This window comes from Oryx dammah, unplaced genomic scaffold, assembly GCF_014754425.2.
Source record: "Oryx dammah isolate SB20612 unplaced genomic scaffold, SCBI_Odam_1.1 HiC_scaffold_28, whole genome shotgun sequence".
NCBI classification, from domain to species: Eukaryota; Metazoa; Chordata; class Mammalia; order Artiodactyla; family Bovidae; genus Oryx; species Oryx dammah.
The window spans coordinates 338531-410619 of record NW_024070212.1 but is presented as its reverse complement, the minus strand read 5'-3'; the positions used below and the strand labels follow the sequence as shown (position 1 = coordinate 410619).

General features: G+C 39.4%; 1 protein-coding gene across 2 annotated transcripts; it reads left to right on the top strand.

The window, feature by feature from the left end:
• The first annotated feature begins 16776 nt into the window (after positions 1–16776).
• Positions 16777–38118, top strand: TIPRL (TOR signaling pathway regulator). 2 transcript variants are annotated; one of them, XM_040229928.1, is made up of 4 exons: positions 16777–17086; positions 25613–25792; positions 26597–26696; positions 37909–38118. In XM_040229928.1, the coding sequence occupies exons 1-4, from the start codon at positions 16983–16985 to the stop codon at positions 38101–38103; spliced, it is 579 nt and encodes a 192-aa protein (XP_040085862.1). In that variant the 5' UTR covers positions 16777–16982; the 3' UTR covers positions 38104–38118. The 2 variants fall into 2 exon arrangements, with proteins under 2 accessions (XP_040085862.1, XP_040085863.1); XM_040229929.1 differs by lacking the exon at positions 16777–17086 and adding an exon at positions 24658–24888.
• The last annotated feature ends 33971 nt before the right edge of the window (positions 38119–72089 follow it).

Below are 72089 nucleotides of genomic sequence, written 5' to 3'. Positions count from 1 at the left end.
GTGCAGCACTTTAATAGGATCATCTCTTTGTATTTTAAATTCCACCACCTTCACTAGCTTTATTGACAGCAATGCTTCCTAAAGTCCTCTTGACTTCACATTCCAGAATGGCTGAGTGAGAGACTACACCGTTGTGGTTATCCAGGTCTTTAAGGTCTCTATTGTACAGCTCTTCTGTGTGTTCTTTCCATCTCTTCTTCATCTCTTCTGCTTCTGTCAGGTCTTTACTGTTTCTGCCCTTTATTGTGCCCATCTTTGGATGAAATGTTCCTTTGATATTTCCAATTTTCTTGAAGAGATCTCTACTCTTACTTTCTCTGTTGTTTTCCTCTATTTCTTTGCATTGTTCATTGAAACATTAGCACATTGAAATATTTTTGATTTATAAAAAGGGTAGATTATTTTTTTTACCAAAAAATAGTATTGAAAAATTCTTCTAATTTATCACTTGAATAATGACCACATGTCATACCTAAGGTATAGATTTAACTGAATTTAAAATGTTCCATCACAGATGGCAGTGTTGTACCATATGATCGTGCTGATCACAAAAATTTATTAAAATATAAATATTGCCAGTGAGGATGATTGATAACAAAATATAAATTTAAGGTTGAATTATAAATATTTTCTTTTTTAGTCCTATCAGGGTACCTTTGTTACGTATTGCTCTTTATAACATGTAATGTCTAAAGTAGAGACCCTTTGTGGAAGGGAATCCCCACTGAATGACTTTCTTAATCCCTGCCCCTTACTCCTCCCTTATGGTAGATCCTGCAGGGAGGCAAACCTATTAATGAACCTATTAAAGTACATGGAGAGATTACTAAATGGACATTTCTGGAGTTGTGGTTGTCCTCAGACTAGCATTTGAATCTAGAGCACTGCTGCTAAAAGTGTACATTTGTAAAACAATTTGAAAAGCAATCTGGCAATATCTATGAAATTAAAATAACTATATGACCCAGAAATCCAGTCATCTGGGACTTTGACCCAGAAATCCAGTCATCTAGCCCATAGAAATAAAAGCACTAGTACAGGAGACTATACACACTCAAGAAAGTTTATTACACTGCTGTCGGCTGTGACAAAAGGGATACTGCCCATCCAAAGAGGAAAGCCTGAGTGAACTGTAGAATGACTCTACTATGGCTTATATTAGTCAACAAGAAAGCACTGTTGTTGTTCGGTTGCTCAGTCTTGCTGACTCTTTGCAACACCATGGACTGCAGCCCTGTCCTTCATCAACTCCCAGAGTTTACTCAAACTCATGTCCATTGAGTCAGTGATGCCATCCAACCATCTCATCCTCTGTCATCTCCTTCTCTCTGCCTTCAATCTCTCCCAGCATCAGGGTCTTTTCCAATGAGCTGGCTCTTCACATTCAGTGGCCAAAGTATTAGAGTTTCAGCTTCAGTCAGCTTCAGTCCTTCCAGTGAATATTCAGGGTAGATTTCCTTTACGATTGACTGATTTGATCTCCTTGCAGTACAAAGGACTCTCAAGAGTATTCTCTAACACCACAGTTTGAAAGCATCAATTCTTCATCTCTCAGCCTTCTTTATGGTCCAACTCTCACATTCATACATGACTACTGGAGAAGCCATAGCTTTGACTATACAGACCTTTGTTGGCAGAGTGATGTCTCTGCTTTTTAATACCTGTCTAGGTTTGTCATAGCCTTTCTTCCAAGGAGCAAGCGTCTTGGAAGTCACCATCCACAATGAAGTCACCATCTACAGTGATTTTGGAGCCCAGGAAAATAAAGTCTGTCATGGTTTCCACTTTTTGCCCATCTATTTCGCATGAAGTGATGGGACTGGATGCCATGACTTAGTTTTTTGAATGCTGAGTTTTAAGCCAGCTTTTTCCACTCTCCTCCTTCACCTTCATCAAGAGGCTCTTTAGATCCTCTTCACTTTCTGCCATTAGGATGGTGTCATCTGCAAATCTGAGATTATTGATATTTCTCCTGGCAATCTTGAGTCCAACTTGGGCTTCATTCAGCCCAGCATTTCGCATGATGTACTGTGCATATAAGTTAAATAAACAGAGTGACAATATACAGACTGGATGTATTCCTTTTTCCAATTTGGGACCAGTCCATTGTTCCATGTCTGGTTCTAACTGTTGCTTCTTGACCTGCATACAGTTTTCCCAGGAAGCAGGTAAGGTGGTTTGGTATTCCCATCTCTCTAAGAATTTTCCACAGTTTGTTGTGATCCACACAGTGAAAGGCTTTAGGGTAGTCAATGAAGCAGAAGTTGATGTTTTTCTGAAATTTCCTTGTTTTTTCTATGATCCAATGAATGTCGGCAATTTGATCTCTGGTTCCTCTTCCTTTTCTAAATCCAGCTTGTACATTGAAATTTCTCGGTTCATATACTGTTGAATCCTAGCATGGAAGATTTTGAGCATTACCTTGCTAGCATGTGAAATGAGTGCAACTGTGCAGTGGTTTGAATATTCTTTGGCATTGCCTTCCTTTGGGATTGGAATGAAAACTGACCTTCTCCAGTCCTGTGGCCACTGCTAACTTTTCCAAATTTGCTGACATATTGAATGCAGCATAGAATCATCTTTTAGAATTTGAAATAGCTCAGCTGGAATTCCATCACATCCACTAGCTTTCTTTTCAGTGATGCTCTAAGGCCCACTTGACTTCGCACTCCAAGATGTCTGGCTGTAGGTGTAAGACCTCCTCAGACAACCGTTTTGCCTTTTTGCATTTCTTTTTCTTGGGGATGGTTTTGATCACCACCTCCCATGCAACGTTACGAATCTCGTCCATAGTTCTTCAGGCTGTCTTTTCTATCAGATCTAATCCCTTGAATCTATTTGTCACTTCCACGGTATAATCATAAGGGATTTGATCTAAGATACAATTAGAATAATATCAACTGAGCTGGAAAAACTTTCACAATGTACAGCATTAAAAAAATGAAACAACACGTAAAAATACATATATCACAGAAGTATAAGAGTATAAAGGGGCTTCCTTGGTAGCTCAGCTGGTAAAGAATCTGCCTGCAATGCAGGAGTCCTCGGTTCAATTCCTGGGTTGTAGAGATCCCCTATAGAAGGGATAGGCTACCCACTTCAGTATCCTTGGGCTTCTCTGGTGGTTTAGATGGTAAATAATTCGCCGGCAATGTGGGAGACCTGGGTTTGATCCCTGGGTTGGGAAGATTCCCTGGAGGAGGGCATGGCAATCCACTCCAGTATTCTTGCCTGGAGAATCCCCATGGACAGGGGAGTCTGGTGGGCTACAGTTCATGGAGTTGCAAAGCATCAGACACGACAAAGCGACTAAGCACAGCACAGCACAGAAGAGTATAAAACTATGTATTGTAAGATGTCTATAAAATAATCAATGGCCAGTCCCCCAATCCAGGAGGACACAAAAGAGCCAGACATGACAACTAAACAACAACACAATTCCCCAATACTTGCATTAGTATGTGATGGTATGACTATGGGGAAATGTATGGGCAATACACACTAAACTGCAATAGTTTTGTTTGTGGAGAGAGGTGAGCATAGGAAGAAGCTAAGGGTATTGTAAGAGAAAGAAATAACAAGATTATATTATTTAAAAATAACAAAAAATAACAAGAAATATTTTATGCTTATATATAAAATAAAATAAAGTTGATGTATTTATATATAATATATAAAGTATATAGAATATATTAAAACAATGAGACTGGAGCAGTATAATGGCAATTGAAAATGTAGACTATAAAATTCTATTTATTATATTATGGTAAATATGTAAAAATTAAGTATGCAAATGCAAAGTTCTAGAAGGTGATTAACATGAAATTTGATTTGATTCTTTGGTGAGACTGAGAATAAGTTTCTTCTCAGATTTGTTATTTAATACAGAGTCTATAATTATGCATGTTTTCTTTTTTTAAAGAGGAAGGAAGAAAAAAACCCTCTGCTCTGGACTCGGGAGGGGAATGATTGCTTCCCTTTTATGGTGCAGTGAAGAGAACTTAGGTTTTCCAGCTAGACATTCTTGAAGTTGAGTTTTGATTCTACCACTTAGGAGCCTTGTGATCTTAAGTAAGATATTTGATTTCTCTAAGCTCTGGCTTCTTCAACGATGAGATGGGAATAATGATTGTATCCACCTCCTTCACAGAGGGCTTGGTGTACTCCATGCCATGCAGCAAATGTTAAAAATGTTAGCTATTTGTGATAGATCAATTTATTGAGATATTACTTTGCATTTCCTTTTTCTTTCGACTACTATGGATTTGTCCAAAAGAAAAAGCTATCTGTGCTGTGCTCTCAGCATTTTCCTTGCTCTGTTTGAAAAGGGCAGCCAAGGTTTTGAGCTCCTAGTTTCAAGGGAGATTTGCAGCATTTGGTGGGGGAGGGTAGGTGGAGACAGGCATAGGGATCCAGGGAAAGGATACTGAAAATTGGGGCTTCCCTGATGGTTCAGTGGTAAAGAATATGCTTGCAATGCAGGAGACCCAGATTCAATCCCTGGGTTGGGAATACCCCCCTGGAGAAAGGAATGGCTAACCACTCCAGTATTCTTGCCTGGAGAACACTATGGACTGAAGAGCTTGGTGGGCAAGACTCCACAGGGTCACAAAGGGTGTCAGTATCAGTTAGGGGCAGAAACCCCCCACCCCCATCCTGCCCCCAGCCCCACTTCATCCTGCCTCTTCTGAAGCCCGAGGAGGAAGCCAATTCTTAAAGGGATGGAACACTTGGGAGGCCGAATACAGACAGCAGAGATTCTGGAAACCTGCAGACTGGGGCGGTGGGCATATCAGGGTGAGCATGTGGGACAAGATCTGAGGCCTCCTCAAGCATTTTCCCCTTTCTAAAGTCTAGAACCTTATATCTCTGTATTATCCTATGGCTAGTAGTGAATGGGACCGGGGTGAGGAGTCCTTTTCTTTTTGGTAAGGGTCTGAGTTGAATTTAATTTGATGTAAAGAAAATACATAGGCTATATCAAATACCTGTCATATTTTTATTCTGTACTTGCCTATCCTTGACACTGAAGAAAAAGCCTGGTGTCAGTGACAGAGACATCAGGGGGGTAATAGATGAGGGGTCTTACATGTCTGAAGCAAGGTTCTGGAGTGATACCTTAGCTTGTGTGGCAGATGGAAGGTAGAACATGGTGGCAGTCTTCACTTCCTGGTGGGATTAGGGTGAATTGGTGTCAGGTTGGCTTATTGATTTGGAGAAGGCAATGGCAACCCATTCCAGTATTCTTGCCCGGAGAATCCCATGGATGGAGGAGCCTGGTGGGCTGTAGTCCATGGGATCGCAAAGAGCTGGACACGACTGAGCGACTTCACTTTCACTGGCTTATTGATTACCAGGAAAACTAGCTGAGGGGCATGCCTCTGTTTGACAAGCTATCATGGTAGAGATGTTCTGATCTAAAGATTAGAACAGTCACTAGCTAGGGCCAGGGGCAAGTATGTAGGACCATCATTCAGGTGAGTAGCGTGTAGGTGAAGTAGTTGCTGGTCGAGCAAGGGATGTACAGAAAGCAAAAGAACAGTCATTTTGGGTGACCTGATCATACAGGCACGGATCTGAACAAAGTGGTCATCAAATATTCTGAGAAGATGCTTCCACCAGGGACCTAGTCTTTACCTGATTTGTCATCTGAACTGGCTTTGGATTCTTAGACTTGTAGGAGAAAAAAGAGCTAAAATCATTGGAAATTTCTAGAACTCTAGATTAGGGGTCAAGTAATAGTCCTCTGTAACTTTCCACATTTGCTTCACAGTCAAGAATATGGAGCTGTATGCTTGAGCATTTTAACCATTATAATAACTGATATTTGCATAGGAATGAATGGTCTATGAATGGCCATAATATTCGTGAACAAGCTAAGGGAAGTTATATACTATCATTCTTTTTTTTTTTTTTGAAGTCGCTCAGTCGTGTCCGACTCTTTGCGACCCCATGGACTGTAGCCTATCAGGCTCCTCTGTCCATGGGATTTTCCAGGCAAGTGTGCTGGAGTGGATTGCCATTTCCTTCTCCTATACTATCATTCTTACTGTTATTGCTATTATACTACAGAAAAAAAAGATTCAAAATCATGATTTAAAGCTGTCAAACAGCAAGGACACAGCAGATCAGAAAACTAACAGGTCTATAGATTCTAAATCCTGTGTTCTTTACATTATACCACACAGTTTTTAACATAACTTTCTCAGAACTCCACCTCATTTAGCCCAAATATTTTATTATTGTTAGGAAGCAAAAAGGCTTACTTCTTGACAAATCTAGTTTGTAGTCAAAAGTTAAACTAGTTTATAGCCTAGCTTAAGTAAACACTCTTGGTTTCAAACACCCTGCCATCTTTTTAGGGGGCAACCACTGGAATTTCCAGAAGTTTTCATACCAGATGTGCTTTTCAGGAGAAAAAAAGAAAGACAGTTCTAAGGGGGAAGTTAATAGGAAAGAGACTGGGAGACTTAATGTGATATTGTAATCAAGTTGATTTGTTAATTGAGCTTTTGTTAGAAAATATTTATTAAACTGAGTTACGGTTATGCAGAAATCAATTAGCTCCAGCTCTATTAGTAAAAACTAATCATTTCTTTGTTGATGTAATAAGAGCCCAGTATAATCTGGATGTCTTTATTTGCTCTGCAGTTTAAGTTAGCTAATGTAGTTCTCTGAAACCCTCTGAGCACTTGCAACGGCTGGCTTTTATTTCTCCTTTACTAATGAATTCATTTTATTTCTATGTCATGCCATGATGAAAACAGACAAATTTTCTTTTTCAAAAAAATATTTGGATGCAATTGCTTCTGCTCTTCTCTCAGCTCTTCAGATCCCATAGGTCTTCTACGTCCTCTCTCACTATCCCTAACTCTGATGAAATATTACCCCTAGTATGTCCTTCCCTCCTTTTTGAGCTCCCCAAAGTCTGGATTCTCTCATTCTATTCCTTCTTTTCTGCAGAACAGAACTTGGCATCCCTTATATATACATCTTATGTGGCTATTTTCACATGACTAGTTGTGGCCGGGGGAACTCCAGGGGATGTTGAAAGTAACATTGTTTCAATTGAGCTCTTTGGAACAGAGATTCACCTGAGTTTTTTCAAGCTCCAAGGAACCTGATGTAATGATACACATGAGACCAAGGAAAGAGCACTTGCAGCTCAGGAACTAAGTACTTCCTTTGTTTCTCCATGACTTAGTCTCTGCCTTGAGTAATGGAGACCCCCTTTCTCCCTCTATGCCAGATACTTGGATGTAATTCCCTGCTGGCAAAATACTTTTTGGTGGATGTGGTTCTGCCTTCCTCTCTTACTGCTAAGGAACTCGAGTCCTGCTCTCGGTCCTCAGAATGTGCCTGGATCTTCTGCCTGAACTGCATCTTCCTTCTCTTTGTGGTATGAGGTTCCCCACCCCCCACCCCTACCCCTTCCGCCCCTGAACAAGAGTATCTCTGCTTACCTATGTTGGACTTCTGAGGGGGCCTATTTGTTCTCCTCTGCTTTCTCACACCAACTCTCTGGAATTCATCCCAATCCTTGTGTTGACTCTGTAGGTCCATTTAATCCCGACTGCCCTTCCCACCGCTTACCAAGCCCTGGATCAGCTATTTCCTTGAGTGGTCTGTTGAAATGACTGTCTCAGACAGGCTCCGAGGACATAAATATGAGTAAGACAGAGGGCCCTGCCCTTGAAGAGGTCACTCTTGAGGACTTCTGACAATATCTTCAACTTAGTGGATAGATCAATGGGAATTTGGGAGTTTGGAACTGGGAAAAAGAGAACTAGGAAGGCAACAGATGGACTTAAGGAAGTATAAAGGAGAGTTTGTGACATCAAGGTCACAAAAGTTGTGTAAAAACAGCCCTGTATATCTATGGTTTATTTCAGTGTGGTTCATTTGGAAGGTAGAATTATACCACTAAGATACAAAAGCAATTATTTTATTGTTCATCCTTCTGATTGTGACACACAAGATATTGGACAGAATAGAATATTTTTCACTCTATTATCTTATTTATTTAGACCCAGCCCAGTTCTCCCATATGTGTTACAGATTCTCTTTATGTGCACATAGGTGATTTACCATAGAGATTCTAGAAGAAAAATTCAGTTCTAAGCTGGCTTTTCCTGACACTTTGAAGGTTCCTGGGTCCCATTCCTCTTATCAGAGTTTGCTCTGGGAAAGCAAAACCAATTTTAAAAGGCCTTCCAAATTATTTTGTTTTACTAGAAATATGGTTTCAATGTTGAGATCTTAGAATAATTGGGTTGTCAGAAATCTTTTTAAAAATGTTATAAAATTACTTTAAAAATGAGATTAAACTTTCATTAACTGCTTATTGATAGCACAGTCAAAACAAGCAACAAAAAAATCCAATTGGCTTTTGAATAAGAATAAAGTATGTTGGTTACTAATTTTTAGAGAAATGGAAATTGAAATTATGAGGGGAGGACTTCCCTGGTGATCCAGTGGTTAAGAATCCACCCTGCAATGTAGGAGATGTGGCTTTGATCCCTGGTCAGGAAACTAAAATCCCACATGCTATAGAGCAACTAAACCTGTGCTGCAACTACTGAGCATGTGTGCTCCAGAACTCTGCGCCACAACTAGAGTCTGTGTGCTGCAGGGAAGGATGCCCCATGCTGCAACTAAGACCCAATGCAGCCAAATACATTAATTTTAAAAAACTATAATGAGGTACTACCTCAGACTGGTCAGAATGAACATCATAAAAAATCTACAGATAACAGATGCTGAGGAGGCTGTGTAGAAAAGGGAATGCTTCTACCCTGTTGGGGATGTAAATTGGTACAGCCACAATTGAAAAGAAGATGGAGTTTCCTTAAAAAACTAAAAAGAGAGTTGCCATGTGATCCAGCAATTCCACTCCTGGGCATAAGTGTGGAGAAAACTATAATTCGAAAAGATACATGCACCTGTGTGTCCACAGTAACACTAGTCACAATAGCCAAGGCACGTAAGCAACTAAATGTCCATTGACAGAGGAATGGATAAAAAAGACGTGGTAAAAATGTACAATGAATACTGCTGCTGCTACTGCTGCTAAGTCGCTTCAGTCGTGTCCGACTCTGTGCGACCCCATAGACGGCAGCCCACCAGGCTCCCCCATCCCTGGGGTTCTCTAGGCAAGAATACTGGAGTGGTACTCAATCATAAAGAGAATGAAATAATGCCATTTGCAAGAACACAGATGGACCTAGAGATTAGCATACTAAGTGAAGTAAGTCAGAAAGAGAAAGACAAATGCCGTTCGATATCACTTCTATGTGGACTTTGTTGGGGAAGGTGAGGGTGGGATGATTTGAAGGAATCGCACTGAAACCTGTATATTACCACCTGTGAAATAGATCACCAGTCCAGGTTCGATGCATGAAGCTGGGCCCTCAAAGCCAGTGCACTGGGGCAACCTGGAGGGATGGGATGGGGAGGGAGGTGGGAGGAGGTTCAGGATGGGGGACACTTGTACCACCATGGCTGATTCATGTCAATGTATGGCAAAACCACCACAATATTGTAAAGTAATTAGCCTCCTGCTTGTTTGTCCGGTAGGGTGACTAACACCTGAACTCAGCCGTGACTGAGGATGACAGAACTAGTGATAGAGATTTTTTGTGGTTTAATGTAGAAGTAAACCAAAGATACAGAGTGATAAGAATGTCAGAGTGAGTTTCTCACATCACCTGCTCATCCACCTCCTAATTATGTCCCCTGAGAAGACTAGCAGATGTGTTTTTTACCAAGAACTGCAATGGTGAAGAGAACCCCCATCCTTGGAAAGTGCTCTGATGGTTGACCTCTGTACTTTAGAGATGGATGTGGAAGATGTTTCATTGAAATAGATTCCCTGATTTCTAAAGGGGTGTAGGGATGTCCAAGATAGGAAAAGCCAAATAGGTGCACTTAATTGACAGGGGCAATGTGAATATGATAAGTACAATAGGCAATGAACACATCACCTCTTTTGTACCCTTCACTGCCTATTGTACTTATCAACTTATCAGAATGAACTGATCCACAGATCTTGGGCAGGGACAGATGATGATGAGTCCCTAGGTCAGGTGGTCCACTGGAGAAGGGAATAGCAAACCACTTCAGCATTCTTGCCTTGAGAACCGTATGAACAGTATGAAAAGGCAAAAACATATGATACTGAAAGATGAAGCTCTCAGGTCGGTAGGTGTCCAATAAGCTACTCGAGAAGAGCGGAGAAGTAGCTCCAGAAGAAATAAAGAGGCTGAGGTACAGAAGGAGCAAAGAGGCTGAGTCAAAGTGGAAGCAACCGCCAGGTGTTTCTGGTGGTGGAAGTAAAGTCCAATGCTGTAAAAAGTAATACTGCACAGGAAACTGGAATGTTAGGTCCATGAGTCAAGGTATCTTGGAAATGGCAAGAGTGGATGTCGACATTTTAGGAATCAGTGAACTAAAATGGAGAGAAATGGGCAAATTTAATTCAGATGACCATCATATCTACTACTATGGGCAAGATTCCCTTAGAAGAAATGGAGTAACCCTCAGAGTAAACAAAAGAGTCTGAAATGCAGTACTTGGGTGCATTCTCAAAAAAGAGAAAGATCTCTGTTCATTTCTAAGGCAAACCATTCAATATCACAGTAATCCAAGTCAATGCCCCAACCAGTAATGCCAAAGAAACTGAAGTTGAATGTTTCTATGAAGATCTACAAGATCTTCTAGAATTAACACCAAAAAAGATGTTCTTTTCAACATAGGAGATTAGGGTGCAAAAGTAGGAAGTCAAGAGATATCTGGAGTAACAGGCAAGATTTGCATTCAGTACAAAATGAAGCAGGACAAAGGCTAATAGAGGTTTGCCAAGAGAATGCACTGGTCATAGCAAACACCCTCTTCCAACAACACAAGAGGAGACTCTACACACGGACATTACCACATGGTCAATACTGAAATCAGATTGATTATATTCTTTGTAGTTGAAGATGGAAAAGTGTTATACAGTCAGCAAAAACAAGACCTGGAGCTGACTGTGGCTCAGATCATGAACTCCTTATTGCAATTTCAGATTTAAATTGAAGAAAGTAGGGAAAACCACAAGGCCATTCATATATAACCTAAATCAAATCTCTTATACAGTGGAAGTGACAAGTAGATTCAAGGGATTAGATCTGACAGAGTGCTTGAAGAACTATGGACACTGTATAGGAGGCAGTCATCAAAACCATCCCCAAGAAGAAGAAAGGCAATATGGTTATCAGAGGAGGCCTTACAAACAGCTAAAAAAGAAGACAGGTAAAAGGTAAAGGAGAAGAGGAAAGATATACCCATCTAAATGTAGAGTTCCAGAGAATAGCAAGGAGAGATAAGAAAGCCTTTTTAAGTGAACAATGCAAATAAATAGAAGAAAATAACAGAATAGGAAAGACTAGAGATCTTCTCAAGAAAATCAGAGATACCAAGGGAACATTTTAAGCAAAGGGGGGCACAATAAAGGACAGAAACAGAATGGACCTCATAGAAGCAGAAGATAATAAGAAGAGGTGGCAAGAATACACAGAACTGTACAAAAAAGATATTAATGACCTGAATAGCCACGATGGTGTGATCACTCACCTAGAGCCACATGTCCAGGAGTGTGAAGTCAAGTGGGCTTTAGGAACCATCTCTATGAACAAAGCTAGTAGAGGTGATGGAATTCCAGCTGAGCTATTTCAAAACCTAAAAGATGATGCTGTGAAAGTGCTGCACTCAATATGCCAGCAAATTTGGAAAACTCGGCAGTGGCCACAGGACTGGAAAAGGTCAATTTTCATTCCAATCACAAGGAAGGGCAATGCCAAAGAATATTCAAACTACTGCACAAGTGCACTCATCTCACACGCTAGTGAAGTAATGCTCAAAATTCTCCAAGCCAGGCTTCAACAGTTCTTGAACTGTGAACTTCCAGATGTTCAAGCTGGATTTAGAAAAGGCAGAGGAACTGGAGTCAAATTGCCAACATCACCTGGTTCATCGAAAAAGTAGAGAGTTCCAGAAAAACATCTATTTCTGCTTTATTGACTACACCAAAGCCTTTGACTGTGTGGATCACAACAAACTGTGGAAAAATTTTTCAAGAGATGGGAACACCAGACCACCTTACCTGCCTCCTGAGTAATCTGTATGCAGCAACAATTAGAACTGGACATGGAACAACAGACTAGTTCCAAATCAGGAAAGGAGTACATCAAGGCTGCATATTGTCACCCTGCTTATTTAACTTATATGCAGAGTACATCACATGAAATGCTGGGCTGGATTAAGCACAAGGTGGAATTAAGATTGCCGGGAGAAATATCAATAACCTCAGATTCGGAGATGACACCACCCTTATGGCAGAAAGCAAGGAAGAACTAAAGAGCCTCTTGATGAAAGTGAAAGAGGAGAGTAAAAATGTTGGCTTAAAGGTCAACATTCAGAAAACTAAGTTCATGGCACCCAGTCCCATCACTTCATGGCAAATAGATGGGGAAACAATGGAGACAGTGACAGACTTTATTATTTTGGGCTCCGAAATTGCTGCAGATGGTGACTGCAGTCATGAAATTAAGACGCTTGCTCCTTGGAAGAAAAGTATGACCAACCTAGACAGCATGTTAAAAAGCAGAGATGTTACTTTGTCAACAAAGGGCTGTCTAGTCAAAGCTATGGTTTGTCCAGTAGTTATGTATGAATGTGAGAGTTGGACTATAAAGAAAGCTGAGTGCCAAAAAATAGATGCTGTTGACCTGTGGTGCTGGAGAAGAATCTTGAGAGTCCTTTGGAGTGCAAGGAGATCAAATCAGTCAATCCTAAAGGAAATCAGTCCTGAATATTCATTGGAAGGACTGATGCGGAAGCTGAAACTCCAATACTTTGGCCACCTGAAGTGAAGAAGTGACTCAGGGTCTCTGAAAAGGCCCTGATGCTGGGAAAGTTTGAAGGTGGGAGGAGAAGGGGATGACAGAAGATGAGATGGTTGGATGGCATCACCAACTCGAAGGACAGGAGTTTGAGTAAGCTCTGGGAGTTGGTGATAGACAGGGAAGCCTGGCATGCTGCAGACCCTGGGGTTGCCAAGAGTCAGACATGACTGAGTGACTGAACTGACTGATAGACAATGCCTTAGCATGTGTCACAGAGAACAAAGTTCCCTGAGGCTGGGGAATGCCATAGCTTAATCATATTTTTCATTGTAATATCTTTCTCCCAGTACTGCGCTTCAGATCCAAGAAATATAAATATTCACTGAATAAATAAGCAGATAGGTGAATGAATGGAAAGGTAGACAATATAAGTAAATGGATGAATGAAAGACAGGAAAGCTGTTTTGAAATAAGAGCAGTCATGAGGAAGAGAAAATATGCTTGTTCCATGCTGATCCATAGGGCAAGAACAACTTCAAATAATTAAAGTAACAAGGAAGTAGATTTTACTTCAAACAAATGGCTCAGTGGTTAAGAAGCAACCTGCAATGCAGGAGACATGAGCTTGATCGATTTTTGGGTAGGGAAGATCCCTTGGAGAAAGAAATGGCAATCTACCCCAGTATTCTTGCCTGGGAAATCCCATGGACAGAGGAGCCTGGCAGGCTACAGTCCATGCAGTCACAAAAGAGATGGATACCACTCAGCAACTGAACAACAGCAACAAACTCTAAACAATAGAGCTTCATAAATGGTACAGGCTATTCAGAGACAGTGAGCCTCTGCTTAACAAAGCTTTTTGTTTTTTAAAGACATATACATTAATTTTATAAGCTTGCCAAGAGAGAACATGATGTATCTTACAATTTATCTGTGTGGTGGAGAACTTACTTGCCTCCCTGGACTCTTCCAAGTTTCCTTTTACTCCAGTCACACTGGCCTCCTTGCTCTTAAAATGTGACAAGTCCATTGCCTCCTCTAGACCTGAATACCTGATGCTTGGAATGTTCTGTCAGATTTTCTCATGGATCTTCTTTATTACTAGCAGGTCTATGCTTGAATGTTACATCCATTGATAGGGTTCTGATCACTGCATCTACACAGTTTCCCCACCTCCCAAACACACACACACACAAACACACACCTACATGCACATTTTCCACTTAATTCACTCAACATTCTGCACAGAATTTATCCATATCTGAAATTATAAATTTTGTATTTACTTATTACCTGTCTCTTCTTTTTCCATTAGAGCTCCAAGATGAAAGAGATGTTGCCTTTTTTACCCACTGCTGTGTCCTTGTACCTAAAACTTTCTGGCATCATAATAGGTGCCCCAAAACGTTTGTGGAATGAGTTAATTTCTATAATAACCAGTTGATTGTTCTCAGAACTGAACCTTGATAAACTTGTAGACGATTTGATTTGGTGACTCTAACATAGTTGGCCAATTTGGCTGAAAACAAATCCACCCTCCCCATCATCTCCATCAAGTCCCAGGAATTATTCTATCCTAAGAACCAGCTTTATAAAGTAGACAGTTATTGCATGACGGCTCTGGCTCTCTTTGGTTTTTGGCCTAGCCATTTGGCATGTGGGATTTTAGTTCCTCCACCAGGGATCAAATCCATGCACACTGTATTGGGAGAATGGAGTGTTAACCCCTGGACCACCAGGGAAGTCTTCCATGATGGTTCTTGAATAGACACTGAAAAATACCCTGTTAATGCCTAAATATCTCTTTTTCTAATGTGTGAGTGCTTGATATTGTACTTTTAAAGATTCATTTTCTTATATCCTCAAAGAATTTTAAAGTCCCCTAACACATTTCTGAATTGGAGGCCATCGAGATAATTGGTTTAGTTTTTAGATTTTAGATTTAAATTAACATACCCTTCTAATAAGAAGTCTTCATCATGTCTTTTCTAGGAAAATTTTGGAAGGGAACAAATGTTTTAGGACAACAGGTGGAAAAGCACTGACTCAGCCCTGGATAGGGTGGCCTGGCACTTCTCTATCAAGGCTACCTCAAAGCCAGCTCATAGAAAATGATATAAAAATCATTTATACTAAGATGTAGATGACCAATTAAGCCAATCAATGGCCTGTTGCCATATTGAAAAGCAATTAAAATTTTAGAGAGGGGCAGTGAGTCTTTCCTTGAATCACTGAAATCATATCTTAGAATTCCATTGTCAATCTCTGTTGTAAGTAAGGTGGTGAGTGCTCTTTTGTAATAAAATAAACCCTTGGCAAATAGGAGGTGCTCAAATTTTGACATTTGGATTAATGAATTAACCGTGGTAACTGGAGTGAGAGAAGTTGACAAATCAACATGTTGGCTCAAAGGAAGAAGTGATTAAATCCAGCTCCAGGGTTCAGGAAAATCCTTTTGAAGGAGATGTATCATTCCAAGGATGATCATTCCAATCTAGTGAAAAGCACAGATGTTTGGGCTGCTGGGAGGAGAGCAAGACGGATTCCATCTTGAAGACTGTCAGCCATCTTAAGGCAGGATGTGAACTGGGCTTGAACCCTGTTTACCATCATTGAGGAAACCCCTTCCTCACGGACAGCAAAGATTGGAAGGAATGATCAGGTTGTCTCAGTTAGATTAATGATAGTGCCTGCACCTGCATCTTGTAATTGTTAATTCTTCCACACCTGCATGTTGTAAAACTAATTACTAACTTATCCAGTCATGTGGTGGAGGTAGGGGTGGGGTGGGTATAAAACCAAGTCCTCCGAAATCATTTGGGTTCTTGTTGGGAACCGATTCCCCTTGGACATGCTGGTGTAATAAACTGTACTCCATTGTTTTGAGTGTCCTCTGAGGTGTGTTTGTGACTTTGGATTCTACAATACAGGGACTGGGGAATCTATACTTTTAGAAAAGTTCCAGGTTGACTCTGAAGTGGGACCGGTTTGAGTGTGACAGTTTCAAGCATATAGAACAGTAAGAGTAAGATCTCAGTGGTAGGGAGGAGTGCAGGTGAGTAGACCTGAGAGGACTTGCTGGAAATGAAGCTGGAAAGAAAAATTTGGGAGATCCTCTAACATGAAAGCGTATCATTTTGAGGCAGCTGAAACCAAATCATTAGTTAAGTGGTTTGCCAAGGATTGAGCTTCCCTGGCGGCTCAGGGGTAGAGAATCCACCTGCAAAGCAGCAGACGAGGGTTCAGTCCCGGGGTCAGGAAGATCCCCTGAAGGAAATGGCAACCCACTCCAGTATTCTTGCCTGGGAAATCTCATGGACAGAGGAGCCAGGCAGGCTACACACACTCCATAGGGTCCTAAAAGTGTGGGACTTAGCGACTAAACAATTGCCAAGCATGCACAGAACAGCATTGCAACGGTGGATGTGGCACCAGATCTCCAGTGTTATTTCCACTATAACAGAGGCTTAGGTAATAGCTAGACCAGGACAGTCTTGAAATGTCTGAAGGATGAAATTTTTGATAGACGTCTTAGTCACTAGTAGGTAGAGGTCCACTTGTCTTTCCGCACTTGATGCTGAACCTCCTAAACTCTAAGTGATTTTAAAACTTTGTCCTCAACGGAAAAATATTGGGCATTTCCTCTACACCAATTCAGTAACACGCAAGGTAGTTCACTGCTTTGCAAGGTCTACCAGGATCACGTCGGATTCTCCAAACCGGGCTTCCCACGAAGGGGCCAAGATGATGTCATCCAACGATGTGCGCGCCCCCAACCACTTCCCCTGCTGCCGAAGCCTCGCCCCTCAGCATTTTCTCCCCACCTTTTTCGGGTGCGTCGTGACGTAAGACGTGGGTCACATAACCTCGGCAACTGGTCCCGGAAGCAAAAAGTCGAGGGACGGAGAAGGAGGCGGAAAGGAGGGCCTGCGTCCGCGTCGCCGGCAGGGGGCGGGGTGGGGCGGAGCCGGGCATGGTAACCGCTCGGAAGTCTAGGCTGCCGGGCTGGAGGGAGGAGGAGGGACCGGTATCCGCCGTCGCTGCCGCTGCCGCCGGTGCTCCAACCTGTTCCGTGTGGCCCACGCTGGCCTTGCCGCGGCCATGATGATCCACGGCTTCCAGAGCAGCCACCAGGACTTCTCCTTCGGGCCCTGGAAGCTAACGGCGTCCAAGACGCACATCATGAAGTCGGCGGATGTGGAGAAGTGAGGCTCTAGGGCTGGGATCGGGGTGCGGGCCTTGGAGCTCGGCCTGGGCGGGAGGCAGAGCGAGGCCCGCGAAGCCCCAGCCCTCCTCTAGGGCGGAGGCTCGTGTTCCTCCGGACAGGACCTTTGAATTGACACCACCAGGAAATATTCCTGTCACCACTTCCTGTCCTTCGGTTCGGGTTCGCCAGGCTCTGGCTTCGTGAAACAGTCACTCCGCCGGGGTTTGAGTAGAGCATGACTGTTCTGGTGGACTGCCCCCTCCCGTAGGTCTCTACCTGCCAAAGCCGGCTCCACCTTTAGACTATTTCTGGGTGGCTGTGACCTGTTTTCTTGAGGGTTAATAACGGGGGTGGTATATATACTTGGTTTTTAACATGTCAGGTGCCATGCCAGGCGCTTGAGATACAGAAGATGAAAGCCTCTTCCTCGAGGAATTCACAGTCTTGTGAGAGAGACAGACAGTTGTACAGTGTGAATTGGTAGAGGTATATCTGCAGGGTTATTTGGGATTTTTTTTTTCTCTGATGGGGGGAACAAGGCATCCGGGAAATTGAGATGCCTGAAGTGGATCTTAATAAAGTCGGTGGGATGGGGTGGGGCTGGGCTCGTGTGTAGCGCCGCAGGGCCAGTGAAAGTGACAACCGTGATGCGTTTTGTGATGTCCGAGCTGAGTCTTGACAAGGTTTGGGGAGGCCCAGGGGGACGTAGAAAGCCAGGGGAGTCAGAGAGAGTGGGAGGCATGAAGAACAGTTCTGTGTGATTAGAGCATGAGCTATCAGAAGGGAAGAACTGCAGTGAGAAGCCAGTGGCAGATAGGCTCCTGAGCAGCGAAGATACCACTGAGAGAATTTTTATGCCAGGTTAAGGAGTCTTGTTGGATTTTATCTGACTACCACCAGGTGTTATTTTATACTAAGGGACGACATTGTCAGATGGACACTTCGAAGGATCTGAAAATGATGTGGCGGTTGGATTGGAGGGCTGCAGGACCGGGGAAAGAGACGAGTTAGAAGGGTAGAGAGGAGAGGAGAGGATTTAGAGATTAAGTGATTTGATGGTCGCTTGATAGGAGGAGTCAGGGTAAAAGGAAGAATCTATACCCTTGGCAAGATTTCTGGCTTGGGTTATGCATGGAAAGTTTTGCCATTGGATATGGTGAAAAATACAGGAGGAAGAGCAGTTGGGGGCTGTTGTTGTATGGAGGATGTTTAGTTTGTTGAAATATGAATTGAGTGTAGTTTATAAAGTGGAGATGTCTTAGGCACTTATCTTGGAGCTTAAAGAAGATGATTTATTTATGGATTTATGTTTGGGAATCATCAGTTGGTACCTGGAGGCTTGAGAGTGAATTAAGATTGTCTAGAAATCATCCAGAAGAAAAGAAAAAGGTCATGAGGTGAAACTCTAGGGAGCAATGACAGATTTAGGCAGAGGAGAGTTTGAAAGGATGTTTAGTATCATAATTAGTAAAAAGGTAACATTCTTGCAGAGTCACTAAGAAAAATTTTGTTTCATCCCACCCCAGGTTGAGTTATTCTCTGAGTTTTCCTCTGTGTATAACTTTCTGCTACATGTTGCACCATATATATATAATTGTGCTATATATTAGGCTGGTGCAAACCTAATTGTGATTTCGGATTGTGAATTTTAAATCATTGTAACTAGGCTCAAGCACATCTTTATTAATCAAAATAGGAACCATTACAATCATCACATTTTTACCTATGAGAAATGTTTATTTCTGTAGTTTAAAAATCTGTGCTTTGGGATTCAGCGATGAACTTTTGGTAGCATTTTCTGCCTCCTACTGGTTGTGGAAGCATTTTCCCTGCAAAAAGTTGAGATGCTTGGAGAAGTGGTAGTCAGTTGCTGAGAGGTTAGGTGAATATGGTGGATAAGGCAAAACTTGGTAGCCCAATTCATTCAACTTTTGAAGCATTGGTTGTGCAACCTGCAGTCAGGCGTTGTTGTGGAGAATTGGATCTTTTGTGTTGACCAGTGCTGGCTGCACCCTTTGCAGTTTTCAATGCACCTCATCAATTTGCTGAGCATATATCTCAGATGTAATGGTTTCCCCCAGATTCAGAAAGCTGCAGGGGATTGGACTGGCAGCAGACCACCAAACAGTGACTGTCACCTTTTTTTTCTGATGCAAGTTTGGCTTTGGGAAGTGCTCTGGACAACCACTGAGCTGATTGTCGCTGGTTGTTGTGTATTAATATTTAAGTGAATTAGGAAAATTTTGAATTAATAATGGCTCAGATGGTAAAGAATCTGCCTGCAGTAAGAGACCCAGGTTCGATCTCTGGGTTGGGAAGATCCCCTGGAGAAGGAAATGGTAACCCACTCCAGTATTTTTGCCTGGAGAATTCTATGGACAGAGGAACCTGGTGGGTTACAGTCCATGAGGTCATAAAGAGTCGGACACAACTGAGCAACTAACGCTTTCATTTTTCTTTGAATTAGTGAAATTTCCTTTAATGAATTAAGGCATCTTAATCCTATAAAGGCTTCCTGTCTTCTTGGCCTTATAAATTTGTTGTTGTTCAGTTTCTCAGTCGGATCTGACTCTTTGTGACCCCCATGGACTGCAGCACACCAGGCTTCCCTGTCCTTCACTAACTCCCAGAGTTGGCTCAAACTTGTCTCCATTGAGTCGGTGATGCCATCCAACCATCTTGTTCTCTGTCATCCTCTTCTCCTCTTGCCTTCAATCTTTCCCAGCATCAGGGTCTTTTCCAAAGAGTAGGCTCTTTGCATCAGGTGGCCAAAGTATTGGAGCTTCAGCTTCAGCATCAGTCCTTCCAGTGAATATTCAGGATTGATTTCCTTTAGGATTGACTGGTAAATCAATCTCCTTGCAGTCCAAGGGTCTCTCGAGAGTCTTCTCCAGCACCATAGCTCAAAAGCATCAATTTTTTGGTGCTCAGCCTTCTTTATGGTCCAGCTCTCACATCCAGACATGATTACTGGAAAAACCATAGCTTTGACTAGATGGACATTTGTTGGCAAAGTGATGTCTCTGCTTTTTAATATGCTGTCTAGACTTGTTATAGCTTTTCTTCGAAGGAGCAAGTAAGTGTCTTTTAATTTCCTGGCTTCAGTCACCATTTGCAGTGATTTTGGAGTCCAGGAAAATGAAGTCTGTCATTATTTCCATTGTTTCCCCATCTATTTGCCATGAAGTGATGAGACTGGATGCCATGATCCTAGTTTTTTGAATGTTGAGTTTTAAGCAGCTTTTTCACTCTCCTTTTTCATCTTCATCAAGAGGCTCTTTAGTTCCTCTTTGCTTTCTGCCATCAGGGTGGTGTCATCTGCTTATATGAGGTTATTGATATTTCTCCTGGCAATCTTGATTCAGGCATGAGCTTCAAACAACATTTTGCATGATGTACTCTACATATAAATTCAGAAGCAGGGGCTTCCCTGGTGGCTCAGCTGGTAAAGAATCCACCTGCGATGTGGGAGACCCTGGTTCGATCCCTCTGTTGGGAACTCCAGTATTCTGACCTGGAGAATTCCATGGACTCTATAGTCTGTGGGGTTGCAAAAAGTCAGACACAACTGAGCGACTTTCACTAGCACTAACTAGCACTAAGCAGGGTGACAATATACAGCCTTGACATACTCCTTTCCCGATTTTGAACCAGTCTGTTGTTCCATGTTGGGGTCTAACTGCTGCTTCTTGACCTGCATACAGGTTTCTCAGGAGGCAGGTAAGGTGGTCTGGTATTCCCAACTCTTCAAGAGTTTTCCAGTTTGTTGTGATCCACACAGTCAAAGGCTTCAGCGTAGTTAATGAAGCAGATGTTTTTCTGGAATTCCCTTGCTTGCCATCCAGTGGATGTTGGCAATTTGGTCTCTGGTTCCTCTGCCTTTTCTAAATCCAACTTGTACATCTGGAAGTTCTTGGTTCGTGTACTATTGAAGCCTAGCTTGGAGGACTTTGAGCATTTGCTAGCATGTGAAATGAGTGCAGTTGTATGGCAGTGTGAGCAGTTGGCATTGCCCTTCTTTGGGATTGGAATGAAAACTGACCTTTTCCAGTCCTGTGGCCACTGCTGACTTTTCTTTGACCTTATAAATAGGCATGCTGCGGCTGCTGCTGCTGCTAAGTCACTTCAGTCGTGTCCGACTCTGTGCGACCCCATAGACGGCAGCCCACTAGGCTCTGCCGTCCCTGGGATTACCTGTTTGTTACAAAGAGTAAAATTTGCCATTAAAAATGGGGTTAAGATATTCTGTTTGGCCTGTGTTCAAGATACTCTGAATTTAGGACGTTTGAAGAAATGTAAGTTATTGGCAGGTATTCTTTTGACATATATATAACTGGAGTATTTCAGAGGACTACTAGATTTTTTCAGATATGTTGGGAAAATCCACAGAATCACATCTTATTTTAGGTTATATTTCATATGTACTTTGCAGTGGTTGCAGCTAATTTATATCTAATCTTTTAATGAAATGTTTATTCTGATTATAATCCATCCTATTCAGTCTTTTAAGTATTTGATATTCTTTTTTAAAAAATTTTGTTTTATTGTGGTAAAAACACTTAATATGAATTCTACCCTGCTGACAAATTCATAAACGTAGAATGCATTATTATTGGCTATAGGGACAGTGTTGTACAGCAGATCTCTAGAAGTTATTCATCTTGCTTGCCTGAAATTTACACCTATTGATTAGCAACCTGTTTTTCCCTTCCTCCAGTCCTTGGCAACTACCATTTCACTCTTTGATTCTATGAATAAGTGGAATCATGTAGTGTCTGTCTTTCTATGACTGGTTTGTTTTACTTAGCATAATGTTCTTAGGTTCATACATGCTGTCACAGATTGCAGAATTTCCTGCTTTTAAAAGGCTGTATAATATTCCATTGTATATATAAACCATATTTTCTTTTCTCTCTTTTTTACAAATAATATTTTTGCTGTCTGTCTTGTCTATGGCATTTGCATGGGATATTGATCTCTCTAGTATTTGTTATTTTCTATTTCCTAATAACAAAATAATAAATTTTACTTAAATTTGTGATGAAAATTAATGGTATCAGGTATCACCCTAAAGATGTGAAACTTAAAATGTTAGATCACTGATATGTGCTTATATACATAAACACAGAGATCTGATGAATATACAGTGTGCCTGATTTTTTTCCTTGCTGTTGTAGCATAAGCATTTTTCAACATTATTATATTCTCCTTTTAAATATTTTTAATGATTCCATAATGTTTTATCATTTGGATAGACAATTGTTTGTGTGCTCAGTTGCTTGGTCATGTCTGTCTTGTGACTCCCTGGACTGTAGCCTGCCAGGCTCCTCTGTTCAAGGAATTTTCCAGGCAAGAATATTGGAGTGGGTTACCATTTCTACCCCAGGGGAATCTTCCTGACCCAGGGATCGAACCCGTTTCTCTTACATCTCCTGCACTGGCAGGTGGATTCTTTACCACTGCACCATCTGGGAAGCCCAGACAACAGTTTACATAACTGTTTATTTCCTTATCATTAGATTATTTCTTTACTGTTATAAATGAGATGATTATGTGTATTAATGTATGTAGTTTTTTTCTTCCCTGCACTGGGGATTATTTCTTTATTACAGATTTCCCAAAGCTGATATTTTGAGTCAAAGAATATAAATTTGATTAAATTTTTGGTACTTTTTTCTTAATTTTTGCCCCAAGTGGAATGTAAATTGACATAGTTCTTCTGAAAATCTAAGCGAGCAAGTGCTGGTTTCCCTCAGTGGGTGTATTTGCTTTTTTCATTATCACCTTTTAAAGCTTGCAACAAGTTGAGAATTTTCCTGGCAAAGGTGTTTTCCTGTAAGAAACAGCAGCTTTAATTTTTCAGTCTTTTAAAATTTTTTAGTGTTTTTTTCTTTGCTTCATAGCCAAAATTAATATAATTGTTATGTGAGAACAGAAAATTCACCAGAGATAGGAAGCTTATGGAAACATGGGGCTGTGGTACATTAACTTCTCTTCTGGGCAGTCATGGTAAAATTAGAACCCATCTTCATTCTTAAAAGTGGTGAGGCTTTGATGATCCAGGAATGAAGTAGATGTTTCTACTATCAATATTTTTTATATTTAAAGTTTAAATAATTTGTTTATGCATATTTTTTACAATACTTGATTGGTATGTCTAATTGGGAATAGATTTAAAGCAACTGCAAAGAGGATAATTGTGGTCTTGGGATATGCATAGATCTTTTGTTAGCTTTATGTAAAAATACATTCTGCAATATATTGTTTCACCTTACCTAACCTGTATAGCTATATAGCTTTCAAAAATCTGGAAGTCTTGGAAAAAAAAAAAAAAAGAAAACCTAATCTGCTAAAGTAGCTGTCATAGACCACTTGCACTAAAATCGTGTGCTTTGTTCAGGATTCATTAGAACTTCATTCAAAGCATTTTTAAACTTTGAACTCTATTGCATACTTTATAACTGTGTTAGAAATGTAAGGAAGGAGAAAAGATCCCTACAGTCTCTTTGCCCTAATAAATAATACTTATTATTTTTCCTGTTCTCTTTTTATTCATTATGCAGTTTAAAGACGTGTGATTGTTTGCTTTTTCCAGCCTTTGATAGGTTAAAACAAAATAAAAAGGGATGAGGGTGTTTCAGGGGAGATACCTACATTTCTAGAGCAGCTAGAGGTATAAACCCTCAGTTGAACTTGAGGATCTTGTCTTAACAAGTTTGTTAAATATAATGATCTTTGATCAGTAGGAAAAGGTGAAATAACATTTTAAAGGTTTTATTTGTGAACAAAGTATATAATAGTTTTTGAAAATTTTCTGAAAGCAATAAAATTGAAAAATTGATATAAAAGCTAATTAGAAAATTGCCTCTGTGTTAGTTATGCTTTCAGGTTGCAAGGAAAAGAGAATCTCTGCCCCAGCTCTCAGCCTCCTTCCCATCCCTGTCCACCTTGGTTGCCTTGAGTGATGAGAATTTAATAGTACATGAAGAAATAATTAAACACAGGATTTAGCTCAGAAAATGAACAGTTCTTATGACCAAAACAACTATAGATGTCTCTAATCTCCTTATTATCCTTATTTTTTAGTTTCTCCTTTGCTCTTTCTGCTTCTCTGGTTGTTACTTAAAATGTTCATTCTCCCCTCACTACCTCGTGGTTCTGTGTCATGCCATATCTCTTGGTTTGTGCTTTATTTAACTGTCATCCAAACTTATGAAAAGAGGGATCAGAATAAATTTAATTGGCCATTATTCAATTCAGCATGACTGTATTGGGCAGAGTTCTCAGGCTAAAATTCAGGGATTCCTGCCAGCCCATAGATAATTGCCCTTGTTTGAGAAGCTGAACTTTCATCCCTAAACTGAAAGTCCTGTTTGTAACTGAGGTGATAGGGTTGTAAGGCATGGTAACCTATACATAAGGGGCTTCCCTGGTGGCTCAATGGTAAAGGATTCACCTACCAATGCAAGAGACACAGGTTCAATCCCTGGGTCAGAAAGAACCCCTGGAGAAGGAAATGGCAGCCCGCTTCAGTATTCTTGTCTGGGAAATGCCAGAGACAGAGGACTCTGGTAGGCAAAAGAGTCGGACATAACAACTAAACAACAACAACAAAAAACCTATACATAGAGTTACTTTTTCCAGAAGTAACTAGTAGCCACTTAAAAGTCTTCAAAACAGGGGTTACAAACTCAGCTTTCTAAAGAGTCAAGGGGACTGATGAACCAGCAAGCTCATACCCCACGTAAAGAGAGAAGCCTCTACTCTGTTCCAGCCAGTTGGTGTCATGTGGAAATACAGGTGCAGTATTGGCCAAATCTTCCTTTTTATTTTCCAAAGAGAAACCAAAAGTCCAGATTTCTCAAAAATCTCTCAATTTTTATTGGCAACTCAATAATTTTGCCAGTTATTTCAAATATTAAAAAAGTATTCTGTGTAGGCTAGTCGTAACATATCTGTGAGTTAATAATTTGTGATCTTGGCCTCATAGTAGGTCTAATATAACTTTTCTTGTGTAATAAGACTAGCCAGTTGAGGTCCAAATTTTTATAAAGCAGGCCAGTATAATGGAAAGAGGCCTAGTTTCACCACTTACTAGCTCTGTGATTTCAGTTAGCTACTTAAGTTCTCTGAGCCTTTCTTAGCTCGCAGGGTAATTTTGAGGCTCAGATTCAATTATCTCAGACTTGTCTTTGATCATCCTACCTTAAATGGTACCCCTGCATTGCTTTGCTTCGATTTTCGTGTATCACCTATTACTAGCTGACATTATATTATGTATTTTTTTGTATGTTTGTTTATTACTTATCTTATTATTTAGCCCGCTACCTAGTACAGGGCCAAAAAGGTATACACAAAGACAGTGGATGATGAAAGCATTTCTAGACTTCACAACTATATCATCTTATTAAATCATGTATTATTTAACTCATTTAGGAGTAGAAGGTATTCTGTGGAGATCAAAAGGAAACAAAAGTGCCAACAGTGATATAAAATAATCCTTCTGACTTTTGATTATGCACAGGTTAGCTGATGAATTGCATATGCCATCTCTCCCTGAAATGATGTTTGGAGACAATGTTTTAAGAATCCAGCATGGCTCTGGCTTTGGAATTGAGTTCAATGCTACAGATGCTTTAAGATGTGTGAACAACTACCAAGGAATGCTTAAAGTAGCCTGTGCTGCAGAGTGGCAGGAAAGCAGGTGAGAACCTGGGCAGCTATGGTTTGAAATAGAAAAGCGTTGAAGAAGTATTCAGTTGTGATATTTTATTAGAATGAAGGGCTAGTAGTATTATTAAATTTGATAGTTGAATCATTCTGCTGCTGCTGCTGCGAAGTCACGTCAGTCGTGTCCGACTCTGTGCAACCCCAGAGACTAGAGTTCATTTTTCTCATTGATAAAAGAGATTAATTACTACCCCCTTTTTAGTACTTCTTGAGTAAAATTGAATGATAGTTGAGGTGAGCTATGGAAAGTTTAGTTTTTTGAGCTTTCAGTGTTCTTTAGCGAAGACACATTACACTGTGTACTTCCTGTTTTTGAAGAAAAATGTTTGCTTATGATTTTCATTGAAAATCTAAGGAGCATTGAAATCAAGAAAAATGAAAAATGTATTTTATTTCATAATCAAATCGAGAGTTATTTATTTTGTTTCTGTTATGTATTAGGTTCTTTGAAAAGAGTATAAACCTTTAAACCATGTCCCTAGGCAGTGTACAGATTAATTGGGGAGACTACATTATCAATTCATGACAGGTTAAATAACAATGCATGTACAGAAAAGCTAAGAAAGATCTTATGTTAGTGAATTTTGACAAGTATATTTGTTTATTAATAGGATATTTTATATTATGTATAGAATGTAGTTTGGTGTGATGCATGAATACTACAGTCCATGGGGTCACAAAAGAGTTGGACACGACTTAGCAGCTAAACAACAAAATGAATACAGATGTACTATATTCTACCTCACTGAATCTGATCCTTCTCATTTTGGTATTTGAGGACGGAGGGTGAACACTCTAAAGAGGTTATTAAACCATATGATTGGACCTATACAACGGATTATAAGGGAACATTACTTGGAGAATCACTTAAGTTAAAGGTAAATCTTATTTTTTGCTTTTATGAATCATTGATTGCTTTGGATAGTCTCAATGTTAAAGTTTTCTAGTAATGGGTTATTTTATGCTGCTACTTTCATCCTACTTACTTTGTATTGTGGGAGGCTTTAGAACCTAATGTGAGGGAATTTTGCTCATTGATTATCAGCACAAAATAAAAGAAGGCCATAGTGAAACAATTTTTATTAAAAATATGGTTGTAGTAGCTGGCGGGTTGCCTTAATGTTATTATGTAATATCAAGAAGCATTAAAATGTATTGTCCTTGGTGTACTGTATTAGGTGATTTAGACAAACCCTGCTAGCTAGTAGCTTGCAGTTTTACAGATAAACGGATATGTGGGCAGGTAGGAATTTTGGTCAGACAACTGGGATTATTATCCTGTCTGCACTATGTGTGAATCAGGTATGACTTTAGGCAAGTTATTTAATCTGTCTGATTCTATGTTATCAGTAAATTGGATAAAACAGAAATATCTACCTTATAGCAGAATTTTGATACTATCTGTGGGAGTTTTCAGTGAATTCTAAAACTCTGTATTGATGTTAGGCTGCATCTGTATAAGACCTGCTTAACAAGAAATTCACTTCATGGTAAATGACACTAGGAATGTGGAACCGGCAGGCCTTGTACTGGAAGCTTAGCTACATAGAGTCATGGATACAGCAGAGTACAGACAAATAATCTCTCCACTACAGTCTATTGGGGGAGGAAGGTTATTCTAGTCTGTTAATACTTTATAGATTAATATTCCCTCTTTTCATTCCTGATTGAAAAACTTGTCACAGTGTGTAGACCATTTGCTATTTCACTGCAGAAAGTGAGGAAATGAGAATTTGTTTTACCTTATGCAATAATAATGATGACTTTCTTTGTGGGAGACGAGGAGTGTGAGAGCAGTAGGAGGTGAAAGGCATATCCTCAGTACTCTTCATTGGCACTTCAGCCTGTCATCTGATTTGTTCTGAGGTGTTGCTGACAAATATCAGTATGATCAACCACTCATTAGTGGTAAGGAGCTGAGGCTTTGGCAGACCTTAGTTCAAATCTCAGCACCAGTACTTAACAGCTTGGAAAAGCAATTTAATCTTTGCTATGCCTTTGGACTTCCCTGATAGCTCAATTGGTAAAGAATCCACCTGCAATGCAGGAGACCCCAGTTCAATTTTTGAGTCAGGAAGATCCGCTGGAGAAGGGATAGGCTACCCACTCCAGTATTCTTGGGCTTCCCTTGTGGCTCAGCTGGTAAAGAATCTGCCTGCAATGTGGGAGACCTGGGTTCCCTCCCTGGGTTGGGAATATCCAGTATTCTGGCATGGAGAATTCCATGGACTGTATAGTCCTTGAGATCACAAAGAGCTGGACATGACTGAGTGCCTTTCACTTTCACTTTCAAGCCTTGGGTAAACTAAGGATAATATCAGTTGTGATGTAGTAAAGAATATATGTATTGTTTATAGCACGGTGTCTGTTAACACAATAAGATCTTAATAGCAGCTGCTATTATTATAGTATTATATTTCAAATGTCAAGTTAATATTATTGAAATACCAAAAATAAAAGTAGATATATTGTCTAAATAGTATTTACCTCTTGCTTTATGATCTAAATAGAGTTGATGAATGTGTTCCTTTGTTGCCTTAAAAAATAGTGACTGTTTTCCAGGTAAAATTGTTAGGTCTTTGTTGCTTAACTCTCAAAATAAACTTAGATAGGCATTATTATCTTCATTTGGTAGATGAAAAAATGGGTTTAAGATCTTTAAGTATGTATCTCTTAGTAAGGTAACACTGATGCTAGAGCTGATTGTTAAGCACATTTGTTATATGTGGAAGATCACTTTCATAGGAACATATTTTACATTTAACTTTGTTTTAATACCTAAGGATTTTTTGACCTGTAATATTATTTGAGATTTTTAATTTAATCCTTGAACTGTTCCTCAGAACACTTATTCAGAAGCCCTAGTATATATAGGAAGTGTATGCCAGTGTAGGAGGAGGTATTTTATATGTACAGTAAGAGTATCAGAGAATGAGGCATTAGAATGAAGCCTTTCCTTTGCCCTTAAATTTTTGATTTTTAGTTGCTGGTGGCTTCTGGTATGTGTGTATATTTAATGTTTTCTCACTCTTCAGATTGTTTAACCCATTACCCTGAGTTGTATCATGGTGTAAGAGGAGAGCGAGCCAGTCACGGAGTAATACTGACCTCGCTGTATTCATACCCAGCCTTGTCATTTGTTGTCTGGGCTACAATGGGTGCTTCTCTCAGATTATGGTATGAGAATATTATGAGAAAACAGGTCAAATGCATAATATGTACCTGGCCCATAGTAACCTATCAACATTTGGCCGTTTTTTTCCTTTCCTATAAAATAAATGGGCTTCCTTGATAGCTCAGTTGGTAAAGAATCCGCCTGCAATGCAGGAGACCCCAGTTCGATTCCTGGGTCAGGAAGATCCGCTGGAGAAGGGATGGGCTACCCACTCCGGTATTTTTGGGCTTCCCTTGTGGCTCAGCTGGTAAAGAATCTGCCTGCAATGCGGAAGACCTGGGTTTGATCCCTAGGTTGGAAAGATCCCCTGGAGAAGGGAAAGGCTACCCACTCTAGTATTCTGGCCTGGAGAAATCCATGAACTATATAGTCATGGGATTGCAAGGAGTTGGACATGACCGAGCAACTTTCACTTATTAAATAAATAAATTGGATATACAGGAAGATAGAAGTACAAGGCTGCCTCTTCTATTGATACTGTGTTTTAGGAATAAAACATGCTTAGTGTGCATGCATTTTAAAAAGTTTTTTTTTTTTTTTAAAGCACATTGAAACATTTCCCCAGTTATTTTAGTATGATTCAGTATCTTAAATTTTCTTTTTCTTTTTTTCCTTTTGGTAAAAATATATATAACATAAAACTACTATCTTAGTTATTTTCAAACATATTAATTAGTGTTAAAGTATATTTATGCTGTTGTGCCACCAATCTCCAGAACTTCTTCCTCTTTAAAAATGGAAAATCTATACCTATTGAACATCAACTTCTCCATTTCTTCCTTCTTCAGCACCTGGCAACTGCCATTCTCCTTTCTGTTTTTGTGAATTTGACTACTTTAGATACCTCATGTAAGTGGAACCATACATTGCCTTTTTATGACTGGCTTATGTCACTTAGCATAATGTTCTCAAGGTTTATCCATGTTGTGGCATGTGTCAGACTTCCCATCCTTTTTAGGGCTGGGTAATATTCCATTGCATGTATATACATTTTGTTCTTCCATTCACTTGCCAGTGAGCATTTGGGTTGCTTTTACCTCTTGGCTATGGTGAATAGTGCTGCTATGAACATAGGTGTGCAAATATCTCTTCAGAATTCTGCTTTCATTTGTTTGAGTGTATACCCAGAAGTGGAATTGCTGGATCACATGGTAATAATTCTATTTTTAATTTTTTGAGGAACCTCTGTACTGTTTTCCATAGTAGCTGTATCATTTCACATTCCACCAGCAGTGTGCGCCTTTGACTGTGTGGATCACAATAAACTGTGGAAAATTCTGAAAGAGATGGGAATACCAGACCACCTAACCTGCCTCTTGAGAAATCTGTATGCAGGTCAGGAAGCAACAGTTAGAACTGGACATGGAACAACAGACTGGTTCCAAATAGGAAAAGGAGTACGTCAAGGCTGTATACTGTCACCCTGCTTATTTAACTTCTATGCAGAGTACATCATGAGAAACGCTGGACTGGAAGAAACACAAGCTGGAATCAAGATTGCTGGGAGAAATATCAATAACCTCAGATATGCAGATGATACCACCCTTATGGCAGAAAGTGAAGAGGAACTAAAAAGCCTCTTGATGAAAGTGAAAGAGGAGAGCAAAAAAGTTGGCTTAAAGCTCAACATTCAGAAAACGAAGATCATGGCATCTGGCCCCATCACTCCATGGGAAATAGATGAGGAAACAGTGTCAGACTTTATTTTGGGGGGCTCCAAAATCACTGCAGATGGTGACTGCAGCCATGAAATTAAAAGATGCTTACTCCTTGGAAGAAAAGTTATGACCAACCTAGATAGCATATTCAAAAGCAGAGACATTACTTTGCCGACTAAGGTCCGCCTAATCAAGGCTATGGTTTTTCCAGTGGTCAGGTATGGATGTGAGAGTTGGACTGTGAAGAAGGCTGAACTCAGAAGAATTGATGCTTTTGAACTGTGGTGTTGGAGAAGACTCTTGAAGGTCTCTTGGACTGCAAGGGGATCCAACCAATCCATTCTGAAGATCAACCCTGGGATTTCTTTGGAAGGAATGATGCTAAAGCTGAAGCTCCAGTACTTTGGCCACCTCATGCGAAGAGTTGACTCATTGGAAAAGACTCTGATGCTGGGAGGGATTGGGGGCAGGAGGAGAAGGGGACGACCGAGGATGAGATGGCTGGATGGCATCACGGACTCGATGGATGTGAGTCTGAGTGATCTCCGGGAGTTGGTGATGGACAGGGAGGCCTGGTGTGCTGTGATTCATGGGATCGCAAAGAGTCGGACACGACCGAGCGACTGAACTGAACTGAACTGAGCAGTGTGTGAGAGGTTTTGATTTGCATTTCCCTAATGGCTTGTGATGCTGAGCATCTTTTCATATGCTTGTTGGCCATTTGTATATAATCTTTAATATTTTGAGCTTTAAATGTAAATTAAGTGGGAGGGGCAGGGGTAATGTGTTGACACAAACATTGGAAATGAGTGGAGTTTGTAAGATAAAAGGCAAGAAGAACACATATGAATACTGTATGCTTTTTGATAGTTGTTTACCACAGAAGCGTAAGTTAACAATTCTGATACTGTTTTAGTTTTGCAAGATGAAAAAGTTTTAGAGATCTGTCTGACAACAGTGTAAATATAATTAACACTATTGAACTGTACACTTATAAATGATTTACATGGTAGATTTCTTGTTACTCATTTTTTCTTGCCAGCAATTAAAAAAAGTTAAACACAGTTATCATGTAACCCAGCAATTCCACTCCTAGGTATACACTCAAGAGAGAAAACTATATATCCACATAAAACCTGCAAATATTCATAGCTGCATTACTCATAATAGCTAAAATGTGAAAACTACCCAGATGTTCATCATTGGATAAGCAAAACTGGTATATCTAGACAGTGAAATATTATTTAGTTTTGAAAAGAAACAAAACAGTGATGCATACCTTGAAAATGTTATGCCAAGTGAAAGAAGCCAGACACAAAGTTACATGTATATGATTCCAGAAGGATTTGCAAAACAAATCTATAGAAAAAAACTAGAGTAGTGGCTTCCAGGAAATGCGGGAAGTGGGGAATGGAGAGAGACTGCTAGTGGGTATGACAGTTTCTTTTTGGGGTGATGATATGTTCTGGAATTAGGTAATAGTGATGTCTACACAGTCTTGTGAACATACTAAAAACCAGGGAATTATAGTGTGGGAGTTGTATCTATTTTTCTTTTTAAAGAAAGAAATCACCGTAAAACATAGCAATTTCATGGTGTTTCCTAATGGGATGTACATACACACACATTATTTTCAGTAATTTTTGAACAGGGAATTTAACACTGGGTTCTTAACATTTGCTATTAATTAACTTTATATGATAAATATAAAAGTATTTATATCAAGTAATTTCCCTATTATAAATCTTCATCTGATGTGAGAGAGTGAGAGACGTTCACTTGAAGGATGTGACCAAGACTTACTTTTCTTGCAAGGTATCAAGAATATTTTTAGCTTGAATATTTGTACATTTTTAAGCCTTTTAAAAATGGTGAAATAACTTAGAAAAGTTCATTAATATGAAAATACAGTTTAATGTAACCACAGAGTAAAAGAAATAGAACAATGTCACCACCCCCAGCAGGATTCGCCTGATCATAATTCTGTTTAAAAAGGTTTTCCTAGTATCTTTTGATATGTTCAACCTTAATTTTATTTCCTTGAAATAAAACTAGTGTGCATTGTTTATAGCTTGGGCCTCGTTATTTTCAGCATTTAGAGTTCCTAGTGTCTGTGGGGTCGCACAGAGTCGGACATGACTGAAGTGACTTAGCAGCAGCAGCAGCAGTGTCTTTTATTGTCTTATTTCTGTTGGTTCTGATTTGTGGTGTCTAGTAGTCCTCCTAATATACCTTATTTTCTTTGAATCCTAGGATGATGATATCTTCCTCCACAGAGTATTTTTGTTTATTTCTCATAAGCTACCAAGGGCATTCATAGTCAAGGTCTGCAGTCTGTTTATGTAAAGGATCAGATGGTACATATTACAGGCTGTGAGGGCCATAGAGTTATGTTGCAGTTACTCAGCTGTGCTGTTGCAGTTGAAAGCAGCCATGGACAATATGCAAACTAGTAGGCACAGCTGTGTTTCAAAAATTTTTTTTATGGACATGGAAATTTGAATTTCATATAGTTTTTTATTCATGAAATATTAAAAAAAATTTTCCCCACAGTCATTTGAAAAAATGTGAAAGTGATTCTTAGCTTGCATTCATACAAAACTAGGTGGCAAACCACATTGGCCTGGAAGTCTTAGTTTGCTAGACTCTTATATGGGATCAGAGCTTGAGGGTTCAGTTCAGTTCAGTTGCTGAGTCGTGTCTGACTCGTTGTGACCCTATGGACTGCAACACACCAGCCCTCCCTGTCCGTCGCCAACTACTGGAGCTTGCTCAAACTCACGTCCTTTGAGTCAGTGATGCCATCCAGCCCTCTTATCCTCTGTCGTCCCCTTCTCCTCCTGCCCCCAATCCCTCCCAGCATCCAGGTCTTTTCCAATGAGTCAACTCTTTGCATCAGGTGGCCAAAGTATTGGAGTTTCAGCTTTAGCATCAGTCCTTTCAATGAAAACACAGGACTGAACTCTTTTAGAATGGACTGGTTGGATCTCTTTGCAGTCCAAGGGACTCTCAAGAGTCTTCTCCAACACCACACTTCAAAAGCATCAATTTTTTGGTGCTCAGCTTTCTTTATAGCCCAACTCACATCCATACATGACTACTGGGAAAACCATACCTTTGAGTATATGGACCTTTGTTGGCAAAGTGATGTCTCTGCTTTTTAATGTTCTGTCTAGGTTGGTCATAGCTTTTCTTTCAAGGAGTAAGCATCTTTTAATTTCATGGCTGCAATCACCATCTGCAGTGATTTTGGAGCTCCCCAAAATAAAGTTTCTCATCTTTCCACTATTTCCCTATCTACTTGCCACGAAGTGATAGGACTGGATGCTGTGATCTTAGTTTTCTGAATGTTGTTTTAAGCAACATTTCACTCTCTTCTTTCACTTTCATCAAGAGGCTCTTTAGTTCTTCACTTTCTGCCATAGGGTGGTGTCATCTGCATATCTGAGGTTATTGATATTTCTCCCAGCAACCTTGATCCAGCTTTTGCTTCATTCAACCTGGTATTTCACATGATGTACTCTGCATGTAAATTAAATAAGCAGGGTGACAATATACAGCCTTGATGTACTCCTTTCCTGATTTGGAACCAGTCTGTTTTCCATGTCCAGTTCAAACTGTTGCTTCTTGACCTGCATACAGATTTCTCAGGAGGCAGGTAAGGTGGTCTGGTATTCCCATGACTTTAAGAATTTTCCACAGTTCGTTGTGATCCACACAGTCAAAGGTTTTGGTTTAGTCAATAAAGCAGAAGTAGATGTTCTTCTGGAATTCTCTTGCTTTTTCTGTGATCCAGTGGATATTGGCCATTTGATTTCTGGTTCCTCTGCCTTTTCTAAATCCGCTTGAACATCTGGAAGTTCATGGTTCATGTACTGTGAAAGCCTGGCTTGGAAAATTTTGAGCATTACTTTGCTAACGTGTGAGATGAGTGCAGCTGTGCTATAGTTTGAACATTCTTTGCCATTGCCTTTCTTTCGGATTGGAATGAAAACTGACCTTTTCCAGTCCTGTGGCCACTGCTGAGTTTTCCAAGTTTGCTGGCATGTTGAGTGCAGCACCTTAACAGCATCATCTTTTAGGATTTGAAATAGCTCAACTGGAATTCCATCACCTCTGCTAGCTTTGTTAGTATTGATGCTTCCTAAGGCCCACTTGACTTCACATTCCAGGATGTCTGGCTCTAGGTGAGTGATCACACCATCCTGGCTATTTGGGTCATGAAGATCTTTTTTGTATAGTTCTTCAGTGTATTCTGAAGAAGGAAATGGCAACCCACTCCAGTATTCTTGCCTGGAAAATCTCATGGATGGAGGAGCCTGGTAGCCTACAGTCCATGGAGTCACAAAGTCGGACACGACTGAGTGACTTCACTTCACTTCACTTCACTTCACTTCACTTCAGTGTATTATTGCCATCTCTTCTTAGTATCAGTTCAGTTTCTGTTGGGTCCATGCTGTTTCTTTTATTGTGCCCATCTTTGCATGAAATGTTCCCTTGGTGTCTCTAATTTTCTTGAAGAGATGTTTAGTCTTTCCCATTCTCTTGTTTTCCTCTGTTTCCTTGTATTGATCATTGAGGAAGGCTTCTTATCTCTCCTTGCTATTCTTTGGAATTCTGCATTCAAATGGGTATATCTCTCCTTTTCTCCTTTGCCTTTAGCTTAGTGGGCCTGTAATAGAAGAAGTTGTGGATCCACTGTAGCACTTTGAGATGTCTTTGCAAAATTGGGAGCAGGGCAAGGAATTCTCCAAGGCCTCTGTGCCTGGTGAATACTGAACAGTGTCACTTTTCTGGGCTCCAGTCCTCTTCCAGATCTCAGTCCAGTCCTTCTTCACTTCATTGGCTGTATAATGCTTTTAAGAAGTTTTTGTTTTTTTCATCCAGCTTTTTAAATTGCCTTTAGCTTACTTGGGCTTCCCTGATAGCTCAGTTGGTAAAGAATCCTCCTGCAATGCAGGAGACCCCAGTTTGATTCCTGGGTCAGGAAGATCTGCTGGAGAAGGGATAGGCTACCCACTCCAGTATTCTTGGGCTTCCCTTGTGGCTCAGCTCGTAAAGAATCTGCCTGCAATGTGGGAGATGTGGATTTGATCCCCAGGTTGGGAAGATCTCCTGGAGAAGGGAAAGGCTACCCACTCCAGTATTCTGGCCTGGAGAATTCCATGGACTGTATAGTTGATAGGCTCACAAAGAGTCCGACACAAGTAAGCAACTTCCACTTTTACCTTTCACTTTCTGCAAGAAAGTTTGTCTAGATTATTTATTTTGACAATGCCAGAAGCCAGAAATGTTCAGTATCTCTTTAAGTTTAGCTGTTTTACCTTTTCAGATGCTTGAATTCAGAGAGGAGATAAGTGGAGCTGAGGAAGAAAAAAGGCTGAGACATATAAAGTTTTAAACATATTTGTCTTTATGAATGAAGAAGATAGTATGAAGGAGATAGTATATAGCTAAGCTAAATACTTAATATAGCTAAGCTAAATACTAAGAAGATAGTATATAGCTAAGTTAAATACTCTTCCCTGGTGGCTCAGATGGTAAAGCATCTGTCTACAGTGTGGGAGACCCGGGTTCAATCCCTGGGTTGGGAAGATCTCCTGGAGAAGGAAATGGCAATCCACTCCAGTACTATTGCCTGGAAAATCCCACAGATAGAGGAGCCTGGTAGGCTACAGTCCATGGGGTTGCAAAGAGTCGGACACGACTGAGCATCTTCACTTTCATTTTGACTTTCAAGCTAAATATAATGAATTTCCCTAATCCATGTGTTATCTAATTATTTTTTGTCTTTCTTTTTCAAACATTTGATGAGAACTTACTTGGCAAAACGGATCACTTCCTGAAGGCATATTTGAAATATTAGTGAAATGGCCATTTACTAACGAGACGTAATGGTTAAATTTTGGAAATCAGATGTATCTATAAGGAGGATCTTTCAAATGTGTTCCTTTGAACTAAAACTAAATAAAAAGTAAGGAATTAAAAGTTGTATTTATTTAATACTAACTAAAGTTTTATGCTCTTAGGCAGTCCTAGAGGCACCAAACTTTGTCTTAGATCACAAACACGCAGGTGATGCAAGGCACTGGTAATATGCTGCCCTAAATCCCTATCCCTACCCCTCACCTTCCTTTCGCTCCCTTTAATTTCACCTCCATGTGTGATCTCATGTCTGCTGGATGTTGAAATAAAATTGTAGAGAGCTAAAATATCATCTGTAAGTATACATGGAAGAACTATGGACCTCTTTTTCACCTCTTGGGAATCAAACTGCCAGATTCTTTCATAGCACCCTTTCCTCCTCTGCATTACTTAATAGGGAGCTAAAACCATTTTCCCACAAAGTCTATGTAATCACTTAGACATCCATTACCATATTTTTCTAATTCTTATCCAGTTTTCTGAAACTACTCTATAAATTTCTTAATTCTATCCTTGAGTGAAAAAAAAAAGACCTATTCACAGCTTCTAAATAAAGTACAATAATAGCTACCATATACTGAATACTTATATATGACAGGCGTTTATTCATGATACAACTTTTTTAAAGAGTTGAAAAGCTGAACATTTTATAGTAAAAATGAACATATTTGAATAGTATCACAAAACATACTTTCATGTTACTTTTAAGAGATACTTAGATTTACTGAATTACTGACGTGACCCACCTTGAGATTGTTGATGCTTTATGTTTGTGTCTGGTAGCTGTAAAATAATACTTAAAAAAAATAGCCAGTATCCTCTAAAGCTCTTTGGAATGCTAGGAGTTTTCCTTAAAATTTCTCTAAAGTTCTTATTTATCTCAATATTTAAAACACTTTTGTTTGTAAACTTGGAGATAGATCTAAACTATGTAACATCATTCTTATAGGAAAGATTATTTTTAAGTTCCAAAAAATGTCTTATAAGTAGAGTTTTATAGCACCAAACTGCTTTGAACTTCTATGATAGTAGTAGTTTATTCATCACATTGACTAATTTTCAGATAGTTAATTTTCTCATAGTCACAATAGAGCAGTTGATTTTACTGTGTTCTATTTCATGACTTGAATGAGATGATGAATTTTGACTGTATGTGTTATGAAGCTATAATATTGGACATTTTCTGTTCTTTGGGGACAAGGTATATATCTCATTTTGTGTGTCTACTGATAACATCAAAATTTAGAGCCATGCTCTGGCTATGCAGAAAATATTGGTAGGAAAACTGTTTAATTTTTTTTTACGTGCCCATTCTTAAATTTTTTCTTTCAGGTTGTACCTACAACAGATCATATAGATACAGAGAAATTGAAAGCCAGAGAACAGATTAAGTTTTTTGAAGAAGTTCTCCTATTTGAGGATGAACTTCATGATCATGGAGTTTCAAGCCTCAGTGTGAAAATTGTGAGTACTGTGAATTTGTTTAAAATTAACTTCTTTCATTTTTGCTATTGGTTAGAAATGTGACTCACTTCAAAACACAGTCTTGACATGATGTCATATAGAGTTTCACTTGAATCTAGTATACATCTTATTAACATCCATTATAAAACTCACAAAATCTTAGCATATTGCTAAGACTTTAGCAAAGCTTTTTTTTTTTGTAGGCCCATCTGGTTACTTTGTGGTTTGTTTATTGTTTAATTTGAATGAAATTTAAAGCTTAATTTCCGTTTGTTAATGAAGTTTCTTTTTTATCATCTATTTGTTTTTGGCTGTGTTGCGTTTCCGTTGCTCCACGCCGGCTTTTCTGTGGCTGTGGTGAGTGAGGGCTGCTCTCTGCTGTGGTGCACGGTGGCTTCTTTTGCTGCAGAGTGCAGGCTCCAGGAGTATGGGCTTCAGTGGTCGCAGCTTGTGGGCTCTAGAGTGCAGGCTAGGTAGTTGTGGCACAAGGGCTTGTTTAAAAAACAAAACTGGTGTATTTATTTTAATTGGAGGATAATTACTTTACAGTATTTTGATGATTTTTGCCATACATCAGCATGAGTCGGCCATAGTGTCGGCTGCATGTGTCCCCCCCACCCCCATACTGAATCCTGCTTCCACTTCCCTCCCCACCCTATCCCTCTAGGTTGTCCCAGGGCACTGGTTTTGGGTGCCCTGCTTCATGCATCAAACTTGCATTGTTTATCTGTATTATATATGGTACTATATATGTTTTAATGCTATTCTCTCAAATCATCCCACCCACTCCTTTTTTCACTGAGGCCAAAAGTCTGTTCTTTACGTCTCTGTTTCCTTTGCTGCCCTGCATGTAGGATCGTTGGTACCATCTTTCTAAATTTCATATATATGCGTTAATATACAGCATTTGTCTTTCTTCTTCTGACTTACTTCACTCTATATAATAGGCTCTAGGTTCATCCACCTCATTAGAACTGACTCAAATGTGTTCCTTTTTATAGCTGAGTAATATACCATGGTGTCTATGTACTACAGCTTCCTTATCCATTCATCTGATGGATGTCTAGGTTGCTTCCATGTCCTAGCTATTGTAAATAGTGCTGCAGTGAACACTGGGGTACATGTGTCTCTTTCACTTCTGGTTTCCTCGGGGTATATGCCCAGCAGTGGGGTTGCTGGGTCATATGGCAGTTTCATTCTCAGTTTTTTAAGGAATCTCCACACTGTTTTCCATAGTGGGTGTACCAGTTTGCATTCCCACCAACAGTGTAAGAGGATTCCCTTTTCTCTACACCCTCTCCAGCATTTATTGTTTGCGGACTTTTTGATGATGGCCAGAACATAAAATTAACTGGACCAAAAAAAAGGCTGAGTGCCAAAGAATTAACATTTTTGAATTGTGGTGCTGGAGAAGACTCTTGAGAGTTCCTTGGATAGCAAGGAGATCAAGCAGTCAATCCTAAAGGAAATCAACCCTGAATATTCATTGGAAGGGCTGATGCTGAAGCTCCAAATACTTTGGCCACCTGATGCAAAGAGATGACTCGTTGGAAAGGACCCTAATGCTGGAAAAGATTGAGGGCAAGAGGAGAAGGAGGTGACAGAGGATAAGATGGTTGGATGGCATCACTGACTCAATGGACATGAGTTTGAGCAAATTCAGGGAAATAGTGAAGGATAGAAGAGCCTGTTGTGCTGCAGTCAATGGGATCACAAAGAGTCAGATATGACTTAGTGACTGAAAAACAGCAATAATAATTCTAACTGGTGTGAGATGATACCTTATTGTGGTTTTGATTTGCATTTCTTTAATAATGAGTGATACTGAGAATGGGTGATGTTTATTAGCTATCTGTCTGTCTTCTTTGGAGAAATGTCTATTTAGGTCTTTTGCCCACTTTTTGATTGAGTCGTTTGTTTTTCTGGTATTGAGCTGCATGAGCTGTTTGTATATTTTGGAGATTAATTCTTTGTCAGTTGTTTCATTTGCTATTGTTTTCTCCCATTATGAGGGCTGTCTTTTCAACTTGCTTATAGTTTTCTTTGTTGTGCAAAAGCTTTTATGTTAGGTCCCATTTGTTAATTTTTGTTATTATTTTCATTACTCTGGTAGATGGGTCAAGAGGATCTTGCTGTGATTTATGTTGGAGAGTGTTTTATGTTTTCCTCTAAGAGTTTTATAGTCTCTGGTCCACATTTAGGTCTTTAATCCATTTCAAGTATATTTTTGTGTGTGGTGTCAGAAAGTGGTGTACTTTTATTTTTTTACATGTAGTTGACCAGTTTTCCCAGCACCACTTGTTGAAGAGACTGTCTTTTCTCCATTGTATATTTTTTCATTCTTTATGAAAGATTAGGTGTCCATAGATGCATGGATGTATCTCCAACCTTTCTATTTTGATTTATATTTCTGTCTTTGTGTCAGTACTGTACTGTCTTGATGACTGTAGCTTTGTAGTATAGTCTGAAGTCAGAAAGGTTGATTTCCATTATTCTTTCTCAAGATTGCTCTGGCCATTTGAGGTCTTTTGGGCACATGGGCTTTAGTTTCTCCATGGCATGTGAAATCTTCTCAGACTAAGGATCAACCCCATGTCCTCTGCATTGACAGGTAGATTCCTATCCACTGTACCACCAGGGAAGTCATATATCTTAAATTTCACATTTCTGAATTAAAATATCTTTGAAAGGATCTGCAGACATTCAGTGGATGTCATTTTAAGAAGTCACCTATGTGTCAGAATTTCAGTGCACCATTAAGTTACAGTTTAGTCTCTTTTTCTCTCTTTTTTGTATTCTCTTCTATCAGTAGAGGACAGACTACTTCCATTAACAGTGTTATTGGTGGAACATGCTTAAAAAGAAAATAGACTCTTAGCAGTTATTCATACTGTTTACTATTAGGTTGTAATTGGATTTCAAACACTTTCCAGATACACTGCAACTGAAACTTGTCTTATCTTTAAGACCCAGCTAAATTGTCACCTCCTCTGAAAAGCCTTCCATAGCTCCCTTCAGTTCAGTTCAGTTTAGTCGCTTAGTTGTGTCCGACTCTTTGCGACCCCACGAATCACAGCACGCCAGGCCTTCCTGTCTATCACCAACTCCTGGAGTTCACTCAGACTCATGTCCATCGAGTCAGTGATGCCATCCAGCCATCTCATCCTCGGTCGTCCCCTTCTCCTCCTGCCCCCAGTCCCTTCCAGCATCAAAGTCTTTTCCAGTGAGTCAACTCTTCGCATGAGGTGGCCAAAGTACTGGAGTTTCAGCTTTAGCATCATTCTTTCCAAAGAAATCCCAGGGCTGATCTCCTTCAGAATGGACTGGTTGGATCTCCTTGCAGTCCAAGAGTCTTCTCCAACACCGCAGTTCAAAAGCATCAATTCTTTGGCGCTCAGCCTTCTTCACAGTCCCACTCTCACATCCATACATGACTACTGGAAAAACCATAGCCTTGACTAGACGGACCTTAGTCGGCAAAGTAGTGTCTCTGCTTTTGAATATGTTATCTAGGTTCCCTTAGGCAGAGTCAAATATTCCATCACCATACTTCATTTTTTTATTTTAAATTATTTATTTATTTTTACTTTACAATCTTGTATTGATTTTGCCATACATTGACATGAATCCACCATGGGTGTACATGTGTTCCCCATCCTGAACCCCACTCCCACCTCCTTCCTCATCTCATCCCTCTGGGTCATCCCAGTGCACCAGCCCTGAGCACCCTGTATCATGCATTGAACCTGGACTGGCGATTGGTTTCACATATGATAATTTATGTTTCAATGCCATTCTTCCATATCATCCCACCCTTACCCTCTCCCACAGAGTCCAAAAGACTGTTCTATACATCTGTGTCTTTTTTGCTGTCTCGCATACGGGGTTATCGTTACCATCTTTCTAAATTTCATATATATGTGTTAGTATACTGTATTGGTGTTTTTCTTTCTGGCTTACTTCACTCTGTATAATATGCTCCAGTTTCATCCACCTTATTAGAACTGATTCAAATGTATTCTTTTTAATGGCTGAGGAATATTCCCTTGTGTATATGTACCACAGCTTTCTTAGCCATTCATCTGCCGATGGACATCTAGCTTCCATGTCCTGGTTATTATAAACAGTGCTGTGATGAACATTGGGGTACACGTGTCTCTTTCAATTCTGGTTTCCTCAGTGTATATGCCCAGCAGTGGGATTGCTGGGTCATAAGGCAGTTCTGTTTCCAGTTTTTTAAGGAATCTCCACGCTGTTCTCCATAGTGGCTGTACTAGTTTGCATTCGCACCAACAGTGTAAGAAGGTTCCCTTTTCTCCACACCCTCTCCAGCATTTATTGCTTGTAGACTTTTGGATAGCAGCCATTCTGACCGGCATGAAATGGTACCACATTGTGGTTTTGATTTGCATTTCTCTGATAATGAGTGATGTTGAGCATCTTTTCATGTGTGTGTTAGCCATCTGTATGTCTTCTTTGGAGAAATGTCTATTTAGTTCTTTGGCCCATTTTTTGGTTAGGTCACTTATTTTTCTGGAATTGAGCTTCAGGAGTTGCTTGTATATTTTTGAGATTCATTCTTTGTCTGTTGCTTTGTTTGCTATTATTTCCTCCCATTCTGAAGGCTGTCTTGTCACCTTGCTTACAGTGTCCCTTGTTGTGCAGAAGCTTTTAATTTTAATTAAGTCCCTTTTATTTATTTTTGCTTTTATTTCCATTTTTCTGGGAGGTGAATCATTGAGGATCCTGCTGTGATTTATGTCGGAGAGTGTTTTGCCTATGTTCTCCTCTAGGAGTTTTATAGTTTCTGGTCTTATGTTTAAACCTTTAATCCATTTTGAGTTTATTTTTGTGTATGGTGTTAGAAAGTGTTCTAGTTTCATTCTTTTATAAGTGGTTGACCAGTTTTCCCAGCATCACTTGTTAAAGAGATTATCTTTTCTCATTGTATATTCTTGCCACCTTTGTCAAAGATAAGATGTTCATAGGTGTGTGGATTTATCTCTGGGCTTTCTATTTTGTTCCATTGATCTATATTTCTGTCCTTGTGCCAGTACCATACTGTCTTGATGACTGTGGCTTTGTAGTAGAGACTGAAGTCAGGCAGGTTGATTTCTCCAGATCCATTCTTCTTTCTCAAGATTGCTTTGGCTATTCGAGGTTTTTTTGTATTTCTATACAAATTGTGAAATTATTTGTTCTAGCTCTGTGAAGAATATCATTGGTAGCTTGATAGGGATTGCATTGAATCTATAGATTGCTTTGGGTAGTATACTCATTTTCACTATATTGATTCTTCTGATCCATGAACACGGTATATTTCTCCATCTATTAGTGTCCTCTTTGATTTCTTTCACAAATGTTTTATATTTTTTCATATATAGGTATATATATGTAGGTATATATATGTTTCTTTAGGTAGATATATTCCTAAGTATTTTATTCTTTTTGTTGCAATGGTGAATGGAATTGTTTCCTTAATTTCTCTTTCTGTTTTCTCATTGTTAGTGTATAGGAATGCAAGGGATTTCTGTGTGTAGATTTATGTCCTGCAACTTTATTATATTCATTGATTAGCTCTAGTAATTTTCTGGTGGAATCTTTACGGTTTTCTATGTAGAGGATCATGTCATTTGCAAACAGTGAGAGTTTTACTTCTTTTCCAATCTGGATTCCTTTTATTTCTTTTAATGCTCTGATTACTGTGGCCCAAACTTCCAGAACTATGTTGAATAGTAGTGGTGAGAGTGGGAACCCTTGTCTTGTTCCTGACTTTAGGGGAAATGCTTTCAATTTTTCACCACAGAGGATAATGTTTGCTGTGGGTTTGTCATATATAGCTTTTATTATGTTGAGGTATGTTCCTTGTATTCCTGCTTTCTGGAGGGTTTTTATCATAAATGGATGTTGAATTTTGTCAAAGGCCTTCTCTGCATCTATTGAGATAATCATGTGGTTTTTATTTTTCAATTTGTTAATGTGGTGTATTTTGTTGATTGATTTGCACATATTGAAGAATCCTTGCATCTCTGGGATAAAGCCCACTTGGTCATGATCTATGATCTTTTTAATATGTTGGATTCTGTTTGCTAGAATTTTGTTAAGGATTTTTGCATCTATGTTCATCAGTGATATTGGCCTGTAGTTTTCTTTTTTTGTGTGGCATCTTTGTCTGGTTTTGGTATGAGGGTGATGGTGGCCTCATAGAATGAGTTTGGAAGTTTACCTTCCTCTGCAATTTTATGGAAGAGTTTGAGTAGGATAGGTGTTAGCTCTTCTCTAAATTTTTGGCAGAATTCAGTTGTGAAGTCGTCTGGTCCTTGACTTTTATTTGCTGGAAGATTTCTGATTATAGGTTTGATTTCTTTGCTTGTGATGGTTTGTTAAGATTTTCTATTTCTTCCTGGTTCAGTTTTGGAAAGTTGTACTTTTCTAAGAATTTGTCCATTTCTTCCACGTTGTCCATTTTATTGGCATATAATTGCTGTTAATACTTTCTTATGATCCTTCTTACTTCTGTGTTGTCTGTTGTGATCTCTCCGTTTTCATTTCTAATTTTGTTGATTTGATTTTTCTACCTTTGTTTCTTGATGAGTCTAGCTAAGGGTTTGTCAATTTTATTTATCTTCTCAAAGAACCAGCTTTTGGCTTTGTTGATTTTTGCTATGGTCTCTTTTGTTCCTTTTGCATTTCTTTCTACCCTAATTTTTAAGATTTCTTTCCTTCTACTAACCCTGGGGTTCTTCATTTCTTCCTTTTCTAGTTCCTTTAAGTGTAGAGTTAGGGTATTTATTTTACTTTTTTCTTGTTTCTTCAGGTATGCCTGTATTGCTGTGAACCTTCCCCTTAGCACTGCTTTTACAGTGTTCCATAGGTTTTGGGTTGTTGTGTTTTCATTTCGTTTTGTTTCTATGCATATTTTGATTTCTTTTTTGATTTCTTCTGTGATTTGTTGGTTATTCAGCAGTGTGTTGTTTAGCCTCCTTATGTTGGAATTTTTAATAGTTTTTCTTCTGTAATTGAGATCTAATCTTACTGCATTGTGTTCAGAAAAGATGCTTGGAATGATTTCAGTTTTTTTGAATTTACCAAGGCTAGATTTTGGCCCAGGATGTGATCTATCCTGAAGAAGGTTTTGTGTGCACTTGAGAAAAAGGTGAAATTCATTGTTTTGGGGTGAAATATCCTATAGATATCAATTAGGTCTAACTGGTCTATTGTATCATTTAAAGTTTGTGTTTCCTTGTTAATTTTCTGTTTAGTTGCTCTATCCATAGGTGTGAGTGGGGTATTAAAGTCTCCCACTATTATTGTTAATTTCCCCTTTCATACTTGTTAGCATTAGTCTTACATATTGCAGTGCTCCTATGTTGGGTGCATATATAATTGTTATATCTTCTTGGATTGATCGTTTGATCATTATGTAGTATCCATCTTTGTGTCTTTTCACAGCCTTTGTTTTAAAATCTATTTTATCTGATATGAGTATTGCTATTCCTGCTTTCTTTTGGTCTCTATTTGCATGGAATATCTTTTTCCAGCCCTTCACTTTCAGTCTGTATGTGTCCCTTGTTTCAAGGTGGGTCTCTTGTAGGCAACATATATAGGGGTCTTGTTTTTGTATCCATTCAGCCGGTCTTTGTCTTTTGTCTTTTGGTTGGGGCATTCAACCCATTTACATTTAAGATAATGATTGATAAGTATGATCCCCTTGCCATTTACTTTGTTGTTTTTGGTTCCAGTTATATGCTGTTTCTGTGTTTCCTGTCTAGAGAAGATCCTTTAGCATTTGTTGGGGAGCTGGTTTGGTGGTGCTGAATTCTCTCAGCTTTTGCTTGTCTGTAAAGTTTTTGACTTCTCCATATTTGAATGAGATCCTTGCTGGTTACAGTAATCTGGGCTGTAGGTTATTTTCTTTCATCACTTTAAGTATGTCCTGCCATTCCCTCCTGGCCTGAAGAGTTTCTGTTGAAAGATCAGCTGTTATCCTTATGGGAATCCCCTTATGTGTTATTTGTTGTTTTTCCTTTGCTGCTTTTAATATTTGTTCTTTGTGTTTGACCTTTGTTAATTTGATTAATATATGTCTTAGGGTGTTTTGCCTTGGGTTTATCTTGTTTGGGACTCTCTGGGTTTCTTGGGCTTGGGTGATTATTTCCTTCCCCATTTTAGGGAAGTTTTCAACTATTACCTCCTCAAGTATTTTCTCATGGTCTTTCTTTTTGTCATCTTCTTCTGGGACTCCTATGATTAGAATGTTGGAGCATTTAACATTGTCCCAGAGGTCTCTGAGGTTGTCCTCATTTTTTAAAAATCTTTTTTCTTCACTGTTTCGTTTATTTCTGCCATTCTATCTTCTACCTCACTTATACTATCTTCTGCCTCCGTTATTCTACTGTTGGTTCCCTCCAGAGTGTTTTTGATCTCATTTATTGCATTATTCATTATATAGTGACTCTTTTTTATTTCTTCTAGTGAACCAGTGAAGTTGCTCAGTCGTGTCTGACTCTTTGCCATCCCATGGACTGTAGCCTACCAGGCTCCTTCATCCATGGAATTTTCCAGACGAGTGTTGGAGTGGGTTTCCATTTTCTTCTCCAGGGGATTTTCCTGACCCAGGGATCGAATCCAGGTCTCCTGCATTGCAGGCAGACGCTTTACTGTCTGAGCTACCAGGGAAGCCCTAGGTCCTTGTTAAACCTTTCTTGCATCTTCTCAATCCTTGTCTCCAGGCTATTTATCTGTAACTCCAATTTGTATTCAAGACTTTTGATCATTTTCACTATCATTATTTGGAATTCTTGATCAGGTAGGTTCCCTGTCTCTTCCTCTTTTGTTTAATTTGGTGGGCATTTATCCTGTTCCTTTACCTGCTGGGTATTTCTCTGCCTTTTCATCTTGTTTATATTGCTGTGTTTGGGGTGGCCTTTCTGTATCCTGGCAGTTGGTGGAATTCTCTTTATTGTGGAGTTTCCTTGCTGTGGGTGGGGTTGTATGGGTGGCTTGTGAAGGTTCCTGGTTAAGGAAGCTAGTGTCAGTGTTCTGGTGGGTGGAGCTGGATTTCTTCTCTCTGGAGTTCAATGAAGTGTCCAGTAATGAGTTATGAGATGTCAGTGGGTTTGGTGTGACTTTGGGCAGCCTGTGTATTGAAGCTCAGGGCTTTGTTCCTGTGTTGCTGGAAAATTTGCATGGTGTGTCTTGTTCTGGAGCTTGTTGGCCCTTGGGTGGTGCTTGGTTTCAGTATAGGTATGGAGACATTTGATGAGCTCCTATTGATTAATGTTCCTGGAATTCAAGAGTTCTCTGATGTTCTCAGGATTTGGACTTAAGCCTCCTGCCTCTGGTTTTCAGTCTTATTCTTCCAGTAGCCTCAAGACTTCTCCCTCTATATAGCACTGATGGTAAAACATATAGGTTAATGATGAAAAGTTTCTCCACAGTGAGGGATACCTGGAGAGGTTCACAGAGTCAGATGGGGAAGAGAAGAGAGAGGAGGGAGATAGAGATGACCACGAGGAGAAGAGGGGGAATCAAAAGAGGTGAGAACAAGCTCAGCAGCAATCACTTCCCTATGTGCTCTCTGCAGTCTGGATCCCTCAGAGATGTTCATGGAGTTACACGGAGAAGAGAAGAGGGAGGAAGGAGACAGAGGTGACCAGAGAGATAAAGGGGAAATCAAAAGGAGAGAGACAGATCCAGCCAGTAATCAGTTCCCTAACTGTTCTCCACAGCCTGGAACATACAAAGAGATTCACAGGTAGAGAAGAGAAGGGGAAGGGAGGAGATAGAGGCGACCTGGTGGAGAAAAAGGAGAGTCAAAAGGTGGAGAGAGCCATCAGGCTAGTGATCTCACTCCCAAGTAAAAATGGGTACTGAAGATTGGGTTCTTAAAAGTACAAAATTTATAACAAATATCAAAAAGCAAAACTTAAATATCTAGAGTAGAGGTTAGATTCTCAAAAATACAATATTAAAAAAAAACAACAAAGTCACAAAAATTATAAAATATATATATATGAAGTTTGCTTTAAAAATAGTGTCTTTTTTTTTTTGCAAGGTAATAGGTTATAAAAATGAAAACTAAAGGAGTAATAAGGGACTTGAAAATTTTTTCTTTTTTTTTAATTAAAAAAATGGTAATAGTAAAAATATATTTAGGACTTTCTCTGGAGCTGTTGTGGACAGTGTGGGGTCAGTTCATTTTCAGATAGTTCCTTGATCTGGCTTATACTTCTTAAGATCTATAGGCCCCTTCCTATGTAGTTGGTGCTAACTATAGGGTTTTAATCTATTGCACCTGTCACCTCCAAAGCAGTTCCCTCTGTTTATTTTAGCTTCTTCTGTTTGCTGGTCTCTTCAGTGTCTAATTTCCACCCTGACACAAGAGCGGGGTGGGTGGTGGTCACTTCTTTTAGGCTCACTTGTTCAGTCGTGCTGTGGGGAGGGAGGAACACTGCAAACAAATATCACTGGCATGTGTGGGGAGTGCTGGCAGTATCTCGGCCACACTGGGTTTGCCCCGGCTCACGGCGTGTGTGCTTTCCGTCTACACTGTTCAGGCACTAGGTTGCTCTGCTGGGGAACTGTCTGAGGCAGGCCCAGGGTTGCATGCGGTCCCCAGGTCTAAGCCGTTCAGGTTCAGGTTCTCGGGTACTCCACAAAGGTGCAGACTTGGTTGGGCCTGCATTTTGTGCCCATCCCAGGTCTGAGCAGCTCAGGTGACCAGGTACCTGGTGAGTGCAGTCACCCCCAGTTGAAGGCTGTGACTTATCGCCTCCCCTGTCCCTGCCGCTCAGTTTTCTGGGTGTACAACGGGCGCGCCTTCTCAGGTGTGCCGTGTGTCTCTTCTGGGAGCTGATCTCTGGCTGCTATCCTCCTGGTGGATGTGGACCATCCAGAATCCCAAGAAGTCTTGGTTAGCAACTAAGTCTGCTTGCAGTTTGGGAGGTGATACCTCTCAGGGGCTGCAATTGCCCCCTTCCATCTCTGGCTGCCCTCGCCTGCCTGTCTCTGGTGGGGGAAGGGCTGATCCACAACTGGCTACCTCTGCTCAGTCTTTTGTTCTGTGAGTGGGTCTGGCGGTGTCTTCAGTTCAGTTCAGTAACTGAGTAGTGTCTGACTCTGCGACCCCATGAATCGCAGCACGCCAGGTCTCTCTGTCCATCACCAACTTCCAGAGTTCACTCACTCACGTCCATCGAGTCAGTAATGCCATCCAGCCATCTCATCCTCTGTCGGCCCCTTCTCCTCCTGCCCCCAATCCCTCCCAGCATCAGAGTCTTTTCCAATGAATCAACTTTGTATGAAGTGGCCAAAGTATTGGAGTTTCAGCTATAGCATCAGTCCTTCCAGTGAACACCCAGGACTAATCTCCTTTAGAATGGACTGGTTGGATCTCCTTGGAGTCCAAGGGACTCTCAAGAGTCTTCTCCAGCACCACAGTTCAAAAGCATCAATTCTTTGGTGCTTAGCTTTCTTCACAGTCCAACTCTGACATCCATACATGACCACTGGAAGAACCATAGCCTTGACTAGACGGACCTTTGTTGGCAAAGTAATGTCTCTGATTTTCAATATGTGATCTAGGTTGGTCTTAACTTTCCTTCCAAGGAGTAACCGTCTTTTAATTTCATGGCTGCAATCAACATCTGCAGTGATTTTGGAGCCCCCCAAAATAAAGTCTGACACTGTTTCCACTGTTTCCCCATCTATTTGCCATGAAGTGATGGGACCAGATGCCATGATCTTCGTTTTCTGAATGTTGAGCTTTAAGCCAACCTTTTCGCTCTTCTCTTTCACTTTCATCAAGAGGCTTTTTAGTTCCTCTTCACTTTCTGCCATAAGGGTGGTGTCATCTGCATATCTGAGGTTATTGATATTTCTCCCGGCAATCTTGATTCCTCTTCGGCTTCTTCCAGCCCAGCGGTTCTCATGATGTACTCTGCATATAAATTAAATAAGCAGGGTGACAATATACAGCCCTGATGTACACCCTTTCCTATTTGGAACCAGTCTGTTGTTCCATGTCCAGTGCTAACTGTTGCTTCCTGACCTGCATATAGGTTTCTCAAGAGGCAGGTCAGTTCAGTTCAGTGGCTCAGTTGTGTCCGACTCTTTGCGACCCCATGAATCACAGCACGCCAGGCCTCCCTGTCCATCACCATCTCCTGGAGTTCACTCAGACTCACGTCCGTCAAGTCTGTGATGCCATCCAGCCATCTCATCCTTGGTCGTCCCCTTCTCCTCCTGCCCCCAGTCTCTCCCAGCATCAGAGTCTTTTCCAATGAGTCAACTCTTCTCATGAGGTGGCCAAAGTACTGGAACTTCTGCTTCAGCATCATTCCTTCCAAAGAAATCCCATGGTTGATCTCCTTCAGAATGGACTGGTTGGATCTCCTTGCAGTCCAAGGGACTCTCAAGAGTCTTCTCCAGCACCACAGTTCAAAAGCATCAATTCTACGGCGCTCAGCGTTCCTCACAGTCCAACACTCACATCCATACATGACCGCAGGAAAAACCATAGACTTGACTAGATGAACCTTAGTCAGCAAAGTAATGTCTCTGCTTTTGAATATACTGTCTAGATCGGTCATAACTTTTCTTCCAAGGAGTAAGTGACTCTTAATTTCATGGCTGCAGTCACCATCTGCAGTGATTTGGGAGCCCAAAAAAATAAAGTCTGACACTGTTTCCATTGTTTCCCCATCTATTTCCCATGAAGTGATGGGACTGGATGCCATGATCTTTGTTTTCTGAATGTTGAGCTTTAATCCAACTTTTTCACTCTCCTCTTTCACTTTCATCAAGAGGCTTTTTAGTTCCTCTTCACTTTCTGCCATAAGGGTGGTGTCATCTGCATATCTGAGGTTATTGATATTTCTCCCAGCAATCTTGATTCCAGCTCGTGCTTCTTCCAGTCCAGCATTTCTCATGATGTCCTCTGCATATAAGTTAAATAAGCAGGGTGACAATATACAGCCTTGACATACTCCTTTTCCTATTTAGAACCAGTCTGTTGTTCCATGTCCAGTTCTAACTGTTGCTTCCTGACCTGCATACAGATTTCTCAAGAGGCAGGTTAGGTGGTCTGGTATTCCCATCATCTCTTTCAGAATTTTCCACATTTTATTGTGATACACACAGTCAAAGGCTTTGGCATAGTCAATAAAGCAGAAATAGATGTTTTTCTGGAACTCTCTTGCTTTTTCCATGATCCAGCAGATGTTGGCAATTTGATCTCTGATTCCTCTGCCTTTTCTAAAACCAGCTTGAACATCAGGGAGTTCAAGGTTCACGTATTGCTGAAGCTTGGCTTGGAGAATTTTGAGCATTACTTTACTAGCATGTGAAATGAGTGCAATTGTGCGGTAGTTTGAGCATTCTTTGGCATTGCCTTTCTTTGGGATTGGAATGAAAACTGACTTTCCAGTCCTGTGGCCAGTGCTGAGCTTTCCAAATTTGCTGGCATATTGAGTGCAGCACTTTCATAGCATCATCTTTCAGGATTTGAAACAGCTCAACTGGAATTCCATCACCTCCACTAGCTTTGTTCATAGCGATGCTTTCTAAGGCCCACTTGACTTCACATTCCAAGATGTCTGGCTCTAGATTAGTGATCACATCATCATGATTATCTGGGTTGTGAATATCTTTTTTGTACAGTTCTTCCGTGTATTATTGCCACCTCTTCTTAATATCTTCTGCTTCTGTTAGGTCCATACCATTTCTGTCCTTTATTGAGCCCATCTTTGCATGAAATGTTCCCTTAGTATTTCTAATTTTCTTGAAGAGATCTCTAGTCTTTCCCATTCTATTGTTTTCCTCTATTTCTTTGCACTGATCGCTGAAGAAGGCTTTCTTATCTCTTCTTGCTATTCTTTGGAACTCTGCATTCAGATGCTTATATCTTTCCTTTTGTCCTTTGCTTTTCACCTCCCTTCTTTTTACAGCTATTTGTAAGGCCTCCCCAGACAGCCATTTTGCTTTTTTGCATTTCTTTTCCATGGGGATGGTCTTGATCCCTGTCTCCTGTACAATGTCACGAACCTCATTCAATAGTTCATCAGGCACTCTATCTATCAGATCTAGACCTTTAAATCTATTTCTCACTTCCACTGTATAATCATAAGGGATTTGATTTCGGTCATACCTGAATGGTCTAGCGGTTTTCCCTATTTTTTTCAATTTGAGTCTGAGTTTGGTAATAAGGAGTTCATGATCTCAGCCACAGTCAGCTCCTGGTCTTGTTTTTGTTGACTGTATAGAGCTTCTCCATCTTTGGCGAGGCAGGTCAGGTGGTCTGGTATCCCCATCCCTTACAGAATTTTCCACAGTGTATTGTGATCCACACAGTCAAAGGCTTTGCCATAGTCAATAAAGCAGTTGTAGATTTTTTCCTGGAACTCTCTTGCTTTTTCAGTGGTCCCGCAGATGTTGGCATTTTGATCTCTGGTTCCTCTGCCTTTTCAGAAACTAGCTCGAACATCTGGAAGTTCACAGTTCACATATTGCTGAAGCCTGGCTTGGAGAATTTTGAGCATTACTTTACTAGTGTGTGAGAGGAGTGCAATTGTGTGGTAGTTTGAGCGTTCTTTGGCATTGCCTTTTTTTTGGGATTGGAATGAAAACTGACCTTTTCCAGTCCTGTGGCCACTGCTGAGTTTTCCAAATTTGCTGGCATATTGAGTGCAGCACTTTCACAGCATCATCTTTCATGATTTGAAATAGCTCAACTGGAATTTCATCACCTCCTCTAGCTTTGTTAGTATTGATGCTTCCTAAGGCCCTCTTGACTTCATATTCCTGGATGTCTAGCTCTAGGTGAGTGAGCGATCACACGTTCATAATTATCTGGGTCGTGAAGATCTTTTTTGTACAGTTCCTTGTATTCTTGCCACCTCTTCTAATATCTTCTGCTTCTGTTTGGTCCATACCAGTTCTGTCCTTTATTGAGCCCATCTTTGTGTGAATGTTTCCTTGATATCTCTAATTGTCTTGAAGAGATCTCTAGTCTTACCCATTCTATTGTTTTCCTCTATTTCTTTGCACTGATCACTGAGGAGGCTTTCTTATCTCTCCTATTTATTCTTTGGAACTCTGCATTCAAATGGGAATATCTTTCCTTTTCTCCTTTGCTTTTCACTTCTCTTCTTTTTACCGCTATTTGTAAGCCCCCCTCAGGCAGCCATTTTGCTTTTTTCCTTTCTTTTTCTTGGGGATGATCTTCATCCCTGTCTCCTGTACAATGTCACGAACCTCCGTTTATAGTTCATCAGGCACTCTGTCTATGAGAATCTAGTCCCTTATATCTATTTCTCACTTCCACTGTATAATTGTAGGGGATTTGAGTTAGGTCATACCTGAATGATATAGTGGTTTTCCCCACTTTCTTCAGTTTAAGTTTGAATTTGGGAATAAGGAGTTCATGATCTCAGTCACAGTCAGCTCCCAGTCTTGATTTTTCTGACTGTATAGAGCTTCTTCTCCATCTTAGGCTGCAAAGAATATAATCAGTCTGATTTCGGTGTTGACCATCTGGTGATGTCCATGTGTAGAGTCTTCGCTTGTGTTGTTGGTAAAGGGTGTTTGCTATGACTAGTGCATTCTCTTGGCCAAACTCTGTTAGCCTTTGCCCTGCTTCATTCTGTACTCCAAGGCCATATTTGCCTGTTGGTCCAGGTGTTTCTTGACTTCCTACTTTTGCATTCAAGTCCCCTGTAATGAAAAGGACATCTTTTTAAGGTGTTAGTTCTAGAAGGTCTTGAAGGTCTTCATAGAATCGTTCAACTTCAGTTTCTTCAGCGTTAGTGGTCGGGGCATAGACTTGGATTACTGTGATATTCAATGGTTTGTCAAGGAAGTGAACAGAGATCATTCTGTTGTTTTTGAGATTGCATCTAAGTACCAGTTTATTAAGGGTATGTTAAAGAATACAAATGAAGAGATACATAGGGTGAAGTCTGGGAAGATCCTAAGCCTGAATCCATGATCCTCTCTGAATCCCATGCTTTTGGGATTTTATGGAGACTTGTTATCATTGGCATAATCAATTATTAATTCCGTTTCCAGCCTCTCTTTCCTTCTCTGGAGAATGAAGGGGTTCTGAAAACTCCAAGCTTACAATCATGGCTTGGCCTTTTTCAGACCAGCTTCCATCAAGGAGCCCTTCCAGAATTACCTCAGTAGAACAAAAGTATTTGCTTGTACTTCTCTTATCAGTTGGGAATGTACAAGGGTTTCGAAGTCCTGTTTTGGGAACCAGGGGTAGAGACTAATGTGTGATTCTGTATTATCTCACAGATAGCATGCTAGATAATTATCAGTATTACCTCATTTAATCCTCATGAAAATTCTATGCAGTGAATACTTATCCTTGTTTTTGCAGATGTTAAGTCACTTGCCCTACGTAAGTCATACAGTGGATGAGTTTGTCTCTCTGACTTTGTTTATAATCTTCTAGAATCTACATCATGAGTATAAGGACTAGCTTTAGGAAAGAGAGATTCTTCTTCCCTAGTGATCAGAGGAAAGGGGAACAGCATTAGATAAGTCTGCCTCCATGCCAGTGATTCCTAAACCTGGAATTTAATCAGAATGCCTAGTTATGTTGGAAATTTAGTTGTTTTTTAAACTGTAGGACAAAGGATATTTCTTGTTTGACAGCACATCGACCACTTGCCACATGTCTGTTGGCGGAAAGCTGGACAGACAGATGCAGAAACGGAGGGGACAGGCCAGGAAAGGCTCTTCAGAGGAAATGGCTCTTGATCTGAGCTTGAGGTGTGTAAGTTTCTCCAGCTAGACTAGAGAGGCATCTAGCAGTTGAACACAGTGACATTGATGTATTTTCTGAGTTAATATCTTCAGGCTGTCATGTTCAGGCTAATATCAGAAAATTATGATGATCATTTCCAAAGTCCTTGCTAGGTTCTTTCCACTTAGAGCTCACTTAAGAAGGTTGTTTAATTGGCCTTTTTCCATAGAGTTTTTCCTGACTTAAAATCTACATTTCCCCCAATATCTGTCAAATAAAATGTGAACCATCAAAGATTATTTTCAGTTTCTCAAAGTTTCCCAAAGAACTTCTAAAAAAAAAAGCATATGTATTTTAAGGACTATCTTAGATCTTTTCTTATTGCTAGACATTCGATTGGGGGTGTGGAACATATAGATATCTCACATTCAAAATGTTCTTAGCATCATTGGTAATAGAGTTCATTGCTTTTGTTTAGTGTTTTAACCTTGGCTGAAAAACTACTAAATAGTTATTGTTTTAGAATCACAAATCTAGTTGGTTATGAGTGTTTGTTTTTTAGTTTCCATTATAACTATAAAACATTCTGAAAAGAAATGTGGAAGATACTTATATAAACAAAGTAACATACTTTAGAATCTTGATGTTGTTGGATTGAGTCTTTTAGGTTGCTCTTAGTTTATTTAACCATTTCAGGTTTTAAAGTGTTTTCACTTAAATTTTCAATTCTAAACATGGACAGTTTTTATTTAAAAAGAAGTCATAATTTCATTGTGGTGCATTTCCCCAGTGGCAAAGAGTGGATTTAGAGCTCTATGCACCATGAGTCCTGGAACGTTTGGACTTATTTCATTGAGTTTATTGTGAGTTTTATAGCTTTGTGTGGCTGGCATTGCCTATACATAATGAGATGTTGCAGAAATTAATCTTCTTTTGTGTCTCTAGATTAGTTTCTCTCAGCAGTGTCTGTTTTTAGTTTAGAATTTTGTGTCTTAATCTACTGTTCTTGTTAGGGCTTTCAGCTTGTGGGACTGGGCTGTCACAGAGATCTTTTTTGTCAAGAGAAGTTCTTTTTTTTGTGCTGTTAGTTTTTAGCTTTCAAAGAAAATTAGTTTCCTATCTGCCAAAGAGCTGACTCATTGGAAAAGATCATGATGCTGGGAAAGATTGAAGGCAAAAGGAGAGGGGGCAGCAGAGGATGAGATGATTAGATAGCATCATCAACTCAGTGGACATAAATTTAAGCAAGCTCTGGGAGATAGTGGCGGGCAGAGGAGCCTGGTGTGCCCGAGGACCCCCTGGGTCGCACAGAGTTGGCTCTGACTTAGTGACTGAGCAGCAGCAACAACAATCTGCCAAATACCGGCAGTGCTGTCATGATATGTACGCCTGTCATGTTGGCTTTCACAGCTAATGGTTAATGCCATTGTGAGTCAGGAGTGAACACTCTCTGCCTTCTGCTTCCATGCTTTGGTTTTGTTTGTTTTTTTTTGGCTGCACCGTGCAGCATGCAGGATCTTAGTTCCCTGCATTGTATGTGTGTGCTCTGTCATGTTCCGTTCTTTACAACTCCATGGACTGTAGCCTGCCAGGCTTCTCTGTCCATGGAAATTTCCAGGAAAGAATGCTGGAGTGGGTTGCCATTTCCTTCTCCAAGGGGTATTCCCCACCCAGGGATTGATCCTGTGTCTCTTGCATCTCCTGTGTTGGCAGGTCGATTCTTTGCCACTGAGCCATTTGTTAGTTCCATCACCAGGGATCAAACCCACACCCCCTGCATCCCTGCATTGGAAGTGTGGAGTCTTAACCACTGGACTGCCAGGGAAGCCCCTCCTTCCATGTTTTATTTAGAGTCCAAGTATAATGGGCAGAGACATAGCTTTCATCTTTGTGTACAAAGAATTCTGCAGTGCCTGTGCAGAGGTGACTTTTGTTGGACATGTAGTCCCATAGAATTGTTATATTTCACAGACACAGGGACCAAGAGACTGTTTCTTTACATCCCTTGTTTTTGTAGGTGAAAGAGAAGACTTTGGGTGGTTTGGTAACTGGGTGGTTCTCAACGTTATCAGACCCATTGCTTCATTTTTCTTTTTTTAAACCAAGTACTTTAACCTTTTACTATCCTGAAAGAAATTCATAGATAATATAAGCCACCTTCTTTCTAAGAAATCAACATAATGCCCTATTTATAAGATAAAAAGGGAACTTTGAAATTGATTTAGAATAAAATGATGAGTATTTCTCTTTGTAAGTGCACAGTATAACTATATAAGTAGTCAGATACTTACATTGCATATGAGTCACTGTGAATATGGCAGCTGCAAGTGTAGACTGACAGATATGGCCAAGTGTCAGTCAGTGACTCAGATAACCCCCATCAGTGATGTAATTTTTCAAAATGGTGAACAACTCTTAGTGAAGTGTCAGATCCAAGTATAATATTCTCTTGATTTACAAGGTAATTGTCTGCCTTGGAAATTGAGTGAGTTTATGTTTAAAAAATATAAAATGGAATAAGGTTCAAAGGTCAGAGAATTAATTATAAGTTTATTTTTTTTTACCTACATGAATGCCAGGTGAGATATTTGGCAGTTTTGTGGGAAGCAGAATTGGACTTTGTTGTAAAGGATTGACCTGGGCACTATCAAACATTAATGTGTCTGGTCTTTAACTGCTAAATGTTAGTATTGGCTGCTCATTTTTGAGACAGTGAAAAATACCCTCAAATTTTCAGATGTCCCTTTGGAGAGAACTACTGTCTTAAAATATACAGTTGAATTGTAGAATTGGAGATAGAACTTGGATCCCTTAGATTCTCCATGGTACCATGCCGAAGTGATACTTCAACTTGCTTCATGTGTTGTGCCTGGATGATTGTTAATAATTTTGAAATTTAAAAAATGTTGCAAATGAGTCCAGCTGCACTCTGCCAGGTAACGATGTGCTTCTCAACCAATTGTAATATCAAGTTATCATAGGTCAGGGTCTTTCTTCAGCTCTTCATTCCTGTAAGCCTTGCTTTTTAAAGTCTGTTGTTAATCTGCAGAATATAGTTTGACTCAGAGCTTTTTCTCCACCAAATAGCTTCTGGCCTCCATTTCATTCAGTCAGTAGTTAGCAACTTTTTTAGGCAGTAGAGACATTGTGATGAATGAAGCAGTTATTCCCACTGTCTTAGAACCTACAGTCAAGTGGAGAAGAGATAGACTTTAAGCAAGTAAGCACATAAATATAGTTAAAGATCTGCTCATTTGTGATGGAGAACTATGAGAAACAATAACAAGAAAAACCTCTGTGGTTATGGGACAGTGGGAGAGGCATTGACATTTATTCTGAGATTTGAAGGACAAGTAAGCATTAACCAGGAGAACAACTCCAGGACAGGGAACAGGATGTTGAAAGGTCCTAGGGCAGGAGAGCTTGGCCTGCCACTGGTGGCTCTCCAGGCAGTAAAGCTACTTGTTTCCTGGGTTATCTTGTTTCTTTCATTAGCATTACCCTGTGCTTATCTGGAACTATTTCATGCTTCAGTGCTTTTGTTTTTATTGTACATGCTATTTCCTTTTTCTGGAATTGTCCTTCCCACTTCAGCTTTTCATTTCATGATCAGCTCTTCTCTGACTTTCTCCAGCAGACTTATCTACTTCTTTATTTGAGCACTTATTGAACGTTGTATGTACCTCTGTTACAGCAGCTACCACATCATTTTGTCTGTTTTCCTCTTTGATAAACTTCTTAAGAATTGAGATTGTACTTCATTTATATACCTCCAAGGCCTACTAACTCCGGGAGATGGTGATGGACAGGGAGGCCTGGCGTGCTGCGATTCATGCGGTCGCAAAGAGTCGGACACGACTGAGCGACTGAACTGAACTGAAGGCGTACTATAATAAGAACGTGACACTTAGTAGACAATAGTATTTGTTTAGTAAATGGTCAAATATATTTATTCTTTTAAAAATAATCCTTTATTATAAAACTTCCATATTCAAAAGTAGATGCAGTTCTCTTTTTTATTTAAAAAAATTTTATTGGAAGTTTAGTTGATGTACAGTATGCTGCTGCTAAGTCACTTCAGTCATGTCCGACTCTGGGCGACCCCCTAGACGGCAGCCCACCAGGCTCCTCCGTCCCTGGGATACAGGTATACAATATAATGATTCACAGTTTTTAAAGAGTATGCGTCATTTATAGTCATTATAAAATATTTTTTATAATCCCCATGTTATATGACATATCCTTGTTGCTTACTTTATACCTAATAGTTTGCATCTCTTGATACCTTACCCCTGTTTTGCCCCTTCTCCATTCCTTCTCCGCACTGCTAGCCACTTGTTTGTTCTCTGTGTCAGCGAGTCTGCTTCCTTTTTGTTATATTCACTACTTTGTTGTGTTTTTAAAATTCCACATGTAAGTGATATCATGTAGTATTTGCCTTTTCTCTGTCTGATATATTTCACTTAGCATAATGCCCTCCAAGTCTATCCTTGTTACTTCAAATGGCAAAATTTCATTCTTTTTAATGGCCGAGTAGCATTCCAGCATATCCATATCTTCTTTATCCACTCATCTTAGAACACTTTAGTTTGTATCCATATTCTTGGCAATTTTAAATAATGCTGCTATGAACATTGGAGTGCATGTATCTTTTCAAATTAGTGTTTATTTTTTTCAGGTATATACCCAGGAGTAGAATTTTTTGGTCATATGGTAGTTCTATTTTTAATTTTTTGAGAAACCTCCATACTCTTTTTAACAATAGCTGCACCAGTTTACATTCCCAGCAACAGTACATGAGGGTTCTCTTTTCTCCACATCCTTGCCAGCATTTGTTATTTGTGTTCTTTTTTAATGATAGTTATTCTGACAGATGTGAAATGGTATCTCACTGTGGTTTTGATTTGCATTTCTTTGATGATTAGACAAAATTCTATAATGAATCAGTATATATTTGTCATGTACCAATTCATGTCAGTCTTTAAAAATTTTTTAAATTTTTTATTGCAGTAACATGGATTTACAACATTATACAAGTTATTTTGTAGAAATATTATATTTCTACTTCTGCATACCCTACAATGTGCTCACCACCAAAAATTTACTTTTCATTTGTCACCATATGGTTGACCTCCTTTAACCATTTTGCCCTCCCCCCCACCATTCCCCCTCTAATAACTACTACTCTGTTCTCCGTATCTGTGTGTTTCTTTGTTTGGTTTATTCACTTATTTTGTGTTATTATTAGTTTTTTATATTATACATATAAGTGAAATCCTACAGTTTTTGTCTTTTTCCATCTGACTTATTTTGTTTAGGCTTCCCTGGTAGCTCAGATGGTAAAGAATCTGCCTGCAAAATAGGAGACATGGGTTTGATCCCTGGTTTGGGAAGATCCCCTGGAGAAGGGAATGCAATCCACTACAGTATTCTTGCCTAGAGAATTCCATGGACAGAGAACCCTGACAGGCTACACTCTGTGGGGTCACAAAGAGTAGGACAGGACTGAGCAGCTAACACTTTCACTTTTCTTACTTAGCATAATGCTTAGCAGTAAGGAATTTACCTGCCAATGCAGGAGATACATGTTTGATCCCTGGGTCAGGAAGATCTCCTCAAGAAGGAAATGGAAACTTATTACAGTATTCTTGCTTGGGAAATCCCATGGACAGAGGAGTCTGGCGGGCAATAGTCTATAGGGTTGCAAAGAGTCCGACAAAACTTAGTAACTAAACAACAACAGCAACATGACTATTGATAGATAAGGATTTAGTCTTGCCCTGTTTCTTTTATGTTCTGGTGATTTCCTATGATATTTTTCTTAGCTTCCTCTTTCCTTGTTCTGTATCTCTGCTGTGTGTGGTTACCCTGAAGTTTGTATGAAATAGAGATAATAGTGCTTTTCCTACTGATAACATCTTACCTTCTTTAATCTGTGGAAGTTTTGTCCTTTTCCTCTTCCCTTTTTATGTTTTTGTTGTCTCTAATTATCTACCTTTAAAAAAATTATTTATTTTACTTGGAGGCTAATTACTTTACAATATTGTGGTGGTTTTTGCCATACATTCACATGAATCAGCCATGGGTGTACATGTGTCCCTCATCCTGAACCCCCTGGCCACTTCCCTCCCCATCCCATCCCTCAGGGTCATTCCAGTGTACCAGCCCTGAGCACTCTGTCTCATGCATTGGAACTGGACTGGCGATCTGTTTCACATATGATAATATACGTGTTTCAGTGCTATTCTCTCAAATCATGCCATCCTCGCCCTCTCCCACAGAGTCCAAAAGTCTGTTCTTTACATCTGTGTCTCTTTTGCTGTCTCACATATTGGGTCATTGTTACCATTTTTAAAATTCCATATGTATGTGTTAATATACTGTATTGGTGTTTTCCTTTCTGACTTAGTTCTCTCTGTATAATAGGCTCCTGTTTCATCCACCTCATTAGAACTGATTCAAATGCGTTCTTTTTAACAGCTAAGTAATATTCCATTGTGTATATGTACCACAACTTTCTTATCCATTCATCTGCCAATGGACATCTAGGTTGCTTCCGTGTCCTGGCTATTGTAAACAGTACTGCAATGAACATTGGGGTACATGTGTCTCTTTCAGTTCTGGTTTCCTTGGTGTATATGCCCAGCAGTGGGATTGCTAGGTTGTATGGCAGTTCTATTTCCAGTTTTTAAAGGAATCTCCACACTGTTCTCCATAGTGGCTGTACTAGTTTGCATTCTCACCAATAGTGTAAGAGGGTTCTTTTTTCTCCATACCCTCTCCAGCATTTATTGCTTGTAGACTTTTGGATAGCAGCCATTCTGATTGACATGAGATGGAACCTCATTGTGGTTTTGATTTGCATTTCTCTGATAATGAGTGATGTTGAGCATCTTTTCATGTGTGTGTTAGCCATCTGTATGTCTTCTTTGGAGAAATGTCTGTTTAGTTCTTTGGCCCATTTTTTGGTTAGGTCACTTAATTTTCTGGAATTGAGCTGCAGGAGTTGCTTGTATATTTTTCAGGTTAATTCTTTGTCAGTTACACATTTGCTATTAATTTCTCCCATTCTGAAGGCTGTCTTTTCATCTTGCTTATAGTTTCCTTTGTTGTGCAAAACTTTTTAAGTTTAATTCAGTCCCATTTGTTTATTTTTGCTTTTATTTTCATTACTCTGGGAGGTGGATTATAGAGGATCCTGCTGTGATTTATGTCAGAGAGTGTTTTGCCTATGTTTTCCTCTAGGAGTTTTATAGTTTCTGGTCTTACGTTTAGATCTTTAATCCATTTTGAGTTTATTTTTGTATATGGTGTTAGAAAGTGTTCTAGTTTCATTCTTTTACAAGTGGTTGACCAGTTTTCCTAGCACCACTTGTTAAAGAGATTGTCTTTTCTCCATTGTATATTCTTGCCTCCTTTGTCAAAGGTAAGGTGTCCATGGGTGCGTGGATTTATCTCTGGTGTTTCAATTGATCTATATTTCTGTCTTTGTGCCAGTACCATACTGTCTTAATGACTGTGGCTTTGTAGTAGAGCCTGAAGTCAGGCAGGTTGATTTCTCCAGTTCCATTCTTCTTTCTCAAGATTGCTTTGGCTATTCGAGGTTTTTTTGTATTTCCATACAAATTGTGAAATTATTTGTTCTAGTTCTGTGAAAAATACCTTTGGTAGCTTGATAGGGATTGCATTGAATCTATAGATTGCTTTGGGTAGTATACTCATTTTCACTATATCGATTCTTCCGATCCATGAACACGGTATATTTCTCCATCTATTAGTGTCCTCTTTGATTTCTTTCCCAGTGTTTTATAGTTTTCTATATATAGGTCTTTTGTTTCTTTAGGTAGATATATTCCTAAGTATTTTATTCTTGTTGTTGCAATGGTGAATGGAATTGTTTCCTTAATTTCTCTTTCTGTTTTCTCATTGTTAGTGTATAGGAATGCAAGGGTTTCTGTGTGTTAATTTTATATCCTGCAACTTTACTATATTCATTGATTAGCTCTAGTAATTTTCTGGTGGAGTGTTTAGGGTGTTCTATGTAGAGGATCATATCATCTGCAAACAGTGAGAGTTTTACTTCTTCTTTTCCAATCTGGATTCTTTTTATTTCTTTTTCTTTTTGATTGCTGTGGCCAAAACTTCCAAAACTATGTCGAATAGTAGTGGTGAGAGTGGGAACCCTTGTCTTGTTCCTGACTTTAGGGGAAATGCTTTCAATTTTTCACCACAGAGGATAATGTTTGCTGTGGGTTTGTCATATATGGCTTTCATTATGTTGAAGTATGTTCCTTCTATTCCTGCTTTCTAGAGGGTTATTATCATAATGGATGTTGAATTTTATCAAAGGCTTTCTCTGCATCTATTGAGATAATCATATGTTTTTTATCTTTCAATTTGTTCATGTTGTGTAATCACATTGATTGACTTGTGAATATTGAAGAATCCTTGTATCCTTGGGATAATGCCCACTTGATCATAATGTATGATCTTAATATGTTGTTGAATTCTGTTTGCTAGAATTTTGTTAAGGATTTTTGCATCTCTGTTCATCAGTGATATTGGTCTGTAGTTTTCTTTTTTTGTGGCATCTTTGTCAGGTTTTGGGATTAGGGTGATGGTGGCTTCAGAGAATGAGTTTGGAAGTTTACCTTCCTCTGCTATTTTCTGAAAGAGTTTGAGTAGGATAGGTGTTCTTCTCTAAATTTTTGGTAGAATTCAGCTGTGAAGCCATCTGGTCCTGGGCTTTTGTTTGCTGGAAGATTTCTGATTACGGTTTTGATTTCTGTGCTTGTGATGGTCTGTTAAGATTTTCTGTTTCTTCCTGGTTCAGTTTTGGAAAGTTACACTTTTCTAAGAATTTGTCTGTTTCTTCCAAGTTGTCCATTTTATTGGCAGTCTCTTAAGATCCTCTGTGTTTTTGTTGTGATTTCTCCATTTTCATTTCTAATTTTGTTGATTTGATTCTTCTCTGTTTTTTTCTTGATGAGTCTGGTTAACGGTTTGTCTGTCTTATTTATCTTCTCAAAGATCCAGCTTTTAGCCCTGTTGATTTTTTCTGTGGTCTCCTTTGTTTCTTTTTCATTTATTTATACCCTAATTTTTATGATCTTTTTCCTTCTGCTAACCCTGGGGTTCTTCATTTCTTCTTTTTCTAGTTGCTTTAGGTGTAGGGTTAGGTTATTTATTTGATTTTTCTCCTGTTTCTTTTGGTAGGCTTGTATTGCTATGAGCCTCCCCCTTAGCACTGCTTTTACTGAATCCCATAGGTTTTGGGTTGTGTTTTCATTTTCATTCGTTTCTATGCATATTTTGATTTCTTTTTTTATTTCTTCTGTGATTTGTTGGTTATTCAGAAGTGTGTTTTTTAGCCTCCATATGTTTGTATTTTTAATAGTTTTTTCCCTGTAGTTGACATCTGATCTTTCTGCGTTGTGAGGAAAAAAACTATTAAAAAAAATAATTATCCACTTTTAGTTTTTAACTTTGTTACTAAATTGAGATAACTATAGTTATTTTCCTGCTTTTTTTTTTTTTTACTTTTTCTAGCCTTTGTATTAGAATAAAATATTTAAAAACCTATTCTGATAAAGAATTTCAATGTTATGATTCTATCTGTTTATCACCTTGCTCAAAGTTTTGTGTATTTTTGCCATTTTGTTTGTAGTGAAAGAGCTCCTTTTAACAAGTCTTACAAGACAAGTCTGATATTGATGACCTCCCTCATCATTTGTTTGTCTGAGGAAGTATTTCTTCTTCATATCTAAATGATAATTTTGCAGGATAGAGTATTTTTGGGGGCAGTTTTTATCTTTCAGTATTTTGAGAATGTCCTTCTGCCCACTCCTGGCTTTTGGGGTTTCAGCTTGAAGAGCTACTAACAACCTGATGGGGGATGCTTTGTAGTTACTGTCCTTTCTTTCCATGGTATCTTTAAAAGTTTTTCTCTGTCATTGACTTTTGACAGTTTTAATATTGTATCTTGGGGAAGGTCTTTTGTGTTGAAGTGATTAGGTGTCCTCTGAGCTTCATGGGCTTGTATGGCAGTTCCTTCTCCATGGCTTGAGAAGTTCTCTGCTGTTATTTCTTTAAATAATCTCTGCTCCCTTCTGCCTGTTTTTTTCTTTTATGATTCCCATCATGCTAATGTTGCCCTTCCCCCAAAAGTTGCATAGCTCTTGTAGAATATTCTTATTTTTTAAGTGTCTTATTTCTCTTTGCTCTTCTACTTGTATTATTTCTAGCTATCTGCCATTGAGCTCACTAATTCTCTTTTGCATATGCTCTGCTCTATTTTCAGTGTCTTCTAATGCATTCTTCGTCTTGTTTATTGAGTGCTTCTGCTCTGGAATTTCCTTTTTTTTTTTTTTTTTTTTAGTTTCAGTTTCTTTGGTAAAGTATTCCTTCTCATTTTTAAAAATTTCTGAGCACATTAAATTGCCTTTCTGAGTTTTCTTTTTTTTAAGTTTTCTTTTATTTGTATTTGGAGGATAATTACTTTACAGTATAGTGATGGTTTCTGCCATCCATCAAGATGTATGCCACAGGCATACACATATCCCCTTCCCTCTTAAACCTCCTTCCTATCTACCCCTCCATCCCATCCTTATAGTTTATCACAGAGCACCAACTTTGGATTCTCTGCATCATACAGCAAATTTCCACTGGCTATCTATTTTACATATGATACTCCGTCAGGTCTTTTCACCCTCTCCCTCCCTCCTACCCTCTCCCTAATGCCTACATTTCCTTTGCTGCCCTGCAGATAGAATCATCAGTACTGTCTTTCTAGATTCCATATAGATACATTAATATCTGATATTTGTCTTTTTCTTTCTGAGTTAACTTCACTCAGTATAATAAGCTCTGGATTCATCCATCTCATTAGAACTGACTCAAATGCATTCCTTTTATGGCTGAGTAATATGCTATTGTGTATATATACCACAGCTTCTTTATCCAGTCATCTGTTGATGGACATCTAAAGTGCTTCCATGTCCTGGCTATTGTAAATTGTGCTGCATTGAACATTGGGGTATATGTGTCTTTTTAAATTATTGTTTTCTCAAGGTATATGTCTAGTAGTGGGATTGTTGGGTAATATGGTAGTTTTATTCCTAGTTTTTAAAAATTAAATTTATTTATTTATTTATTTTTTAATGAGAACGTTAACATTTTATTCCATATACCTTAACATTGTTTGAATAGTTGTCAAAAGCTATGTTTTATATTTATTCTTTTTTTTTTTAGTTTTCTTAAAAAAAAAACTAAATTTATTTATTTTTAATGAAGGATAATTGCTTTACAGTTTTGTGTTTGTTTCTGCCAAACATCAACATGAATCAGCCATAGGTATACCTAAATCCCCTCCCTCTTGAACCTCTTTTCCACCTCCTTCCCCATTACATCCCTCTAGGTTGTTATAGAGCTTCACTTTGAGTTTCCTGAGTCATACAGAGAATTCCCTTTTGCTATCTATTTTATATATGGTAATGTATGTTTCCATGTTACTCTTTCCATACATCCACCCTCTCCTTCCTCCTCACTCCCCATGTTTATAAGTCTCTTCTCTATGTCTGTGTCTCCATTGCTGCCCTGCAAATAATTTCCTCAGTACCGTCTTTCTGTGTAGTGACTGACTTCCCTGGTTGCTCAGATGGTAAAAGCGTCTGCCTACAATGCAGAAGACCTGGGTTCGATCCCTGGGTCGGGAAGATCCCCTGGAAAGAAAGATCCATCTTTCTATAGATTCCATATATATGTGTGTAGTATACAATATTTGTGTTTCTCTTTCTGACTTACTTCACTCTGTATGTATAATAGGCTCTAGCTTTATTGACCTCATTAGAACTGATTCAGATGGATTCCTTTCTATGATTGGATAATATTTGATTGTATATATATACCACAACTTCTTTATCCATTCATCTGTCAATGAACATCTAGGTTTCTTCCATATCCTAGCTATTGTAAATTGTGCACTGCAATGAACTTTAGGGCACATGTGTCTTTTTCAATTCCAGTTTCCTCAGGGAATATTCCTAGTAGTGGGATTTCTGGTTCATATGGTGGTTTTCGTCCTAGTTTTTAAAGAAATCTCCATACTATCTTCCATTCCCACCAACAATGCAAGAGGGTTCCCTTTTCTCCATATCCTCCCAGTATTTATTATTTGTAGATTTTTTGATGATGACCATTCTGACTGGTGAGAGGTGATATACCTCTGGGTAGTTTTGATATGCATTTCTCTAAGAATGAGTGATTTTGAACATTTTTTCATCTCTTTATTATCCATCTTTATGTCTTCTTTGGAGAAATGTCTATTTAGGTTTTCTGCCCACTTTTTGATTGGGTTGTTTTTCTGATTTGAGCTGCATGAACTGCTTGAACTTTTTGGAGATTAGTCCTTTGTCAGTTGTTTCAGTTGCTATTGTTTTCTCCCATTCTGGGGGTTGTGTTTTCACTTTGCTTATAGTTTTCCTTCATTGTGCAAAGGCTTTTAAGTTTAATCGGGTCCCATTTGTTTATTTTTGTTTTTATTTCATTACGCTGAGAGGTGGGTCATATAGGTTCATTCTGTGATTTGTGTTTTAAGAGTGTTCTGCCTGGTTTCCTCTAAGAATTCTATAGTTTCTGGTCTACATTTAGATCTTTAATCCATTTCTAGTTTATTTTTGTTTTTGGTGTTAGGAAGTGTTCTAATTTCATTCTTTTACACATAGCTTCCCAGTTTTCCTAGCACCATTTATGAAGAAACTGTCTTTTCCCTATTGTATGTTTTTGCCTCCTTTGTCAAAGATAAGGTGTTCATAGGTGTGTGGATTTAACTCTGGGCTTTCTATCTTGTTCCATTGGTCTATATTTCTATTTTTGTGCTGCTTCCATCCTGTCTTGATGAGTGTAGCTTTGTAGTATAGTCTAAAGTCAGGAATGTTGATTCCTCCAGCTTTCATTCTTCTTTCTCAAGATTACTTTGGCTGTTTGGCCTTTTGTCTCTCCATACAAATTGTGAAATTGTTTGTTCTAATTCTGTGAAAAATATCATTGGTGGTTTGATAGGGATTGTGTTGAATCTATAGATTGCATTTGGTAGTATAGTCATTTTCACATTATTAATTATTCCAATCCAAGAACATGGTATAGTATTCCATCTGTTTGTGTCATCTTCAATTTCTTCATCAGTGTCCCATAGTTTTCTGAATATAAGTCTTTTGTCTCTTTAGGTAAATTTATCCCTAAGTATTTTATTTTTTGTTACAGTGGTAAATGGGATTGTTTCCTTAGTTTCTCTTCCTGATTTTTCGTTGATAATATATTGGAGTGCAAGAGATTTCTGTGTCTTTAATTTTGATCCTCTGACTACTATATTCATTGATTTTTGTTGTTGTTCAGTTGCTCAGTCATGTCTGACTCTGCAACCCCATGGACTGCAGCATGCCAGGCTTCCTTGTCCTTCACTATCTCCTGGAGTTTGCTAAAACTCATGTCCCTTGAGTCAGTGATGATATTCAACCATCTCATCCTCTGTCACCCCCTTCTCCTCTTGCCCTCAATCTTTCCCAGCATCAGTATCTTTTATAGTGAGTTCACTCTTTGCCTCAGGTGGCCAAAGTATTGGAGCTTCAGCAACAGTCCTTCCATTGAGGATTCAGGGTTGATTTCCTTTAGATTTGACTGGTTTGATCTCCTTGCAGTTCAAGGAACTCTCAAGACTTCTCCAGCACCATTGTTGGAAAGTGTCAGTTCTTTGGCTCTTAGTCTTCTTTATGGTCTAGAGCTCACATCTGTACATGAATACTGGAAAAGCTATAGCTTTGACTAGACGGACCTTTGTAGGCAAAGTAATGTATCTGCTTTTTAATACACTGTCTAGGTTTGTCATGGTTCCCCTCCCCCACCGGCCCCAAGGAGCTAGTATCTTTTAATTTCATGGCTGCAGTCACTTTCTAGTTATTTTGGAGCTGAAGATGATAAAGTCTGCCACTGTTTCCATTTTTTGCCCCTCTATTTGCCGTGATGTGATGGGACCGGATGTCATGATTTTAGTATTTTGAATGTTGACTTTTAAGCCAGCTTTTTCACTCTCCTTTTTCACCTTCACTAGAGGTTCTTTAGTTCCTCTTCGCTTTCTGCCATTAGGGTGGTATTATCTGCATGTCTGAGATTATTGATATTTCTCCCAGCAATCTTGATCCAGCTTGAGCTTCATCCAGCCTGGCATTTAGCATGATGTACTCTGCATATAAGCTAAATAAGCATGATGACAGTATACAGCCTTGACATTACTCCTTGTCAAGTTTTGAACCAGTCTCAATGTCCAGTTCTAACTGTTGCTTCTTGACCTGCATACAGGTTTCTCATGAGGCAGTTAAGGTGGTCTGGTATTCCCATCTCTTTTAGCATTTTCCAGTTTGTTGTGATCCACATAGTCAGTGTCTTTAGTGTAGTCAATGAAGCAGAAGTAGATGTTTTTCTGGATTTTCTGGTGGCATCTTTAGGGTTTTCTATGTAGAAAATCATGACATATGTAAACAGTGAGAGTTTTGCTTCTTTTCCAATCTCGATTCCTTTTATTTCTTTTTTCTTCTCTGATTGCTCTGGTTAGAACTTTCAAAATTCTGTTGAATAATGGTGGCAACAGTGGGAAACCTTGTTTTGTTCCTCATTTTAGAGGAAATGATTTCAGTTTTTCACCATTGTGAACAATATTTGCTGTGGATTTGTCTTATATGGCTTTTATTATGTTGACTTATGTTCCCCCTGTGCATACTTTCTGGAGAGTTTTCATCATAAATGAGTGTTGAATTTTGTCAAAGAATTTATCTGCATCTGTTGAACTAATTATATGGTTTTTATTTTTCAGTTTGTTAATATGATGTATCATATTGGTTGATTTGTGAATATTGAAGGATCCTTCCATCCCTGGGATAAAGCCCACTTGATTATGATGTATGTTCTTTTTATTATGTTGTTGGATTGTGTTTGCTAGAATTTTGTTAAGGATTTTTACATTTATGTTCATCAGTGATACTGGCCGATAGTTTTCTCTTTTTTGGGGCATCTTTGTCTAGTTTCATATCAGAGTGATGGTGTTCTCATAGAATGAGTTTGGGAGTTTTCCTTTCTCTGTAGTTTTCTGGAAGAGTTTGAGTAGAATAGGTGTTAGCTCTTCCCTAAACTTTTGGTAGAATTCATCTGTCAAGCCATCTGGCCCTGAGCTTCTGTTTGTTGGAAAATTTTTTATCAGAATTTCAGTTTCCGTTTGTAATTGGTTTGTTCCTATTTTGTATTTCTTTCTGGTTCTGTTTTGAAGGGTTATATATACTTTTGTAAGAGTTTGTACTATCCGAAATGCAGTACTTGGGTGCAGCCTCAAGAATGCCAGAATGAGCTCTGTTCATTTCCAAGGCAAACCATTCAGTATCACAGTAATATAAGTCTGTGCCCCAACCACTAAGGCCAGAGAAGCTGAAGTCGAATGGTTCTTTGAAGACCTTCTAGAAGTAACACCAAAAAAGATGTCCTTTTTGTCATAGGGGACTAGAATGAAAAAGTAGGAAACCAAGAGATACCTCGAGTAACTGGCAAGTTTGGCCTTGGAGTACAAAATGAATAGGGGCAAAGGCTAACAGAATTTTGCCAAGTGAATGCACTGGGTATAAAGAGCTAAGACCCTCTTCCAACAACACACGAGACGATTCTCCACGGACATCACCAGATGGTCAGTACCAAAATCAGATTAATTATATTCTTTGGTTCGAAATTGGGAAAGGAGTACATCAAGGCTGTATATTGTCACCCTGCTTATTTAACTTATATGCAGAGTACATCATGTGAAATGCCAGGCTGAATGAAGCACAAGCTGGAATCAAAATTGCTGGGAGAAATGTCAGTAACATCCGATTTGCAGATGACACCACCCTTATGGCAGAAAGTGAAGAATTAAACAGCCTCTTGATGAGACTGAAAGAGGAGAGTGAACAAGCTGGCTTAAAACTCAGCATTAAAAAAAATAATAAGATCATGACATCCAGTCCCATCACTTCATGGGAAATAGATGGGGAGACAATGGAAACAGTGACAAACTTAATTTTGGGGGGCTCCAAAATTGATGCAGATGGTGACTGCAACCATGAAATTAAAAGATGCTTGCTCCTTGGAAGAAAAGTTACAACCCACGTAGACAGCATATTAAAAATCAGATGCATTTCTTTGCCAACAGAGGTCCATCTAGTCAAAGCTATGGTTTTTCCAGGAGTCATGTTTGGATATGAGAGTTGGACTGTAAAGAAAGCTGAGTGCCAAAAAATTGATACTTTTGAACTGTGGTGTTGGAGAAGACTCTTGAGTGTCCTTTGGACTGCTAGGAGATGAAACCAGTCGATCCTGAACAAAATAAGTCCTGAATATTCATTAGAAGGACTGATGCTGAAGCTGAAACTCTAATACCGGGCCACCTGATGCAAAGAGCTCAGTCACTGAAAAGACCCTAATCCTGGGAAAGATTGAGGGCAGGAGGAGAAAGGTTCAGTTCAGTTCAGTTCAGTCACTCAGTCGTGTCCGACTCTTTGCGACCCCGTGAATCGCAGCACGCCAGGCCTCCCTGTCCATCACCGTCTCCCGGAGTTCACTCAGACTCACATCCATCGAGTCCGTGATGCCATCCAGCCATCTCATCCTCTGTCGTCCCCTTCTCCTCCTGCCCCCAATCCCTCCCAGCATCAGAGTCTTTTCCAATGAGTCACTCTTGGCATGAGGTGGCCAAAGTACTGGAGCTTCAGCTTTAGCATCATTCCTTCCAAAGAAATCCCATGGTTGATCTCCCTCAGAATGGACTGGTTGGATTTCCTTGCAGTCCAAGGGACCTTCAAGAATCTTCTCCAACACCACACTTCAAAAGCATCAATTCTTCGGCACTCAGCCTTCTTTACAGTCTAACTCTCACATCCATACATGACCACAGGAAAAACCATAGCCTTGACTAGACAAACCTTAGTCGGCAAAGTAATGTCTCTGCTTTTGAATATACTGTCTAGGTTGGTCATAACTTTTCTTCCAAGGAGTAAGTGTCTTTTAATTTCATGGCTGCAGTCACCATCTGCAGTGATTTGGGAGCCCAAAAAAATAAAGTCTGACACTATTTCCACTGTTTCCCTATCTATTTCCCATGAAGTGATGGGACTGGATGCCATGATCTTTGTTTTGTGAATGTTGAGCTTCAAGCCAACCTTTTCGCTCTCCTCTTTCACTTTCATCAAGAGGCTTTTTAGCTCCTCTTCACTTTCTGCCATAAGGG

Excerpts from the sequence above, each read along its gene's own strand:
- TIPRL (XM_040229928.1), top strand. The coding sequence starts at position 16,983 with ATGATGATCCACGGCTTCCAGAGCAGCCACCAGGACTTCTCCTTCGGG. Across the intron at positions 17,087-25,612 it reads AAGTCGGCGGATGTGGAGAA|GTTAGCTGATGAATTGCATA; the intron begins GTGAGGCTCTAG and ends GATTATGCACAG. Across the intron at positions 26,697-37,908 it reads GAGAATCACTTAAGTTAAAG|GTTGTACCTACAACAGATCA; the intron begins GTAAATCTTATT and ends TTTTTCTTTCAG.